Source organism: Lithobates pipiens, unplaced genomic scaffold, assembly GCF_037356315.1.
Source record: "Lithobates pipiens isolate NorthernLeopardFrog02 unplaced genomic scaffold, aLitPip1_a1.2 Scaffold_25, whole genome shotgun sequence".
Taxonomy (NCBI): domain Eukaryota; kingdom Metazoa; phylum Chordata; class Amphibia; order Anura; family Ranidae; genus Lithobates; species Lithobates pipiens.
In genome coordinates, this window is record NW_027507787.1 from 104,465,986 (window position 1) to 104,538,074 (window position 72,089).

A 72,089-nucleotide genomic window follows, 5' to 3' on the forward strand; every position below is an offset into this window, starting at 1 on the left:
AGAGTGGGTATCTGTGCAGTAAAGCTGAACGATTCTGGCTAAAATGAGAATCATGATTTTTTTTCGCTTAAAATAAAGATCACGATTCTCGCTGCGTAACATCATCTTTTACAATATATAAAAAAATCGGGCTAACGTCACTGTTTTTTTATTTATTTTTTATTTGTTGAAGTGTATTTTTTCCCAAAAAACTGTGCTTGAAAGACCCCTGCGCAAATACAATGTGACATAAAATATTGCAACAACCGACATTTTATTGTCTAGGCTCTGTTAAAAAAAATATATGTAATGTTTGGAAGTTCTAAGTAATTTGCTAGCAAAAAATACTGATTTTAACTTGTAAGCAACAAGTGTCAGAAAAAGGTTTAATCTTTAAGTGGTTAAACTCACCTCATTTACACAAAGTTCATCCCTTTCATCTCTAAAAGTACTAAATGTTACAATGTTTATAGTTATCTCCCAGCGCTGACAATTTTGTGAAAAATGTGGCAAGCTACCTGTTTTTTTGACAGCTGAGTGAGCAGAGAACTTTCTGCACTTGTTACGGGAATGGATCAGGGAAATAGAGATCGGGAGGGGGGGTTGAATCAAGATCACAATTTTTGAACGAATAATTGTGCAGCTCTACTGTGCAGCAAGGTGCAGCAATCTTCAAGGCTAAGCGAGTCTGAACAGCCGCTGGTCTGAGGGACTGGTATGCATAGCAGCAGGACTATGGAAGCATAGCCAGGTTGGCTAGCATTTTCTCCAGTTCATGTTTTGATGTTGAAGAACTCTTGTATGGGAACCTATATTCATGGACTTTTTTAACCACTTAACAACCGGCCCATAGCCGAATGACGGCTACAGGGCGGTTGTTTAACTCTGGGAGGCCGTCATATGATGTCCTCCCAGAATTCCGCTTTCACGCGCCCCCTGGAGCGCGCACTCGAGAGCATCCGTGACCGCATCACGGATCACGGTAAATGGCCGCTCATCATGGCTGTTTACCACGTGATCACTCCGTCAAATGATGGAGTTATCACTTGTAAACAAACATAACATGACGCCGGTTCCTCCCTCCCCCTCTCTGTACCGATCGGTACAGCGGAGGGGGAAGAGATCGGTGTCAGCAGCGCTGTGGTCTGCATCTGCAGTGCCCACATCGCTGCTCAACGAAATTTAACCCCTCAATTCCCTGCCATTACTCTGCAATACTCTGCAATACCCTGCAACACTCTGCAATGCTCTGCAACACCCGCCAATACCCTGCAACACTCTGCAGTGCTCTGCAACACCCGCCAATACCCTGCAACACTCTGCAACATCCGCCAATACCCTGCAACACTCTGCAACACCCGCCAATACCCTGCAATGCTCTGCAACACCCGCCAATACCCTGCAATGCTCTGCAACACCCGCCAATACCCTGCAATGCTCTGCAACACCCGCCAATACCCTGCAATGCTCTGCAACGCAATACTCTGCAACGCCATACTCTGAGATACCCAGCCATACTCGGAGATACCCAGCCATAGTCGGTGATGCCCTGCAATACCCAGCCATAGACATCCCCCCCTCCCGCCGCCCTCCGGTGCTTCTACCGACTCGCCAATATGATCAAAGCCAGAATCTTTTTTTTTTTCAGGCTTCCCAGCTTAGAGGTGAGATGCGGGGTCTTATTGACCCCATATCTCACTGTAAAGAGGACCTGTCATGCCATATTCCTATTATATCTCCTCTAATATTAAAAAACACAACTAGAAACATACAGTAGAGTATCCCCTCCCACAGAATTAGGTATATTAAATTATAATATCCAACGCTGTGCATGAAAGTTTACCCCGTATTGAAGCCCACCATATACTCTAAGGCCCCTTTCACACGGGACGGATCAGTAATGATCCGCCCCGTGATGATTCGCTCACTCAGCGGGGACCACTCCGTTGTCCCCGCCGAGCCGGCGGTGGACAAGGCGGTCTCCGCACACTGTGCAGGGACCGCCCTGTCAGCTCTCCGCTCTCCTCTATGGGGATCGGATGAGCACGGACCATCTGTCCGTGTTCATCCGATCCGCTCTGCAGACGGATAGAAAAATAGGATTTTCCTCCTTCTGCAGAATCGGACAGTAGCGGAGGCGGACGATATCGGGTGTCTGCGGATGTTCATCCGCAGACACCCGCTATCCCATAGGGGTGAATGTATGCCTGTATTTCATCCGCAAACGGATGGATGAAATACGAACATATCGTCCGCATGTGTGAAAGGGGCCTAAAAAGTCTGAGAGTGAATCCCCTCTTGTGTGCTCACACTGCTAGATCGTACTATATCAGGCCATTACAAAATCCACAAAGGTAAGCAAAGGACAAATAATAATAGAAATAATAATACATAAAATATAAGAAATTAACCACATCAATACCAGACACTTAAACACCTTCCCGCCCAGACCAATTTTGAGCTTTCTGCGCTGTTGCAATTTCAATGACAATTGCGTGGTCATGCTACACTGTACCCAAATGGATTTTTTTTTCATTTTTTCCCCACAAATAGAGCTTTGTTTTGGTGGTATTTGATCACCTCTGCGGTTTTTATTTTTTGCTAAACAAATAAAATAAGACAGAAAATTTTGAAATTTTTTTTTTGGTTTCAGTTTCAAAACTTTATAAACAAGTACGCTTTCTCCTTCACTGATGGGCACTGGTGGGGCGGCACTGATGGGCACTGATAAGGCAGCACTGATGAGGTGGCACCAATGAAGTGGCACTGATGAGGTGGCATTGATGGGCACTGATATGTGGCACTGATAGGTGGCACTGATGGGTGACACGGATGGACACTGATAGGTGGCACAAATTGGCATGGATTGGCATGGATGGGTGGCACGGATTGGCATGGATAGGTGGCACGGACGGGCATGGATAGGTGTCACGGTTTATGCTTTGCATGTGGGTGTTAGCGGTACTAGCACTAACCTATCGCTGCCTGAGGCGACGCAGACCCTGACCCTAAAACCTAATTGATATCACCCGCCGGGTGATCAGGGGGTTAAACCTTTATTGGGTAATAAATGGTGGGTGCCCTGATGCTATAAAAAGCAAACTAACCAGAGTCACCCGTAACACTTATACGGTGATCAGTGGTGAAAGGGTTAACTAGGGGCAATCAGGGGGTTCAAATTTTTATTGGGTAGTATATGGGGGTACCTAACGCTATAAAAACCTGGCGGTGAACCTAAAAAAATAACTAGCTACCTAACGACACTAGTGACACTAATGCAGCGATCAGAAAAACGATCGCTTAGTGACACTGGCAAAAGGGGGTGAAAGGGTTAACTAGGGGCAATCAGGGGGTTAAAACCATTATTGGGTAGTATATCGGGGTACCTAGCGCTATAAAAACCTGGCGGTGAACCTAAAAAAAAAACTAGCTACCTAACGACACTAGCGACACTGATGCAGCGATCAGAAAAATGATCGCTTAGTGACACTGGCAAAAGGGGGTGAAAGGGTTAACTAGGGGCAATCAGGGGGTTAAAACCATTATTGGGTAGTATATCGGGGTACCTAGCGCTATAAAAACCTGGCGGTGAACCTAAAAAAATAACTAGCTACCTAGCGACACCAATGCAGCGATCAGAAAATTATCGCTTAGTGACAGTGGCAAAAGGGGGTGAAAGGGTGATATAGAGCACTGACACCTGCACCGTGATAGAGTGATCTGACACCAGCACCGTGATAGTGAGCACTGACGTCAGCAGCGTGACATAAAGCACTGACACCAGCACCGTGATATACAGCACTGACACCTGCACCGTAAGCAGCCCCAGGAGGAAGTCAGCATAGCACATGGATGGTGGGAGCCTCTCATAATGAGCATAGCACAGGGATGGTGGGAGCCCTTCATAATATGCACAGCTAAATGAGGCCCAATAGTCAATAGTCTGGTGTAAAATGCATAAAAAAGCACACCTATGCTTTTTTTTTTTTTGTGCATTTTCAGTTTTGCATAAACACCCTACAGTCCATTTAACATGGTTTCCTATGGATGTAGCTCACATCTGTGCATTTTTTGGAAAGGGCCAGGGATTTTCTGTTTTTTGGTTACATTAGATGGTTTAAATGGTCTAAAGATGTGCATTGAAAAATGCTAAATACACCTGCAATATGCAAACTGCAAACTGCACAAGTGTGAATCAGACCTTGCACAGATTTAGAAGCTGCAGTGTGCATGGGCACTTAGGCTGGATTCACGCCTGTGCATTTTGGAGATTTGTACTACAGAATGTGTTCCATATGAAAACATGTTAAGTGGGCTGTAGTGAAAATCTGCAGAATGCAAAAATCACAAAAAATGCATGGGTGTGAATCAAGCCTTATGGCTTATGAAGAAAAAACTATCCAAGGAAAAACCCTTACCTTTTTTTATGTATAGGTTTTGCTTGCAAAAGCTTTCTTCTGTCTCCCAGGATGCCAGTTTTTCAGACAAGAGATTGGCAGCATTTTTTTAAAATTTGGAGCACTGGCCTTTGCTTGTGACCAGACAGTGAACCCTAAGGCCGCGTACACACGGGCGGACTGTCTGACGGACTTGGTCCGCTGAAACGTGTTTCAGCGGACAGTCCGCTCGTGTGTGGGCTTCAGCGGACTTTTTCAGCGGACAGTCTGGCGGACTAAGTCTTTCGGAATTTCCGTAATATTGTCCGTCCAAACTTGGTTTCAGCGGACAGTCCGCTCGTGAGTAGGCAAGTTGGACGGACTAAGTATGGCGCATGCTCAGAAAGGATTTACACGGCCGAAGGTTGCATTGCAGTGTATTGGACGTCGTATTTCTAGTCCCGTCGTACGTGCTGTACACGTCATCGCGCAAGCTTTCAGCGGACTGTCTGTTCATCGTGTGTGGTCAAGTCCGTTCATTCAAAAGTTGGACGGACTGTCTGTCGGATTGTCTGACGGACTTAGTTGGACGGATAGTCCGCCCGTGTGTACGCGGCCTAACTTGTTACAATGTTGTATCCTCCTATCAGGACATGTTTTGGACTTTTAAACTCAGGTGACTCTGTGCTGTTTCTTCCTTTGCATTTTGGATTTTATCTAGTGTGGATTGAATTTATCAGAGTCTGTGACCAGATCATCCAGTGCGTTGGAAGAAGTGAATATCAAGTCACATTTAGGTATGTACACCACTTTCATGTTGTGAAGTTTGTCAGTCACTAGAGAGGTGACATATGGGCTTATTTTTGAAGTGCAGTTTGCCGCTTTTGTAAACTTGCGTGATGCTGTCTATTGGTGAATGAGGGATTTATCTGGAAAGTTGGTTTGCAGGGTTTCTTCTTCCTTTTTTATTTTTCAATGTTATATACTTAGAATGCAAGGGTAGAGCATACTGCTGTATACTCTATATTGTGTAGTATGTGATATGTAATGCAAACATCTTGCATTCTGTAGTTTTTCTGTATTGTAAGCACATTTAAGCTTGCCATACACTGTACAATGTGATTTTACAACCTTCTTTAGAACTACCAGAAACTATACGGTGCAAGTGACTGTCCATTTGTGTTCTTTCGCATAGTTTTATTCAAGCCATACACATGGTGGTTTTTATTTTTTTTTTTTTTTTTTATTTACTTTAACATGCAGGTTGAAGGAGGGAAAAGCGGACCCCCCCCCCCCATTCACACATTTCTCTTTGGATGGGGTAATCTTTCCTACTGTGGCATTGCAGTATGACAGTGGGCTGTTTTCAAATTACTAGTGTTGTCAGCTATAGCCACACTGATCATTGGGGAAAATTGTCTGGTTGTACACAAGTCATCCAATAGATCAACTTCTGTACAACCAGCCAGCCTGTACATGGATCAAAATTCAGCCATTCCTGCTAAACAAGCACATGTACAGCCAGGCTAACTCTAAAGCACAACCTCTGTCCAATCAGATTGTCTCTTGTATGGCCAGCTGAAAATGCAAAAGATTTTAGTGTCTCTTGTCAATAACAGTCCAGGTGATAGAGAGGCTTATTTTGAGGTGCAGATACCCAAGTGTATCTTTCAGTTTACTGTAAGTTGGCGATTATGTTCTATTTGTGAATGAAGCATGAGGGAAATTGATTTGCTGTGTTCCTTATGTTTACTGTATTAAAGCGGTAGTAAACCCGCTATTTTTTTTTTAACACCTGCAAAACAAAAGGCATAATGAGCTAGTATGCACCGCATACTAGCTCATTATGAAATACTTACCTTAGAACGAGGCCCCGACATCTGGCCCGATCCACGCCGAGGGAGCTGACATGCTCCCTCTGTGTTTCTTCCGGGTATCGCGGCTCCGGCGCTGTGAGTGGCCGGAGTCGCAATGTCGTCACTCCCGCGCATGTGCGCGGGAGATTTCATTCCGGCCGGTCGGCCACTGCCGGATTTTCAGACCGAGAAGACCGAGAATCCCCTTGTGCGCATGCGCCGCTGCAGTCAGCGGCGCATACCGAGGGGAATATGTCCTAAACCGTACAGGTTTAGGAGATATTTTTTTTACCTACAGGTAAGCCTTATTATAGGCTTTCCTGTAGGTAAAAGTTAAAAAAATGAGTATACAACCACTTTAAGACACTACAGATTAGGGAATATGCCAGGGACTTGTATCCTATTTGAGATCTTGACTTCAACCATAACAAAAAACGCATTGCATAGACCTAGTTTTTCTGTCTTGTTATGCACATTTAGGGTGGTCATACACTATACAATCTCCTTAAGACCCCTTTCACACTGAGGCAGTTTTCAGACATTTTAGCACTAGAAATGGCCTCTAAAAAGTGCCTGGAAACTGCCTCCCATTCTGTGCATTGTGTGCTTTCACACTGGGGCAGTGCACTTGCGGGATGTTAGAAAAATTCCTCCAAGCAGTATTTTTTGTGCGGCTTGGAAGCACTGTATTTAGCGCTTTCAAAATGCCCCTGCCCATTGAGTTTTACTTTTTCTACCTTTCCATTTTTAAATGCAACGCATAAACAGAGTGATCATTGCTGAGCTAGCAGTCTGTCAAAATGGACATGTCATGTGTGAAATGCACCTAACATTAACCACTTGCTTACTGTGCACTTAAACACCCTTCCTGCCAAGACCAATTTTCAGCTTTCGGTGCTCTCACATTTTGAGTGACAATTACTCAGTCATGCAACACTGTACCCAAATGAATTTTTTGTCCTTTTTTTCCCACAAATAGAGCTTTCTTTTGGTGGTATTTGATCATCTCTGGGGTTTTTATTTTTTGCGCTATAAATGAAAAAAGACCGAAATTTTTGAAAAAAAACGCATATTTCTTTGTTTCTGTGACAGAATTATGCAAATTATACATTTTTCTTCATAAATTTTGGCCACAATTTATACTGCTACATATCTTTGGTAAAAAATAACCCAAATTAGTGGATATTATTTGGTCTTTGTGAAAGTTAGAGAGTCTACAAGCTGTGGTGCGAATCGCGCAAAATTGATCACATCTGATGTACTGTTGGCCTATCTCGCTTCTTGTGACCCGAACAAGCCAGGGAAGTACAAATACCCCCCAAATGACCCCTTTTTGGAAAGTAGACATCCCAAGGTATTTAGTAAGAGGCATAGTGAGCTTTTTGATGTTGTCATTTTTTTCCCACAATTCTTTGCAAAATTAAGATTTTTAATTTTTTTAATTTTTCTCCACAAAATTGTCATTGTAATAGGTTATTTCTCTCACATGGCATGTGTATACCACAAATGACACCCCCAAAAAAATTCTGCTACTCCTCCTGAGTATTACAATACCACATGTGTGGGACTTTTTCACAGCCTGGCCACATAGAGAGGCCCAACATGCAGGGAGCGCCATCAGGTGTTCTAGGAGCATAAATTACACATCTAACTTGTTGACTACTTATTACACTTTTGAAGGCCCTGGAGCACCAGGACAATGACACGTAACACTGATGATAGATGGCACTGATACGTGGCAATGATGACACTTATACGTGGCACTGATGACACGTGGCACTGATGACAGATGGCACTAATATATGGCACTGATGACAGATGGCACTAATATGTGGCACTGATGACAGATGGCACTAGTATGTGGCACTGATGACACGTGGCACTGAAGACACGTGGCACTAATACGTGGCACTGATGACAGATGGCACCAATACGTGGCACTAATACGTGCCACCGATGAGATGGCACTAATACGTGGCACCGATGACGCGTGACACTGATGACAGATGGCACTGATAAGTGGCATTGATGACACGTGACACTGACAACAGATGGCACGTGACACTGACAGGTGGCACTGATGACAAGTGGCACTGATACGTGGCACTGATGACAGGTGGCACTAATATGTGGCACTGATGACAGATGGCACTATGTGGCACTGATGACACGTGGCACTGATGACAGATGGCACTGATACGTGGCACTGGGGACAAATGGCACTGACAACAGGTGGCACTGGGGACAGATAGCACTGACAACAGATGGCACTGGGGGCAGGTAGCACTGGGGTGGATGGCACTGGAGTGGATGGCACTAGATTTTGTTTTTGTGGGGAATGCTGGTATTTATGTGTTTGTTGTCATTCTTGTTGTCTGTGTTTTGCTTTTTCTTGCAGGTTTCGGTGATGAGGGTCATCATAGCAGCTGTAGCGGTGGTGTCTTTTGGTCTTTGCTGGGGCAAAAGAAAACAGATGATGGAAATGTGGGGGGGAGCTCATAGCGATATGGGCCCCCTTTTGGTGTATCCCAGCGGAAGGGTAGGCTGGAATACGGGATTTGGTGGCACTGCGGGAAAGGTGGTTGTCTCCGGGCTGATAAACGGCCGGAGGCCTGGTATGGTAAATGTGGTCCCACAGTGTAATGGTGGAGAATGTTATGTTTAAAATTGGAACGTGATACCGTCAAAGACCAACTGACTGAGAGTTCTTTCAAATTGCCGTTACTAAACAGTGGTTATATATATATATATTTAATAAAGTTATTTAAGTTATTGGTTTGAAGAGTTGTTAATAAAGGCTGCTATGGCCATTTATACTCCAAAACTCCTGTGTGGCCTGATTATTGGGATAGAGGGGGAGTTATATAGAGTAAAAGGTAATGAGAAATATATGAAAGGTGAAGGGAAAGGTTAAAGCCAAGGGTAAAAGTTCCTGTACTACTTCAATCTAGGGTTGCCACCTTTTCTTCAAGCCAAACCTGAACATTTTCACGGCGCATGGCAATTTTTTTGTAGTACACGCTTTAGGATTGTAAAATACCTTGGGTTACCCAAAAAGAGTAGTAATGAAGTGTGCTACAGTGAACAGTTGCTATAGCCAAATTGCATTAAAAGTGGGGGGACTTAAAGGGGCATGATTAAATAAAACAAAAGCATTTAGTGTACCCATAAAATATGATTTGATTAATAAAAGAAATGTCAGTGAAAATAGCCTACCTTAAAAGTGGACACTGTCAGCCAGTAGAGCAGAGGACGGTGTCAGTAGGGCAGTGGACGGTGTCAATAGAGCAGTAAATGGTGTCAGTAGGGCAGTGGACAGTGTCAGTAGGGCAGGCAGTAGACAGTGTCAGTAGGGCAGGCAGTAGACAGTGTCAGTAAAGCAGTGGATGGTGTCAGTAGGGGCAGTAGACAGTGTCAGTAGAGCAGTGGACGGTGTCAGTAGAGCAGCGGACGGTGTCAGTAGAGCAGCGGACACTGTCAGTAGAGCAGCGGACACTGTCAGTAGAGCAGCGGACAGTGTCAGTAGAGCAGCGGACAGTGTCAGTAGGGCAGGCAGTAGACAGTGTCAGTAGGGCAGTAAATGGTGTCAGTAGAGCAGTGGACGGTGTCAATAGAGAAGTGGACGGTGCCAGTAGAGCAGTGGACGGTGTCAGTAGAGCAGCGGACGGTGTCAGTAGGGCAGGCAGTAGACAGTGTCAGTAGAGCAGTAAATGGTGTCAGTAGGGCAGTAAATGGTGTCAGTAGGGCAGCAGATGGTGTCAGTAGAGCAGCGGACGGTGTCAGTAGGGCAGGCAGTAGACAGTCAGTAGGGCAGGCAGTAGACAGTGTCAGTAGGGCAGTAAATGGTGTCAGTAGAGCAGTGGACGGTGTCAATAGAGCAGTGGACGGTGTCAATAGAGCAGTAAATGGTGTCAGTAGAGCAGTAAATGGTGTCAGTAGAGCAGAGGACGGTGTCAGTAGAGAAGTAAATGGTGTCAGTAGAGCAGTGGACGGTGTCAGTAGAGCATTGGACAATGTCAGTAGGGCAGTGGACAGTGTCAGTAGGGCAGGCAGTAGACAATGTCAGTAAGGCAGTAAATGGTGTCAGTAGAGCAGTGGACGGTGTCAGTAGGGCAGTAAATGGTGTCAGTAGAGCAGTGGACGGTGTCAGTAGAGCAGTGGAGCAGTAAATGGTGTCAGTGGAGCAGTAAATGGTGTCAGTAGAGCAGAGGACGGTGTCAGTAGAGCAGTGGACGGTGTCAGTAGAGCAGTGGACGGTGTCAATAGAGCAGTGGACGGTGTCAGTAGAGAAGTAAATGGTGTCAGTAGAGCAGTAAATGGTGTCAGTAGAGCAGAGGACGGTGTCAGTAGAGAAGTAAATGGTGTCAGTAGAGCAGTGGACGGTGTCAGTAGGGCAGTAAATGGTGTCAGTAGACCAGAGGACGGTGTCAGTAGAGCAGTAAATGGTGTCAGTAGAGAAGTGGACAGTGTCAGTAGAGCAGCGGACAGTGTCAGTAGAGCAGCGGACAGTGTCAGTAGAGCAGGCAGTAAATGGTGTCAATAGAGCAGTTGACGGTGTCAGTAGAGCAGTGGACGGTGTCAGTAGAGCAGTGGATGGTGTCAATAGAGCAGTGGATGGTGTCAATAGAGCAGTGGACAGTGTCAGTAGGGCAGTGGACAGTGTCAGTAGGGCAGGCAGTAGACAATGTCAGTAAGGCAGTAAATGGTGTCAGTAGAGCAGTGGACGGGGTCAGTAGAACAGTGGAGCAGTAAATGGTGTCAGTAGAGCAGTAAATGGTGTCAGTAGAGCAGTAAGTGGTGTCAGTAGAGCAGTGGACGGTGTCAGTAGAGCAGTGGACGGTGTCAGTAGAGAAGTAAATGGTGTCAGTAGAGCAGTAAATGGTGTCAGTAGAGCAGTACATGGTGTCAGTAGGGCAGTGGACGGTGTCAGTAGAGCAGTGGATGGTGTCAGTAGAGCAGTGGATGGTGTCAGTAGAGCAGTGGACGGTGTCAGTAGAGCAGTGGATGGTGTCAGTAGAGCAGTGGACGGTGTCATTAGAGCAGTAAACGGTGTCAGTAGGGCAGTAAGTGGTGTCAGTAGACCAGAGGACGGTGTCAGTAGAGCAGTGGACGGTGTCAGTAGAGCAGTGGACGGTGTCAGTAGAGCAGTAAACTGTGTCAGTAGACCAGAGGATGGTGTCAGTAGAGCAGTAAATGGTGTCAATAGGACAGTGGACGGTGTCAGTAGGGCAGAGGACGGTGTCACCCGGTGAGAACTGTATATATGGATGCTGTCTGGGGAGTGGAGAACAGTATATATGGGGGGACTGTATATATGGATAGTGTATGGAGGGGGGGGTGTTTGCATAGTGTATGGTGGGGGGAGGGGTGTGTGTAAATGGTGTCAGTAGAGCAGTAAACGGTGCCAGTAGGGCAGTAAATGGTGTCAGTAGGGCAGAGGACGGTGTCAGTAGGGCAGAGGACGGTGTCAGTAGGGCAGAGGACGGTGTCAGTAGAGCAGTAAACGGTGTCAGTAGGGCAGTAAAAGGTGTCAGTAGATCAGAGGACGGTGTCAGTAGAGCAGTAAATGGTGTCAGTAGGACAGTGGACGGTGTCAGTAGGGCAGAGGACGGTGTCAGTAGAGCAGAGGACGGTGTCAGCAGAGCAGGAGGACGGTGTCAGCAGAGCAGGAGGACGGTGTCAGCAGAGCAGGAGGACGGTGTCAGCAGGGCAGGAGGACGGTGTCAGCAGGGCAGGAGGACGGTGTCAGTAGGGCAGGAGGGCGGTGTCAGTAGGGCAGAGGGGTGTGTGTATAGTGTATGGTGGGGGGAGGGGGGTGTATGTATAATGTATGGTGGGGGGGTGTATGGTGGGGATGGGGTGTATGTATATTTTTAGATTGCGAGCTCTAGCGAGCAGGGCCCTCTGATTCCTCTTGTACCAAATTGTAATGTAAATGTGATGTCTGCCCTCATGTTTGCACTATATAAAACCTGTATAATAATAATAATAATGTATGGTGGAGGAAGGGGGTGTATGGTGGGGGAGGGGTGTATGTATAGTGTATGGTGGGGGGAGGGGGGTGTATGTATAATGTATGGTGGGGGGAGGGGGGTGTATGGTGGGGGGAGGGGGGTGTATGTATAATGTATGGTGGGGGGAGGGTGCATGTATAGTGTATGGTGGGGGAAGGGGTGTATGTATAGTGTATGGTGGGGGGAGGGGGGTATGTATAATGTATGGTGGGGGAGGGGGGTGTATGGTGGGGGAGGGGGGTGTATGTATAGTGTATGTTTGGGGGAGGGGGTGTGTGGTGTGGGAGGGGGGTGTATGTATAATGTATGGTGGGGGAGGGGGGTGTATGGTGGGGGGAGGGTGTATGTATAGTGTATGGTGGGGGGAGGGGGGTGTATGGTGGGGGGAGGGGTGTATGTATAGTGTATGGTGGGGGAGGGAGGTTTATGTATAATGTATGGTGGGGGGAGGGGGGTGTATGGTGGGGGAGGGGGTGTATGTATAGTGTATGGTGGGGGGAGGGGGTGTATGTATAATGTATGGTGGGGGAGGGGGGTGTATGGTGGGGGAGGGGGGTGTACGTATAATGTATGGTGGGGGAGGGGGGTGTATGGTGGGGGAGGGGGGTGTATGTATAATGTATGGTGGGGGGAGGGGGGTGTATGGTGGGGGGAGGGGTGTATGTATAGTGTATGGTGGGGAGAGGGGGAATGAGAGGTGAGAGTACTTTGAAAACCTGACAATGAAAAAACGTACCTTACAAGCTTGGCTGCAGTCCAGCGCGATCTCTGCACACATTCCAGAGCAGCAGGGAATGGGGAGGCTCCGCCCACCTCCTTGTCCCTTCTACAGCCAGCCAGAGGATTGGAGGAGAGCACCATGGAGGCTCCGCCCACCTCCTTGTCCCTTCTGCAGCCAGCCAGGGGATTGGAGGAGAGCACCATGGAGGCTCCGCCTCGGCCTCCCGCCTCGCGTTCTGTACTCAGAGTCTCAGACAGCTAAACAGGAGCAGAAATTAATAAGCGATACGCCGCTGCGGACCCCGAAATTGAGGAGACACGGCCGTGCAGGAAGGGAGCCACTGACGGGTCTGAAAGGAATAATGTGCCCGGGTCTCAGGTGGTCAGAGACCCGGACACATGTTTCAAAACCCATACTGTCTGGGTTAATCTTGGACAGGTGGCAACTACTTCAATCTGACTTCTAGGCAACTTGTACCCATTGATTTCTATAGAAGTTGCCTCCAAGTCTGATCCCCTGTCTTAACTGAAGTAACTTTCCAGGAAGTAAAAATAGGCAAACCCCTCCCTCCCACAGAGCTGATTATTATGTGATTGACCACTGGTAAAGTCCCCTGTCCTGGAAGCAACTTCAAGTTGCCTTATAAGTTGCCTCAAGTCGTGCTGTTATTCATACTCAAGTCGTGTCCAAGTTGCCTCCCAAAGTCTCGCTCGAAGTCATGTTGCCCCTGTGTGAATGGACTATAACTGGACCCCTGCTGCGAGCCACATCTGTCTACCAAGCCTTAAGCCTCGTACACATGATTGGATTTTTGGCCAACAAAACGTCAGACTTTTGTCCGAAAGGCGTGTGCCGTAAACTTGTCCTGCATACAAGATTATACACAATTGTCGGCCAACAAACACGAATGCAGTGATGTACTACGTGGAATTTCAGCTCTTGGGCGCCACCCTTTGGGCACCTTCTGCTAATGTCGTGTTTGGTGAGCATTTATTCCGCTCATGCGTGCTTGTACTTTGGACTTTTGTGCAACAAGCTTGTGTACATACGATGCAAAAATCTGACAACAGACCATTGTCTGCCAAAAATGTACTAGCATGTCATCTAACATTTGTTGTGATTGGACACAGCTGATCATGTGGTAAAGAACCTATGTGTGAACCGTGTGTATACAACAGTTTCGGACAAAATCCGTCGGACAAAATCTGACGGATTTCGTTGTCGGAATCTCCGACCGTGTGTACAAGGGCTTAGAGTTGCCCTCTCATCCCTTTAAAACCAAACACATGTGAATTTCACGGGTTCTGTGGCTGATTCAGGTGGTAATTAAACTCACTTGGTGCCTTATCTGCATTAAATTGGTTTCAGAACCTGTGCAATTCATATGTGTTTGGGTTTAAAGGGATGAGGTGGCAACTCTAGGTCCAGTGAGGCCAAATTTTTGGTGCCTTTTGGGGGGTCTGCTTCTGGTGCGGTCTTCTGGTGCCTTTGGGGGGTCTGCTTCTTGTGTGGTCTTCTGGTGCCTTTGGGGGGTCTGCTTCTGGTGCGGTCTTCTGGTGCCTTTGGGGGTCTGCTTCTGGTGCCTTTGGGGGGTCTGCTTCTGGTGTGGTCTTCTGGTGCCTTTGGGGCTCTGCTTCTGGTGCGGTCTTTGGGGGTCTGCTTCTGCTGCGGTCTTTGGGGGTCTGCTTCTGGTGCCTTTGGGGGTCTGCTTCTGGTGTGGTCTTCTGGTGCCTTTGGGGGTCTGCTTCTGTTTCGGTCTTCTGGTGCCTTCTTTGGGGTTCTGCTTCTGTTTCGGTCTTCTGGTGCTTTTGGGGGGTCTGCTTCTGGTGCCATTGGGGGTCTGCTTTTGGTGTGGTCTTCTGGTGCCTTTGGGGGGTCTGCTTCTGTTGTGGTCTTCTGGTGCCTTTGGGGGTCTGCTTCTGGTGTGGTCTTCTGGTGCCTTTGGGGGGTCTGCTTCTGTTTCGGTCTTCTGGTGCTTTTGGGGGGTCTGCTTCTGGTGCCTTTGGGGGTCTGCTTTTGGTGTGGTCTTCTGGTGCCTTTGGGGGGTCTGCTTCTGTTGTGGTCTTCTGGTGCCTTTGGGGGGTCTGCTTCTGGTGTGGTCTTCTGGTGCCTTTGGGGGTCTGCTTCTGTTGCAGTCTTAGGGGGTCTGCTTCTGGTGCGGTCTTCTGGTGCCTTTGGGGGTCTGCTTCTGGTGCGGTCTTCTGGTGCCTTTGGGGGGTCTGCTTCTGGTGCAGTCTTCTGGTGCCATTGGGGGTCTGCTTCTGGTGCAGTCTTCTGGTGCCATTGGGGGTCTGCTTCTGGTGCGGTCTTCTGGTGCCTTTTGGGAGGTCTGCTTCTGGTGCGGTCTTCTGGTGCCATTTGGGGGGTCTGCTTCTGGTGCGGTCTTCTGGTGCCTTTTGGGGGGGTCTGCTTCTTGTGCGGTCTTCTGGTGCCTTTGGGGGGTCTGCTTCTTGTGCGGTCTTCTGGTGCCTTTGGGGGGTCTGCTTCTGTTGCAGTGTTTGGGGGTCTGCTTCTGGTGCGGTCTTCTGGTGCCTTTGGGGGTCTGCTTCTGGTGCCTTTGGGGGGTCTTCTTCTGGTGCCTTTGGGGGGTCTGCGTCTGGTGCCTTTGGGGGGTCAGCGTCTGGTGTGGTCGTTTGGTGCCTTTGGGGGTCTGCTTCTGGTGCGGTCTTTGGGGGTCTTCTTCTGGTACGGTCTTCTGGTGCCTTTGGGGGTCTGCTTCTGGTGCGGTCTTCTAGTGCCTTTGGGGGTCTTCTTCTGGTGCGGTCTTTGGGGGTCTGCTTCTGGTGCCTTTGGGGAGTCTGCTTCTGGTGCGGTCTTCTGGTGCCTTTGGGGGGTCTGCTTCTGTTGTGGTCTTCTGGTGCCTTTGGGGGGTCTGCTTCTGGTGCGGTCTTCTGGTGCCTTTTGGGGGGTCTGCTTCTGGTGCAGTCTTCTGGTGCCTTTTGGGGGGTCTGCTTCTGGTGCGGTCTTCTGGTGCCTTTGGGGGGTCTGCTTCTTGTGCGGTCTTCTGGTGCCTTTGGGGGGTCTGCTTCTGTTGCGGTCTTTGGGGGTCTGCTTCTGGTGCGGTCTTCTGGTGCCTTTGGGGGTCTGCTTCTGGTGCTTTTGGGGGGTCTTCTGGTGCCTTTGGGGGGTCTGCGTCTGGTGCCTTTGGGGATCTGCTTCTGGTACGGTCTTCTGGTGCCTTTGGGGGTCTGCTTCTGCTGCGGTCTTCTAGTGCCTTTGGGGGTCTTCTTCTGGTGCGGTCTTTGGGGTCTGCTTCTGGTGCCTTTGGGGGTCTGCTTCTGGTGGGGTCTTTTGGTACCTTTGGGGGGTCTGCTTCTGGTGCGGTCTTCTAGTGCCTTTGGGGGGTCTGCTTCTGGTGTGGTCTTCTGGTGCCTTTGGGGGTCTGCTTCTGGTGCGGCCTTCTGGTGCCTTTGGGGGTCTGCTTCTGGTGCGATCTTCTGGTGCCTTTGGGGGTCTTCTTCTGGTGCAGTCTTTGGGGGTCTGCTTCTGGTGCGGTCTTCTGGTGCCTTTGGGGGGGGTCTGCTTCTGGTGCGGTCTTCTGGTACCTTTGGGGGGGTCTGCTTCTGGTGTGGTCGTCTGGTGCCTTTGGGGGTCTGCTTCTGTTTCAGTCTTCTGGTGCCTTCTTTGGGGGTCTGCTTCTGTTTCGGTCTTCTGGTGCTTTTGGGGGGTCTGCTTCTGGTGCCTTTGGTGGTCTGCTTCTGGTGTGGTCTTCTGGTGCCTTTGGGGGGTCTACTTCTTGTGCGATCTTCTGGTGCCTTTGGGGGTCTGCTTCTGGTGCGGTCTTCTAGTGCCTTTGGGGGTCTTCCTCTGGTGCGGTCTTGGGGGGTCTGCTTCTGGTGCCTTTGGGGGTCTGCTTCTGGTGCGGTCTTTTGGTACCTTTGGGGGGGTCTGCTTCTGGTGTGGTCGTGGTCATCTGGTGCCTTTGGGGGGTCTGCTTCTGGCGTGGTCTTCTGGTGCCTTTGGGGGTCTGCTTCTGAAGCGGTCTTCTGGTGCCTTTGGGGGTCTGCTTCTGGATTGGTCTTCTGGAGCCTTTGGGGGTCTGCTTCTCGTGTGGTCGTCTGGTGCCTTTGGGGGTCTGCTTCTGTTTCGGTCTTCTGGTACCTTCTTTGGGGGCCTGCTTCTGTTTCGGTCTTCTGGTGCTTTTGGGGGGTCTGCTTCTGGTGCCTTTGGGGGTCTGCTTTTGGTGTGGTCTTCTGGTGCCTTTGGGGGGTCTGCTTCTTGTGCGGTCTTCTGGTGCCTTTGGGGGTCTGCTTCTTGTGCGGTCTTCTGGTGCCTTTGGGGGGTCTGCTTCTGTTTCGGTCTTTGGGGGTCTGCTTCTGGTGCGGTCTTCTGGTGCCTTTGGTGGTCTGCTTCTGGTGCCTTTGGGGGGTCTGCTTCTGGTGCATTTGGGGGGTCTGCTTCTGGTGTGGTCTTCTGGTGCCTTTGGGGGTCTGCTTCTGGTGCAGTCTTTGGGGGGTCTGCTCCTGGTACGGTCTTCTGGTGCCTTTGGGGGTCTGCTTTTGGTGCGGTCTTCTAGTGCCTTTTGGGGTCTTCTTCTGGTGCGGTCTTTGGGGGTCTGCTTCTGGTGCCTTTGGGGGTCTGCTTCTGGTGCGGTCTTTTGGTACCTTTGGGGGGTCTGCTTCTGGTGCGGTCTTCTAGTGCCTTTGGGGGTCTGCTTCTGGTGCGGTCTTCTAGTGCCTTTGGGGGGTCTGCTTCTGGTGTGGTCTTCTGGTGCCTTTGGGGGGTCTGCTTCTGGTGTGGTTTTCTGGTGCCTTTGGGGGTCTGCTTCTGGTGCGGTCTTGTGGTGTTTCAAAAGTCCTTGCACCAGCCCTGCCACCACCAAATCTGCGGTGGAAGCGTCAGTTACTTCAAGAGTCCTTTTTACAATGAGAAAGACCTCCTCAGAGCAGTCTTTTGGGTGGGTGAATAACCCTTTGCTCTTGCTGTTCTTTAGGTTCTGGGGTTACAGGCACACTGGTTTCTTCTTCCTGCATATCAGCTTCAGTTTCCTCAATGAAGGATGGAAAGTCTTAGGGGTCTGTTGTCAGCAGGTAAGATTGAGCGTCTTCCAACTCTTCAAAAGGTGGACTTTAAGGTCCAAACTCAGGATCCTCTGGCCTGAGAGTCACCTCAATCACCTTGGGAGGAGAAGAAAAGGGGAGGTGGCAGGCCCTGACATTTGAGATGGCCACAGACAATCTTTCTCTTTATCCTCTGTTTTCATCTTCAGAAACGAGTAGAGAGTGAGATACAGTCACTGGCTGAGATCTTTGTGAGTCCATGGGTGTGAACTGTAAATCTGGCTCTGGTGGCACGTTGTGGAAAATGTTAGATGTATTTTTATATGTATTGTCATAAGAGTCCCCCTGCGTTCATTCTCCCCTAGCCCGCGCTAAAGAGCTGACTGGGGCAGACTGACACTGGTTGAGATCCGTTAGGTAACGTTAACACCACTTGATCTTACCGGATTTAACGAATATCTATTAGCCTGAATGATTTTTGGCCAGAAAATTTGATAAGGGGGGCTAACCCTTCCTTATGTACCACCTAATATCTCTTGATGTGGAATATCTCTGAAATGATGTGAGATCAAACGTTAAAACCAATTGCTCTTCCCGGATCTAATGAATATCTATTTTTCAGGGCTGGTTTAGCCCTTACTTCTCTGGGTTGGCTGCTCAGCTGTCGGCTAATTGCCAGCTCTCATCTCTCTCCACAGTTACCAGCTGTTCCTTATCATGCTCGTCTGACCTGCCTACTTAAAGCTGTCCAGCTGACTTCATCTCTGCCTTCGCCTTGGTCACATCACAAGAAACCATCTCCTGCAGTTCTGTTTAAAGACTGGCTTGCTGACATCCCTTCTGGCTCCTTTTTCCGCTTGCTGCTGTTTCACTTGGATCCCTGACTTCTGGCCTGGCTGATTACCCAATCTGGTTATTGAACTCTGGCCTGGCTGACTACTCGATCGGGTTGCTGGAGTCTGGCTATGCTTTGACTACACTTTCTCTACTTACCTTTTTATTTTTATTTAATAAACAAGTGTGATTTAATTGTACTTCTGTCTCGGTCTGATTCATGGTTTCTGACACTATTAGCCTGAATGATTTTTGGGCAGAAAATTGCATGTGGGGGGGCTAACCCGTCCATATTTACTACGTAATATCTGTATTTTGATGTGTAATATCTCTGAAATGATGGGAGATCTAACATTAAAACTACTTGATCTTACCGGATCTAAGGAATATCTATTAGCCTGAATGGTTTTTGGGCAGAAAATTAAATAAGTGGGGCAACCCCCCTCATTATTCACTTAATAAGTCTCTAATTATGTGAGATCGAACGTCAAAACCACTTGATCTTACGGGATCTAATGAATATTTTTTTCTGGCCAAAATTGCATGTGGGGGGATAACCCGTCCATATGTACCACCTAATATCTCTATTTTGATGGGAAAGGAGATAAGGGGAGGGGGCAGCCCCCCTCATTAATCTCTTAATAAGTTTCTAATTATGTGAGATCTAACATTAAAACCACTTGATCTTACCGGATCTAACAAATATTTATCAGCCTGAATGATTTTTGGCCAGAAAATTTGATAAGGCGGGCTGATGACGGGTTAGCCCCCCCTGCAAATAACTGTTAATATTGCTCCTTCTGTATGAGATCTAACGCAAACAACAGTTGATCTAACCTGATCTAACAAACTGAATACGATTTTTTTAAAATACTGTACATTGTAATAAATCACAGCAGAGGGAGGCTAGAGGTTACAGAAAGGTCACTGTGCAATACAAACAACCAAACATTGAATACCAAAAATGGTCCTCAGTTACCAAAAAAAGCCCGGACCTTCTAGGCTAAATATTATCCTTGGAGGCCAAAAATGGGCCCCAGTGAAAAAAAACAGCACACCCAGCTATTTTTGGTCACCGACAGGGGCGGACTGACCAGTCGGTCACTCGGGTGCCGCCCGAGGTCATTAGGTGCCCGGCCCGGTCTCGGCCAGATGAGAGGCCACTTGAAGCGGATGTGCCGTATCACATGCCGCGATCATGCCGATTACAATACTGCAAATGGTACTTCTAACGGCACGCTGCTCCCCGCCGCCCCCTCCTTCCCTCCCGTCCATCCCAGGTGATGTCGCAACGCATACCGTACAAGCACCTGGGACGGACGGGAGGGGAGGAGGGGCCGGTGGGGAGCAGCGCACCGTTAGCAGTATTGTAATTGGCATGATCGCGGCATGTGATACGGGCACAGCAGATAAGTGGAGGGGCCGGCAGGGAGCTGCGCCGTTATTATCGGCATCCGGTAAGTGAAGCCTGGGCCTGCCACAAGTGATGGGAGGCGGCAGTACAGAATGCATGTGGCCCCGGATCCCCCCAACCCACAGTGTCCCCCTCTGTGAGTGCCCCCCCGTTTGTGAGTGTCCCCCTGTGTGTTTGTCCCCCTGTGCCCCCGTGTGAGTGTGTCCCCCTGTGTTTGTGTCCCCATGTGTGTGTCCCCCTGTGTGAGTGTCCCCCTGTGTGTGTGAGTGTCCTCATGTGTGTGTGAGTGTCCCCCTGTGTGTGTGTGTGTCCCTGTGTATGTCCCCCTATGTGTGCGTCCCTGTGTGTGTGTCCCCGTGTGTGTGAGTGTCCCCGTGTGTGTGCATCTCCCCGTGTGTGTGTCCCTGTATGTGTGTGTGTGAGAGTGTCCCCCTGTGTGGTGAGTGTGTGTCCATCTGTGTGTGTGTGTCCCCCTGTGTGTGTGTGTGTCCCCCTGTGTGTGTGTGTCCCCCTGTGTGTGTGTGTCCCCCTGTGTGAGTGAGTGTGCGTGTCCCCCTGTGTGTGAGTGTGTATCCCCCTGTGTGTGTGGTGTGAGTGTGTGTGTGTCCCCCTGTGTGTGGTGTGTGTGAGTGTCCCCGTGTGTGTGTGTCCCTGTTTGAGAGAGTGTCCCCTGTGTGTGTGTGTGTGTCCCCCTGTGTGTGTGTCTCCCCTTGTGTGTGTGTGAGAGAGTGTCCCCCTGTGTGTGTGTCCGTATGAGTGTGTGTGTGTCCCCATGTGATTGCGTGTGCCCCCCGTGTGAGTGTGCGTGTCCCCATGTGTGGTGTGAATGTGTGTGTGTATGTTTCTTCCCCTGTGTGTGTGTGTCTCCCCCTGTGTGTGTATTTCTTCCCCTGTGTGTCTCTCCCCCTGTGTGTGTGTCTCTCTCCCCCTGTGTGTGTGTCCCCCTGTGTGTGTGTCCCCCTGTGTGTGTGTCCCACTGTGTGTGTCTTCCCCTGTGTGTGTGTGTGTGTCCCTGTGAGTGTGTGTCCCCCTGTGTGCGTGTTTTCCCCTTGTGTGAGTGTCCCCCTGTGTTTGTGTGTGTGTGTGTGTGTGTGTGTCCCTGTGCTTGTGTGTGTGTGTGAGAGTGTCCCCCTGTGTGAATGTCCCCCTGTGTGTGTCTCCCCGTGTGTGTCTCCCCGTGTGTGAGTGTCCCTGTATGTGTGTGTGTGAGAGAGAGTGTCCCCCTGTGTGGTGTGAGTGTGTGTCCACCTGTGTGTGTGTCCCCCTGTGTGTGTGCCCCCTGTGTGAGTGAGTGTGCGTGTGTATCCCCCTGTGTGTGTGTGAGAGTGTATCCCCCTGTGTGTGTGTGTGGTGTGAGTGTGTGTGTGTGTCCCCCTGTGTGCGGCGTGTGTGAGTGTCCCCGTGTGTTTGTGTCCCCCTGTGTGTGTGTGTGAGTGTCCCCCTGTGTGTGTGCCTCCCCTTGTGTGTGTCTTCCCTCTTTGTGTGTGTGTCTCCCCCTGTGTGTGTGTGAGAGAGAGTGTCCCCCTGTGTGAGTGTGTGTCTCTGTGTGAGTGTGTCCCCCTGTGTGGTGTGTCCCCCCTGTGTGTGTGTGTCCCCCTGTGTGTGTGTGTGTCCGTGTGAGTGTATGTCCCCCCATGTGATTGTGTGTCCCCCCTGTGTGAGTGTGTGTGTCCCCCCTGTGTGTGTGTCTCCCCCTGTGTGTGTGTGTGTCTCCCCCTGTGTGTGTGTGTCTCCCCCTGTGTGTGTATGTCTCCCCCTGTGTGTGTGTGAGTGTGTGTTTCTTCCCCTGTGTGTCTCTCCCCCTGTGTGTGTGTGTGTCTCTCCCCCTGTGTGTGAGTGTGACCCCCTGTGTGTGTCTCCCCCTGTGTGTGTGTCCCCCTGTGTGCGTCAGTGTGTCCCTGTGTGTGAGTGGTTCCCCCTGTGTGTGTAAGTGTGTCCCCCTGTGTGTGTGTGTGAGTGTGTCCCCCTGTGTGTGTGTGTCCCTGTGTGTGTGTGTCCCTGTGTGTGTGTGTCCCTGTGTGTGCGTGTGCGTTCTTCCTCCAGTTTCCCCCTGTGTGCTCCCCCCGTGTCTCCCTGTGCAGGTGTGGTGCCCAAGGGGGCCCCATGAGCTTCTATTGCCTGGGGGCCCCATTAGTTGTCAGTCCGCCCCTGGTCACCGAGGACCTTTTTGGCATTCAAAGGTCAGGAGTGTGCCTTTTTTAGTCACCAAGGACCATTTTGGGCATTTAATCACTTCAGCGCAGGACCATTTGGCTGGCCAAAGACCAGAGCACTTTTTGCGATTCGGCACTGCATCGCTTTAACCACTTGCCGACCATTGCAGTCTGATGTACGTCCCTACTTTGGGAACAAACAGAGGCATCTTTAGGGGGTGGCCGTAGTCTGGGACCAGTAGCCCAGAGTCTCGGTCCAGAATGCAGGGAACAGGGGCAGACTGAGCCTTGGTTGGCTCCAGCTCCAGCTTTAGCTCTGCCCCGCTTCCACCCGACTTTACTCTTGGTCACTGATTGCTATAGCCGCCTGGCGGCTAGCAACCATTAACGTCACTGCCCACTGTGCCCACACTGCCCAACATTCAAAGCAGAGGAGGATTGCACTTCCTCCTCCTCCGCGCTAGTGCTCGTGGGGCCTGGCCTACGACTTCTGGTCTGGATTGTCCCGCAGCTGTTATGGTAGCGTGGAGTGTAGAGCCCAGGAGGGAGAGAAAGGGATGACGCTGCCACCCTGAGCAGCATTCGCAGCGGCTCCCTTAGCCTACACTCCTGCAATCTTAGTCCTCTCCCAGCTTGCTGTGCTGGAGCAGGAAGAAGGCAGAAATGACAATGCGGCGGCCGCACCACATCAATACCCACTTGGACGGGCGGCTCTCCTCTTCTCCTTTGGCTGCCTTGCACACCAGCACCACGGATGAGCTGCTGCTGTAGTACCTGAACACATGAAGTCTATCTCCTCCTGGTCAGGTAGGTCAATCAGAGTTTGTATGTCATGTCCCCCTATGTGTGTGTCCCTGTGTGTGTCCCCCCGTGTGTGTGTGTCCCCCGTGTGTGTGAGTGTCCCCGTGTGTGTGTGTCTCCCCGTGTGTGTGTCCCTGTATGTGTGTGTGTGTGAGAGTGTCCCCCTGTGTGGTGAGTGTGTGTCCCCCTGTGTGTGTGTGTCCCCCTGTGTGTGTGTGTGAGTGTGTATCCCCCTGTGTGTGTGGTGGGAGTGTGTGTGTCCCCGTGTGTGTGTGTGTCCCCCTGTTTGAGAGAGTGTGTCCCCTGTGTGTGTGCCTCCCCTTGTGTGTGTCTCCCCTTGTGTGTGTGTGTGTGTGTCCCCCTGTGTGTGTGTCCCCCTGTGTGTGTCTCCCACTGTGTGTGTGTCTTCCCCTGTGTGTGTGTGTCCCCCTGTGTGTGTGTGTCCCCCTGTGTGTGTGTGTGTCCCTGTGTGTGTGTGTCCCTGTGTGTGTGTGTCCCTGTGTGTGCGTTCTTCCTCCAGTTTCCCCCTGTGTGCTCCCCCCGTGTCTCCCTGTGCAGGTGTGGGACACACACACACAGGGACACACACACACACAGGGGGACACACACACACACACACGGGGACACACACACACACAGGGACACACACACACAGGGGAAGACACACACACAGTGGGAGACACACACAGGGAGACACACACACAGGGGGACACACACACACACACAAGGGGAGACACACACAAGGGGAGGCACACACACAGGGGACACACTCTCTCAAACAGGGGGACACACAAAAGATGGAAAATACCAGCAGTTGACACTGCAATTTACAATGTGAATAAAGACCTAACTTGTCCAGTAGACAATGCACCGATTCTTAAGGATCCAACAGATAAGGAGTTGAAATCCCTGTTAAGATCTACTTTTTCCATGGCAGGTGAAACTACTTAGTCTGCAGTCGCTGCAATAAGCGTCTGTCAATCCCTAAAGGACCAATTTAAACAGGCCCTTAGAGAGCTTCCTGCACAACAAGCCAGAGATTTGGCTGAACTACCAAAAGCATTATGCTTTGCCATATATGCTATTAAAGATTCTATTCACCAGGCGTCATGTCTTATGCTTGTGCATATGCGTAGAATCCCGTGGTTAAAAAATTTGGTCAGCTGAAGCATCATGTAAAGACCTTGTAACTGGGCTCCTTTTCATGGGGAGTGACTATTTGGAGAAAACTTGGATAAATATATCCAAACAATTTCTAATGGGAAAAGTACTCTTTTGCCAGTCAAAAGAAAGTATAAACGCCCTTCATTTAAAAGGGCTCTTTCCCCCTATGCCAGGGGCTTCCGCCTCTAGGCAGAGGTGGCGGCCTCCACCGTCACACTCTAGAGGAAAATCCCAAAGTCAGACCCAGGCTTTAAAAGAAGTCCTGGGGTCGGAAACCTGCAAAGCAGAATCATAAAGCCTCATCGTGAAGAGGCAACACCCCTCACCAAAGTGGGGGGGAAGACTTCTACAGTTTCCAGAATTCTGGAAAGCAAGAAATTCTGGACAGATGGGTCATCTCCACTGTAACGATGAGGTACAAGCTGGAATTTTGGCACTTTCTACCGTCTTGCTTCCTGAGGTCAAGCACTAGACCAATTAATATCTCAAAGGGTGATCATACAGATCCCCCAAAAAGGAGCAAGGCTTGGGGTTTTATTCAAACCTTTTTACAGTACCGAAACCAAAGGGACATGTCAGACCCATTCTAGATTTAAAAAATCTAAAGCCGTTCCTAAAGATACATGCCTTTCGCATGGAGACTATCAGGTCAGTAGTTTATATCCTAGGAGGAGAGCTTCTGGTATCAATCGACATCAGGGATACATATCTGCATGTCCCTATATTTCCCACTCATCAAGAGTTCTGCGGTTTGAGTTGGAACAGCAGCATTTCCAGTTCGTAGCCCTACCCTTTGGGCTAGCCACAGCACCCCAGGTGTTCACTAAAGTGCTGGGTCCACCTCTAGCCAGATTAAGGGCACATGGCATAAGTCGTAGCATACCTAGACAATCTGTTACTAATCAGTTGGCTCATTTGGAGCAAAGCATACGCACTACAACCATCTGAAGAGTTCGGATTCTAAACCTAGAGAAATCTTCCTTAATACTGCTAAAAAAGCTGGAGTACTTGGGTCTGATCGTAGACAGAGCCCACGAAAAAGGTGCTCTTGCCTCGGGCAAAGATCAACTCCATAAGAGTTGATGCGGATGGTCAGGTCAAATGGCCTAATCTCGGAGGCTAAGCAGGGTCAGGCCTGGTTAGTACCTGGATGGGAGACTGCCTGGGAATACCATGTGGCATAGGCTTCTTTTTTTTTTGCCGTTGACTTGTTATTTTCCCTTGTTTACCAAGGTGACAATCTTGGTGTTTGTCAAGAGAGTTGAGGGTGCCCAAAGCAATTGCCTATGGGCACATCACCCTGAAAGCACCCTATCTTGTCCGATCTCGGAGGTTATGCAGGGTCGGGCCTGGTTAGTACCTGGATGGGAGACCACCTGGGAGTACCAGGTGCCGTAGGTTTATTTTTTTAAATTTTTTTGGTGTTGACTTGTTTTTTTCCCTTGTTTCCCAAGGTGACAATCTTGGCATTTGTCAAGAGGGTTGAGGGTGCCCAAAGAGATTGTCTACGGCACATCACCCTACTACTCTGAGAAGTAAGGGCGGGCTGGGTTAGTACGCAGATGGGAGACCGCCTGGGAATACTAGGTGCTGTAGGTTTCTTTTCTTTTTTTCTCTTTTTACCCATGGATACCATCTTGGCATTTGTCAAGAGGGTTGAAGTTGCATAAAGAGCTTGCCTACGGCCACATCACCCTGAAAGCGAACCATCTCATCTGATCTCGGAGACTAAGCAGTGGCGGGCCTGGTTAGTACTTGGATGGGAGACCGCCTGGGAATATCAGGTGCTATAGGCTTCTTTTTTTTTCTTTTTGGCATTGACTTGTTTTTTTCCCTTGTTTCTCAAGGTGACCATCTTGGCGTTTGTCAAAAAGGGTTGAGGATACCCAAAGGGATTGCCTACAGCCATATCACCGTGAAAGCGCCCAATCTCATCTGATCTCGGAGACTAAGCATGGTCGGGCCTAGTGGCCATCTTTGCATTTGTCAAGAGGGATGAGGGTGCCCATAGAGATTGCCCATGGGTAGGGTCGGGCCTGGTAAGTACCTGGATGGGAGACCACCTAGGAATAGGCTTCCTTTTTTTTTTCATTTGGGGCGTTGACTTGTTTTTTCCCTTGTTTCCCAAAGTGTATTTTGGCATTTGTCAAGGGGGTTGACGGTGCCCAAAAAGATTGGCTACGGCCACATCACCTTGAAAGCGCCCCATCTTGTCTCACCTCGGAGGCTAAGCAGGGGCTGAGCCTGGTTAATACCTGGATGGCCAGGTGCCGTAGGCTTATTTATTTTTTTGCGTTTACTTGTTTTTTTCCCTTGTTTCCCAAGGTGACTATATTGGCGTTTGTCAAGATGGTTGAGGGTGTCCGAAGAAATTGCCTATGGCCACATTGCCCTGAAAGTGACTAATCTCGGAGGCTAAGCATGATCAGGCCTGGTTAGTACCTGGATGAGAGACTGCCTGGGAATACAAGGTGCCATAGGCTTCTCTTTTTTTCTTTTTTGGGCTTTTTTTTCAAGAGGGTTCAGGGTGCCCAAAGCGATTGCCTACAGCCACATCTCCCTGAAAGCAACTGATCTCATCTGATCTCGGATGCTTAGCAGGGTTGGGCCTGGTTAGAACCTGGATGGAAGACCCCCTAGGAATACCAAGTGCTGTAGGTTTCTTTTTTTTTGTTGACTTGTTTTTTTTCCCTTGTTTCCCAAGGTGACCATCTTGGCGTTTGTCAAGAGGGTTGAGGGTGCCGCAAGAGATTGCCTATGGCTACATCACCCTGAAAGCTCCTGATCTTGTCTGATCCCGGAGGTTGAGCAGCATTTGGCCTGGTTAGTAACAAATGGGAGACCTCCTGGGAATACCCAGTGCCACGGGCTTCTTTTTTTCTTTTTTTTTTGGCGTTGACTTGTTTTCTCCCTTGTTTCCCAAGGTGATTATCTTGGCGTTTGTCAAGACGGTTGAGGGCGCCCAAAGAAATTTCCTATGGCCAAAACAGTTTGAAAGCGACCAATCTCGTCTAATCTCAGAGGATAAGCAGGGTCAGGCCTGGTTAGTACCTGGATGGGAGACTGCCTGGGAATACCAGGTGGCATAGACTTTTTTTTTTTTTGGGTGTTGACTTGTTATTTTCCCTTGTTTACTAAGGTGACCATCTTTGCGTTTTTTATGAGGGTTGAGAGTGCCCAAAGCAATTGAATACGGCCATATCTCCCTGAAAGCAACAAATCTCATCTGATCTCGGAGGCTTAGCAGGGTCGGGCCTGGTTAGAACCTGGATGGGAGACCCCCTGGGAATACCAGGTGCCGTAGGCTTTTTTTTTTATATGTTGTTGGCGTTGAAGACCTGTTTTAATTTTTTTGCTTGTTTGCAGAGGTGACCATCTTGCCGTTTGTCAAGAGGGTTTAGAGTGGCCAGCACGATGGTCTACGGCTACATCACCCTGAATGCGCCTGATCTCATCTGATCTCGGATGTTAAGCAGGGTCGGGCCTGGTTAGTACCTGGATGGGAGACTGCCTGGGAATACCAGGTGGCATAGACTTTTTTTTTTTTTTTTTTTTTTTGGGAGTTGACTTGTTAATTTCCCTTGTTTACCAAGGTGACCATCTTGGGATTTTTCAAGAGGGTTGAGAGTCCCCAAAGCGATTGCCTACGGCCACATCTCCCTGAAAGCAACCAATCTCATCTGATCTTGGAGGCTTAGCAGAGTTGGGGCTGGTTAAAACCTGGATGGGAGACCCCCTGGGAATACCAAGTGCCGTAGGTTTCTTTTTTTTTTTTTTTTATGTTGACTTGTTTTTTTTCCCCTTGTTTCCTAAGGTGACCATCTTGGCGTTTGTCAAAAGGGTTGAGGGTGCCGAAAGAGATTGCCTATGGCCATATCACCGTGAAAGCGCCCAATCTCGTCTGATCTCGGAGGCTAAGCAGGGTCGGGCTTAGTGACCATCTTTGCATTTGTCAAGAGGGATGAGGGTGCCCAAAGAGATTGCCTATGGGCAGGGTAGGGCCTGGTTAGTACCTGAATGGGAAACCGCCTGGTAATACAAGGTGATGTAGGCTTCTTTTTTTGGGGGGGGGGGGGGGGGGGGGGGCGTTGACTTATTTTTTTCCCTTGTTTCCCAAGGTTATTATCTTGGCGTTTGTCAAGACGATTGAGGGCACCCAAAGAGATTTCCTATGGCCACATCACCTTGAAAGCGACCAATCTTGTCTAATCTCGGAGGCTAAGCAGGCTTAGGCCTGGTTAGTACCTGGATGGGAGACTGCCTGGGAATACCAGGTAGCATAGGCTTCTTTTATTTTTTTTTGGCGTTGACTTATTTTTCCTTGTTTTCCATGGTGACTATCTTGGCATTTGTGAAGGAGGTTTAGGGTGCCCAAAGAGATTGTCTTTGGCCTCATCACCCTGAAAGCTCAAAATCTCGTCTTATCTTGGAGGCTAAGCAGGTTCGGGCCTGATTAGCATCTGGAGGGGAGACCGCCTGGGAATACCAGGAGCTGCAGTCTTCTTTTTTTTTTTTTTGCGTCGACTTGTTTTTTTCCCTTGTTTCCCAAGGTGACCATCTTGAGGTTTGTCAAGAGGGTTGACGGTGCCCAAAGAGATTGCCTATGGCCACATCACCCTCAAAGCCCTAATCTCGTCTGATCTCGGAGGCTAAACAGGGTCAGGCCTGGTCAGTACCTGGATGGGAGACCGCCTGAGAATAGCATGTGCCATAGGCATCTTTTTTTTTTTTTTTGCCGTTAACTTGTTTTGTTTTCCCTTGTTTGATGACCATCTTGGCGTTTGTCAAGAGGGTGGAGTGTGCCCAAAGAGATTGCCTACAGCCACATCACCCTGAAAGCACCTGATCTTGGAGGCTAAGCAGAGTCGGGCCTGGTTAGTACCTGCATTAGTTGACCTGTTTTGTATATCTGGTTTCCCAAGATGACCTTCTTGGCATTTCTCAAGAGGGTTTTGGGTGCCAGAAGAGATTGCCTATGGCCACTCCACTCTGAAAGCACCCGATCTCATCTGGTCTTGAAGACTAAGCAGAGATGGGCCTGCTTAGTACCTGGATGGGAGACTGCCTTTTTTTGTGGTTCCCCAAGGTGACCATCTTGGCATTTCTCAAGAGGGTATTCCCAGGCGGTCTCCCATCTAGGTACTAACCAGGCCCGTCCCTGCTTAGTATCAGATGCTTTCAGGGTGATGTTGCCATAGGCACTCACTTTTGGCACCCTCAACCCTCTTGACAAACACCAAGATGGTCACCTTGGGAAACAAGGGAAAAAAAGAAGTCAACCATGCCATATTAGCACCTCAAGAAATGAGATAGGCAGTCATAAACTAAAAGATGCGTAAATTCCAGAAAATGTACCATCGTTTTCAGACGCTATAACATTTGCGCAAACCAATAAATATACACTTATTAACATTACCAAAGACATGTGGCTGAATACATTTTGACCTAAAAGTATGAATAAAATTGAGTTTATTGGATTTTTCTTATAACAAAAAGCAGAAAATATAATTTTCTTTCAATATTTTTTAGATTTTTCCGTTTATATCGCAAAAAAAAAAAAAAAAAAAAAAATTGCAGAGGCAATCAAATACCTTAAAAAAAAAAAACCTCTCTATTTGTGGGGAAAAAAGGATGAACTACGTGACCCACACTGACCTACCTGACACACGCTGACCTACCTGACATACATACACTGACCTACCTGACACACACTGACCTGGTCCCTGACATACAAACTCTGATTGACCTACCTGACCAGGAGGAGATAGACTTCATGTGTTCAGGTACTACAGCAGCAGCTCATCCGTGGTGCTGGTGTGCAAGGAAGCCAGAGGAGAAGAGGAGAGCCGCCCGTCCAAGTGGGTATTGATGTGGTGCGGCCGCCACATTGTCATTTCTGCCTTCTTCCTGCTCCAGCACAGCAAGCTGGGAGAGGACTAAGATTGCAGGAGTGTAGGCTAAGGGAGCTGCTGCGAATGCTGCTCAGGGTGGCGGCGTCATCCCTTTCTCTCCCTCCTGGGCTCTACACTCCACGCTACCATAACAGCTGCGGGACAATCCAGACCAGAAGTCGTAGGCCAGGCCCCACGAGCACTAGCGCGGAGGAGGAGGAAGTGCAATCCTCCTCTGCTTTGAATGTTGGGCAGTGTGGGCACAGTGGGCAGTGACGTTAATGGTTGCTAGCCGCCAGGCGGCTATAGCAATCAGTGACCAAGAGTAAAGTCGGGTGGAAGCGGGGTAGAGCTAAAGCTGGAGCTGGAGCCAACCATGGCTCAGTCTGCCCCTGTTCCCTGCATTCTGGACCGAGACTCTGGGCTACTGGTCCCAGACTACGGCCACCCCCTAAAGATGCCTCTGTTTGTTCCCAAAGTAGGGACGTACATCAGAGTGCAATGGTCGGCAAGTGGTTAAAGCGACGCAGTGCCGAATCGCAAAAAGTGCTCTGGTCTTTGGCCAGCCAAATGGTCCTGCGCTGAAGTGATTAAATGCCCACTCTCACACAGGGGGACACTCTCACACACATACAGGGACACTCACACACGGGGAGACACACACGGGGAGACACTCACACAGGGGGACACTCTCACACACACACACACAGGGGGACACACACACACACAAACACAGGGGGACACACACACAGGGGGACACTCACACAGGGGGACACACACACACACACACAGGGGGACACACACACACACACAGGGGGACACACACACACACAGGGACACACACACACAGGGGAAGACACACACACAGTGGGAGACACACACAGGGGGACACACACACAGGGGGACACACACACACACACAAGGGGAGACACACACAAGGGGAGGCACACACACAGGGGACACACTCTCTCAAACAGGGGGACACACACACACACGGGGACACACACACTCCCACCACACACACAGGGGGATACACACTCACACACACACACACAGGGGGACACACACACACAGGGGGACACACACTCACCACACAGGGGGACACTCTCACACACACACACATACAGGGACACACACACGGGGAGACACACACACACGGGGACACTCACACACACGGGGGACACACACACACATAGGGGGACACACACAGGGACACACACATAGGGGGACATGACATACAAACTCTGATTGACCTACCTGACCAGGAGGAGATAGACTTCATGTGTTCAGGTACTACAGCAGCAGCTCATCCGTGGTGCTGGTGTGCAAGGCAGCCAGAGGAGAAGAGGAGAGCCGCCCGTCCAAGTGGGTATTGATGTGGTGCGGCCGCCGCATTGTCATTTCTGCCTTCTTCCTGCTCCAGCACAGCAAGCTGGGTGAGGACTAAGATTGCAGGAGTGTAGGCTAAGGGAGCCGCTGCGAATGCTGCTCAGGGTGGCGGCGTCATCCCTTTCTCTCCCTCCTGGGCTCTACAATCCACGCTACCATAACAGCTGCGGGACAATCCAGACCAGAAGTCGTAGGCCAGGCCCCACGAGCACTAGCGCGGAGGAGGAGGAAGTGCAATCCTCCTCTGCTTTGAATGTTGGGCAGTGTGGGCACAGTGGGCAGTGACGTTAATGGTTGCTAGCCGCCAGGCGGCTATAGCAATCAGCGACCAAGAGTAAAGTTGGGTGGAAGCGGGGCAGAGCTAAAGCTGGAGCTGGAGCCAACCAAGGCTCAGTCTGCCCCTGTTCCCTGCATTCTGTTTCCTGGATACAACCTGCCAGGTGTCGCTAACATCCATTGAAGCTGGTGGAGACGTGTGAGATTCTGATTGAGCTGGAAGGATGTCCCATGCTCTAAGCAGCTTCAGTCCTTCCTCCAGAGAATTGACCACAGACACCTGCTCATCTTTAGTGATATGTAACTTAGCCGGATATCCCCAGCGGTATAAGATGGCGTGGTTACGCAGAGCTTTAGTAATGGATAACAGGGCTTTACGTTTCTGCATGGTGTACTGGGACAAGTCCGCAAAAAGCTGAATATGTGCATAGCATTCAGGTGGTTGTTTGTTTTTGCGATGAGCAGACATGAAATTTTCTTTAATGTGGTAAAAATGTACCCGCATAAGGACATCCCTAGGGATGTTGTCTGGTAGATGGGACGGTTTGGGGAGTCGATGGATCCTGTCAATCACTAAATCAGAGTCAGTGGTGTCCGGCAGAAAGGATCTCATCATAGTTTGAGCATATTGCAATAGTTGGCCCGGGGTGATCACTTCGGGGATCCCCCTAATTTTGAGGTTGTTGCGGCGGGATCTATCTTCAAGGTCAGCGACCTTTGACCTAAGCCAGGACACCTCGTCAGCTTGCTCATTATGGGCATCAACTAATGAGTTATAAGAGGTGGCATAATCGCCCATTTTTTCCTCCACATGAGATACTCTGTCTCCCAGCTCCCCCATGTCTGCCTTAAAACTCCGCATGCAGTCCATTAGGTCCGCGTGGAGGGAGCTGCGAAGGGACACCAGCATGTCTTTCAACGTGGTGTCAGACACCGGCTGGTTGGTGGTGGGGAACGAATGGAGCGTTTCAGCTAGTTCCCTAGTATCATCCAAGCCCTCGTGGTCCCCGCTCACCTTGTCGGCGGTCACGTCCACCGTCAGACGGGGTTTAGATTTCGCCGGGCTCCGGGACAGCGGGGATGAGACATCCGGAGGGTCTCTGGACACGCTGGGGCTGTGTTTCGGGCTCGGAGAGGATGTCGCAGACTCGCTGGAGGTAGGCGGCGAGGCGTCTCCGGCGCCATCTTGGAGTAGGCCGCGGTCTTTCTGCGGGAAGAAGTGTTGAAGTTTATGGAGCTGTGAGACTCCTTTCCTCTTTTTGGCCATGCCGAGGGAATGAGGGATAGTTCCCACGCAGGTAGTGGTTAGTTAGAGTTAAAGTCCTCTCCGTTAAGCGTCGTTCCCCGGTCTCCAGCACGGAGCTATCTGCTCACACGTCCATGCAGTAGCTCGGTAGCCACGCCCCCCGTTCCCTGCATTCTGGACCGAGACTCTGGGCTACTGGTCCCAGACTACGGCCACCCCCTAAAGATGCCTCTGTTTGTTCCCAAAGTAGGGACGTACATCAGAGTGCAATGGTCGGCAAGTGGTTAAAGCGATGCAGTGCCGAATCGCAAAAAGTGCTCTGGTCTTTGGCCAGCCAAATGGTCCTGCGCTGAAGTGATTAAATGCCCAAAATGGTCCTTGGTGACTAAAAAAGGCACACTCCTGACCTTTGAATGCCAAAAAGGTCCTCGGTGACCAGGGGCGGACTGACAGCTAATGGGGCCCCCAGGCAATAGAAGCTCATGGGGCCCCCTTGGGCACCACACCTGCACAGGGAGACACGGGGGGAGCACACAGGGGGAAACTGGAGGAAGAACGCACACGCACACACAGGGACACACACACACAGGGACACACACACACACAGGGGGACACACTCACACACACACACACAGGGGGACACACTTACACACACAGGGGGAACCACTCACACACAGGGACACACTGACGCACACAGGGGGACACACACACAGGGGGAGACACACACAGGGGGTCACACTCACACACAGGGGGAGAGACACACACACACACACAGGGGGAGAGACACACAGGGGAAGAAACAGACACTCACACACACACAGGGGGAGACATACACACACAGGGGGAGACACACACACAGGGGGACACACACACTCACACCACACACAGGGGGACACGCACACTCACACAGGGGAGCACACACACTCACACGGGGGGGACACACAATCACATGGGGGGACATACACTCACACGGACACACACACACACACACAGGGGGGACACACCACACAGGGGGACACACTCACACAGAGACACACACTCACACAGGGGGACACTCTCTCTCACACACACACAGGGGGAGACACACACACAAAGAGGGAAGACACACACAAGGGGAGGCACACACACAGGGGGACACTCACACACACCGCACACAGGGGGACACACACACACTCACACCACACACACACACACAGGGGGATACACTCTCACACACACACACACAGGGGGATACACACGCACACTCACTCACACAGGGGGCACACACACAGGTGGACACACACTCACACCACACAGGGGGACACTCTCTCACACACACACACATACAGGGACACTCACACACGGGGAGACACACACAGGGGGACACTCTCACACACACACACAAGGACAGGGACACACACACACACACAAACACAGGGGGACACTCACACAAGGGGAAAACACGCACACAGGGGGACACACACTCACAGGGACACACACACACACACACACAGGGGAAGACACACACAGTGGGACACACACACAGGGGGACACACACCCAGGGGGACACACACACAGGGGGAGAGAGACACACACACAGGGGGAGAGACACACAGGGGAAGAAATACACACACAGGGGAAGAAACATACACACACACACACACACACACACACACACAGGGGGACACACACATTCACACCACACATGGGGACACGCACACTCACACGGGGGGCACACGCAATCACATGGGGACACACACACACTCATACGGACACACACACAGGGGGACACTCTCTCACACACACACACAAGGGGAGACACACACACACAGGGGGACACACACACACACACAGGGGACACTCTCTCAAACAGGGACACACACACACGGGGACACTCACACACACCACACACAGGGGGGCACACACACACTCACACCACACACACAGGGGGATACACACTCACACACAGGGGGACACGCACACTCACTCACACAGGGGGACACACACACACACAGGGGGACACACACACACAGATGGACACACACTCACCACACATGGGGACACTCTCACACACACACATACAGGGACACACACACGGGGAGACGCACACACACGGGGACACTCACACACACGGGGGGGGGGACACACACGGGGAGACACACACAGGGACGCACACATAGGGGGACATACACAGGGACACACACACACACACAGGGGGACACTCACACACACATGGGGACACTCACACACACAGGGGGACACTCACACAGGGGGACACACACATGGGGACACAAACACAGGGGGACACACTCACACGGGGGCACAGGGGGACAAACACACAGGGGGACACACACATGGGGACACAAACACAGGGGGACACACTCACACACACATGGGGACACTCACACACACAGGGGGACACTCACACAGGGGGACACACACATGGGGACACAAACACAGGGGGACACACTCACACGGGGGCACAGGGGGACAAACACACAGGGGGACACACACATGGGGACACAAACACAGGGGGACACACTCACACGGGGGCACAGGGGGACAAACACACAGGGGGACACTCACAAACGGGGGGGCACTCACAGAGGGGGACACTGTGGGTTGGGGGGATCCGGGGCCACATGCATTCTGTACTGCCGCCTCCCATCACTTGTGGCAGGCCCAGGCTTCACTTACCGGATGCCGATAATAACGGCGCAGCTCCCTGCCGGCCCCTCCACTTATCTGCTGTGCCCGTATCACATGCCGCGATCATGCCAATTACAATACTGCTAACGGTGCGCTGCTCCCCACCGGCCCCTCCTCCCCTCCCGTCCGTCCCAGGTGCTTGTACCGTATGCGTTGTGACATCACCTGGGACGGACGGGAGGGAAGGAGGGGGCGGCGGGGAGCAGCGTGCCATTAGAAGTACCGTTTGCAGTATTGTAATCGGCATGATCGCGGCATGTGATACGGCACATCCGCTTCAAGTGGCCTCTCATCTGGCCGAGACCGGGCCGGGCACCTAATGACCTCGGGCGGCGCCCGAGTGACCGACTGGTCAGTCCGCCCCTGTCGGTGACCAAAAATAGCTGGGTGTGCTGTTTTTTTTCACTGGGGCCCATTTTTGGCCTCCAAGGATAATATTTAGCCTAGAAGGTCCGGGCTTTTTTTGGTAATTGAGGACCATTTTTGGTATTCAATGTTTGGTTGTTTGTATTGCACAGTGACCTTTCTGTAACCTCTAGCCTCCCTCTGCTGTGATTTACTACAATGTACAGTATTTAAAAAAATCGTATTCAGTTTGTTAGATCTTTTTTGATCAGGTTAGATCAACCGTTGTTTGCGTTAGATCTCATACAGAAGAAGCAATATTAACAGTTATTTGCAGGGGGGGCTAACCCGTCATCAGCCCGCCTTATCAAATTTTCTGGCCAAAAATCATTCAGGCTGATAAATATTTGTTAGATCCGGTAAGATCAAGTGGTTTTAATGTTAGATCTCACATAATTAGAAACTTATTAAGAGATTAATGAGGGGGGCTGCCCCCTCCCCTTATCTCCTTTCCCATCAAAATAGAGATATTAGGTGGTACATATGGACGGGTTATCCCCCCACATGCAATTTTGGCCAGAAAAAAATATTCATTAGATCCCGTAAGATCAAGTGGTTTTGACGTTCGATCTCACATAATTAGAGACTTATTAAGTGAATAATGAGGGGGGTTGCCCCCCTTATTTAATTTTCTGCCCAAAAACCATTCAGGCTAATAGATATTCCTTAGATCCGGTAAGATCAAGTAGTTTTAATGTTAGATCTCCCATCATTTCAGAGATATTACACATCAAAATACAGATATTACGTGGTACATATGGACGGGTTAGCCCCCCCACATGCAATTTTCTGCCCAAAAATCATTCAGGCTAATAGTGTCAGAAACCATGAATCAGACCGAGACAGAAGTACAATTAAATCACACTTGTTTATTAAATAAAAATAAAAAGGTAAGTAGAGAAAGTGTAGTCAAAGCATAGCCAGACTCCAGCAACCCGATCGAGTAGTCAGCCAGGCCAGAGTTCAATAACCAGATCGGGTAATCAGCCAGGCCAGAAGTCAGGGATCCAAGTGAAACAGCAGCAAGCGGAAAAAGGAGCCAGAAGGGATGTCAGCAAGCCAGTCTTTAAACAGAACTGCAGGAGATGGTTTCTTGTGATGTGACCAAGGCGAAGGCAGAGATGAAGTCAGCTGGACAGCTTTAAGTAGGCAGGTCAGACGAGCATGATAAGGAACAGCTGGTAACTGTGGAGAGAGATGAGAGCTGGCAATTAGCCGACAGCTGAGCAGCCAACCCAGAGAAGTAAGGGCTAAACCAGCCCTGAAAAATAGATATTCATTAGATCCGGGAAGAGCAATTGGTTTTAACGTTTGATCTCACATCATTTCAGAGATATTCCACATCAAAATATAGGTATTAGGTGGTACATAAGGAAGGGTTAGCCCCCCTTATCAAATTTTCTGGCCAAAAATCATTCAGGCTAATAGATATTCGTTAAATCCGGTAAGATCAAGTGGTGTTAACGTTACCTAACGGATCTCAACCAGCGTCAGTCTGCCCCAGTCAGCTCTTTAGCGCGGGCTAGGGGAGAATGAACGCAGGGGGACTCTTATGACACCCCCCATCTAACATTTTCCACAACGTGCCACCAGAGCCAGATTTACAGTTCACACCCATGGACTCACAAAGATCTCAGCCAGTGACTGTATCTCACTCTCTACCCGTTTCTGAAGATGAAAACAGAGGATAAAGAGAAAGATTGTCTGTGGCCATCTCAAATGTCAGGGCCTGCCACCTCCCCTTTTCTTCTCCTCCCAAGGTGATTGAGGTGACTCTCAGGCCAGAGGATCCTGAGTTTGGACCTTAAAGTCCACCTTTTGAAGAGTTGGAAGACGCTCAATCTTACCTGCTGACAACAGACCCCTAAGACTTTCCATCCTTCATTGAGGAAACTGAAGCTGATATGCAGGAAGAAGAAACCAGTGTGCCTGTAACCCCAGAACCTAAAGAACAGCAAGAGCAAAGGGTTATTCACCCACCCAAAAGACTGCTCTGAGGAGGTCTTTCTCATTGTAAAAAGGACTCTTGAAGTAACTGACGCTTCCACCGCAGATTTGGTGGTGGCAGGGCTGGTGCAAGGACTTTTAAAACACCACAAGACCGCACCAGAAGCAGACCCCCAAAGGCACCAGAAAACCACACCAGAAGCAGACCCCCCAAAGGCACCAGAAGACCACACCAGAAGCAGACCCCCCAAAGGCACTAGAAGACCGCACCAGAAGCAGACCCCCAAAGGCACTAGAAGACCGCACCAGAAGCAGACCCCCCAAAGGTACCAAAAGACCGCACCAGAAGCAGACCCCCAAAGGCACCAGAAGCAGACCCCCAAAGACCGCACCAGAAGAAGACCCCAAAAGGCACTAGAAGACCGCACCAAAAGCAGACCCCCAAAGGCACCAGAAGACCGTACCAGGAGCAGACCCCCCAAAGACTGCACCAGAAGCAGACCCCCAAAGGCACCAGAAGACCACACCAGAAGCAGACCCCCCAAATGCACCAGAAGCAGACCCCCCAAAGGCACCAGAAGCAGACCACCAAAGGCACCAGAAGACCGCACCAGAAGCAGACCCCCAAAGACCGAAACAGAAGCAGACCCCCCAAAGGCACCAGAAGACCGCACAAGAAGCAGACCCCCAAAGGCACCAGAAGACCGCACAAGAAGCAGACCCCCCAAAGGCACCAGAAGACCACACCAAAAGCAGACCCCCAAAGGCACCAGAAGCAGACCCCCCAAAAGCACCAGAAGACCGAAACAGAAGCAGGCCCCCAAAGAAGGCACCAGAAGACCGAAACAGAAGCAGACCCCCAAAGGCACCAGACGACCACACGAGAAGCAGACCCCCAAAGGCTCCAGAAGACCAATCCAGAAGCAGACCCCCAAAGGCACCAGAAGACCGCTTCAGAAGCAGACCCCCAAAGGCACCAGAAGACCACGCCAGAAGCAGACCCCCCAAAGGCACCAGATGACCACGACCACACCAGAAGCAGACCCCCCCAAAGGTACCAAAAGACCGCACCAGAAGCAGACCCCCAAAGGCACCAGAAGCAGACCCCCCAAGACCGCACCAGAGGAAGACCCCCAAAGGCACTAGAAGACCGCACCAGAAGCAGACCCCCAAAGGCACCAGAAGATCGCACAAGAAGTAGACCCCCCAAAGGCACCAGAAGACCACACCAGAAGCAGACCACCAAAGGCACCAGAAGCAGACCCCCCAAAAGCACCAGAAGACCGAAACAGAAGCAGACCCCCAAAGAAGGCACCAGAAGACTGAAACAGAAGCAGACCCCCAAAGGCACCAGAAGACCACACCAGAAGCAGACCCCGCCAAAGGTACCAGAAGACCGCACCAGAAGCAGACCCCCCCAAAGGCACCAGAAGACCGCACCAGAAGCAGACCCCCAAAGACTGCACCAGAAGAAGACCCCCAAAGGCACCAGAAGACCGCACCAGAAGCAGACCCCCAAAGGCACCAGAAGACCGCACCAGAAGCAGACCCCCAAAGGCACCAGAAGACCACACCAGAAGCAGACCCCCCAAAGGCACTAGAAGACCGCACCAGAAGCAGACCCCCCAAAGGTACCAAAAGACCCCACCAGAAGCAGACCCCCAAAGGCACCAGAAGCAGACCCCAAAGACCGCACCAGAAGAAGACCCCCAAAGGCACTAGAAGACCGCAGCAGAAGCAGACCCCCAAAGGCACCAGAAGACCGTACCAGAAGCAGATCCCCAAAGGCACCAGACGCAGACCCCCCAAAGGCACCAGAAGACCCCCCAAAAGCACCAGAAGCAGACCCCCAAAGGCACCAGAAGACCGCACCAGAAGCAGACCCCCAAAGACCGCAACAGAAGCAGACCCCCCAAAGGCACCAGAAGACCGCACAAGAAGCAGACCCCCCAAAGGCACCAGAAGACCGCACCAGAAGCAGACCCCCCAAAAGGCACCAGAAGACTGCACCAGAAGCAGACCCCCCAAAAGGCACCAGAAGACCGCACCAGAAGCAGACCCCCAATGGCACCAGAAGACCGCACCAGAAGCAGACCCCCCAAAGGCACCAGAAGACCACAACAGAAGCAGACCCCCCAAAGGCACCAGAAGACCGCACCAGAAGCAGACCCCCCAAAGGCACCAGAAGCAGACCCCCAAAGACCGCACCAGAAGAAGACCCCCAAAGGCACTAGAAGACCGCACCAGAAGCAGACCCCCAAAGGCACCAGAAGACCGTACCAGAAGAAGACCCCCAAAGACCGCACCAGAAGCAGACCCCCAAAGGCACCAAACGACCACACCAGACGCTGACCCCCCAAAGGCACCAGACGCAGACCCCCCAAAGGCACCAGAAGAAGACCCCCCAAAGGCACCAGAAGCAGACCCCCAAAGGCACCAGAAGACCGCACCAGAAGCAGACCCCCAAACACTGCAACAGAAGCAGACCCCCCAAAGGCACCAGAAGACCGCACAAAAACCTTTTGAAGAGTTGGAAGACTTTCCATCCTTCATTGAGGAAACTGAAGCTGATATGCAGGAAGAAGAAACCAGTGTGCCTGTAACCCCAGAACCTAAAGAACAGCAAGAGCAAAGGGTTATTCACCCACCCAAAAGACTGCTCTGAGGAGGTCTTTCTCATTGTAAAAAGGACTCTTGAAGTAACTGACGCTTCCACCGCAGATTTGGTGGTGGCAGGGCTGGTGCAAGGACTTTTGAGGCACCAGAAGACCGCACCAGAAGCAGACCCCCAAAGGCACCAGAAAACCATACCAGAAGCAGACCCCCCAAAGGCACCAGAAGACCACACCAGAAGCAGACCCCCCAAAGGCACTAGAAGACCGCACCAGAAGCAGACCCCCCAAAGGTACCAAAAGACCGCACCAGAAGCAGACCCCCAAAGGCACCAGAAGCAGACCCCCAAAGACCGCACCAGAAGAAGACCCCAAAAGGCACTAGAAGACCGCACCAAAAGTAGACCCCCAAAGGCACCAGAAGACCGTACCAGGAGCAGACCCCCCAAAGACTGCACCAGAAGCAGATCCCCAAAGGCACCAGAAGACCACACCAGAAGCAGACCCCCCAAAGGCACCAGAAGCAGACCCCCCAAAGGCACCAGAAGCAGACCACCAAAGGCACCAGAAGACCGCACCAGAAGCAGACCCCCAAAGACCGAAACAGAAGCAGACCCCCCAAAGGCACCAGAAGACCGCACAAGAAGCAGACCCCCAAAGGCACCAGAAGACCGCACAAGAAGCAGACCCCCCAAAGGCACCAGAAGACCGCACAAGAAGCAGACCCCCCAAAGGCACCAGAAGACCGCACCAGAAGCAGACCCCCCAAAGGCACCAGAAGACCACAACAGAAGCAGACCCCCCAAAGGCACCAGAAGACCGCACCAGAAGCAGACCCCCAAAGGCACCAGAAGACCGCACCAGAAGCAGACCCCCAAAGACAGCAACAGAAGCAGACCCCCAAAGGCACCAGAAGACCGCACAAGAAGCAGACCCCCCAAAGGCACCAGAAGACCACACCAAAAGCAGACCCCCAAAGGCACCAGAAGCAGACCCCCCAAAAGCACCAGAAGACCGAAACAGAAGCAGGCCCCCAAAGAAGGCACCAGAAGACTGAAACAGAAGCAGACCCCCAAAGGCACCAGACGACCACACCAGAAGCAGACCCCCAAAGGCTCCAGAAGACCAATCCAGAAGCAGACCCCCAAAGGCACCAGAAGACCGCTCCAGAAGCAGACCCCCAAAGGCACCAGAAGACCACGCCAGAAGCAGACCTACCAAAGGCACCAGATGACCACGACCACACCAGAAGCAGACCCCCCCAAAGGTACCAAAAGACCGCACCAGAAGCAGACCCCCAAAGGCACCAGAAGCAGACCCCCCAAGACCGCACCAGAAGAAGACCCCCAAAGGCACTAGAAGACCGCACCAGAAGCAGACCCCCAAAGGCACCAGAAGACCACACCAGAAGCAGACCCCCAAAGGCACCAGAAGCAGACCCCCCAAAAGCACCAGAAGACCGAAACAGAAGCAGACCCCCAAAGAAGGCACCAGAAGACTGAAACAGAAGCAGACCCCCAAAGGCACCAGAAGACCACACCAGAAGCAGACCCCCCCAAAGGTACCAGAAGACCGCACCAGAAGCAGACCCCCCCCCAAAGGCACCAGAAGACCGCACCAGAAGCAGACCCCCAAAGACCGCACCAGAAGAAGACCCCCCAAAGGCACCAGAAGACCGCACCAGAAGCAGACCCCCAAAGGCACCAGAAGACCGCACCAGAAGCAGACCCCCAAAGGCACCAGAAGACCACACCAGAAGCAGACCCCCCAAAGGCACTAGAAGACCGCACCAGAAGCAGACCCCCCAAAGGTACCAAAAGACCCCACCAGAAGCAGACCCCCAAAGGCACCAGAAGCAGACCCCAAAGACCGTACCAGAAGAAGACCCCCAAAGGCACTAGAAGACCGCAGCAGAAGCAGACCCCCAAAGGCACCAGAAGACCGTACCAGAAGCAGACCCCTAAAGACCGCACCAGAAGCAGACCCCCAAAGGCACCAGAAGAACACACCAGAAGCAGACCCCCAAAGGCACCAGACGCAGACCCCCCAAAGGCACCAGAAGACCCCCCAAAAGCACCAGAAGCAGACCCCCAAAGGCACCAGAAGACCGCACCAGAAGCAGACCCCCAAAGGCACCAGAAGACCGCACAAGAAGCAGACCCCCCCAAAGGCACCAGAAGACCGCACAAGAAGCAGACCCCCCAAAGGCACCAGAAGACCGCACCAGAAGCAGACCCCCCAAAAGGCACCAGAAGACCGCACCAGAAGCAGACCCCCCAAAAGGCACCAGAAGACCGCACCAGAAGCAGACCCCCCAAAAGGCACCAGAAGACCGCACCAGAAGCAGACCCCCCAAAAGGCACCAGAAGACCGCACCAGAAGCAGACCCCCAATGGCACCAGAAGACCGCACCAGAAGCAGACCCCCCAAAGGCACCAGAAGACCCCACCAGAAGCAGACCCCCAAAGGCACCAGAATACCGCACCAGAAGCAGACCCCCAAAGACTGCAACAGAAGCAGACCCCCCAAAGGCACCAGAAGACCACACCAGAAGCAGACCCCCCAAAGGCACCAGAAGACCACAACAGAAGCAGACCCCCCAAAGGCACCAGAAGACCGCACCAGAAGCAGACCCCCCAAAGGCACCAGAAGCAGACCCCCAAAGACCGCACCAGAAGAAGACCCCCAAAGGCACTAGAAGACCGCACCAGAAGCAGACCCCCAAAGGCACCAGAAGACCGTACCAGAAGAAGACCCCCAAAGACCGCACCAGAAGCAGACCCCCAAAGGCACCAAAAGACCACACCAGACGCTGACCCCCCAAAGGCACCAGACGCAGACCCCCCAAAGGCACCAGAAGAAGACCCCCCAAAGGCACCAGAAGCAGACCCCCAAAGGCACCAGAAGACCGCACCAGAAGCAGACCCCCAAACACTGCAACAGAAGCAGACCCCCCAAAGGCACCAGAAGACCGCACAAGAAGCAGACCCCCCAAAGGCACCAGAAGACCGCACAAGAAGCAGACCCCCCAAAAGGCACCAGAAGACCGCATCAGAAGCAGACCCCTCAAAAGGCACCAGAAGACCGCACCAGAAGCAGACCCCCCAAATGGCACCAGAAGCAGACCTCCCAAAAGGCACCAGAAGACCACAACAGAAGCAGACCCCCCAAAGGCACCAGAAGACCACACCAAAAGCAGACACCCAAAGGCACCAGAAGCAGACCCCCCAAAAGCACCAGAAGACCGAAACAGAAGCAGAACCCCAAAGAAGGCACCAGAAGACCGAAACAGAAGCAGACCCCCAAAGGCACCAGAAGACCACACCAGAAGCAGACCCCCAAAGGCACCAGAAGCAGACCCCCAAAGACCGCACCAGAAGCAGACCCCCAAAGACCGCACCAGAAGCAGAGCCCCAAAGGCACCAGAAGACCACACCAGAAGCAGACCCCCCAAAGGCACCAGAAGCACACCCCCAAAGGCACCAGAAGACCGCACCAGAAGCAGACCCCCCAAAGGCACCAGAAGACCGCACAAGAAGCAGACCCCCCAAAGGCACCAGAAGACCGCACCAGAAGCAGACCCCCCAAAAGGCACCAAAAATTTGGCCTCACTGGACCTAGAGTTGCCAACTCATCCCTTTAAACCCAAACACATATGAATTGCACAGGTTCTGAAACCAATTTAATGCAGATAAGGCACCAAGTGAGTTTAATTACCACCTGAATCAGCCACAGAACCCGTGAAATTCACATGTGTTTGGTTTTAAAGGGGTGAGAGGGCAACTCTAAGCCCTTGTACACACGGTCGGAGATTCCGACAACGAAATCCGTCAGATTTTGTCCGACGGATTTTGTCCGAAACTGTTGTATACACACGGTTCACACATAGGTTCTTTACCACATGATCAGCTGTGTCCAATCACAACAAATGTTAGATGACATGCTAGTACATTTTTGGCAGACAACGGTCTGTTGTCAGATTTTTGCATCGTATGTACACAAGCTTGTTGCACAAAAGTCCAAAGTACAAGCACGCATGAGCGGAATAAATGCTCACCAAACACGACATTAGCAGAAGGTGCCCAAAGGGTGGCGCCCAAGAGCTGAAATTCCACGTAGTACATCACTGCATTCGTGTTTGTTGGCCGACAATTGTGTATAATCTTGTATGCAGGACAAGTTTACGGCACACGCCTTTTCGGACAAAAGTCTGACGTTTTGTTGGCCAAAAATCCAATCATGTGTACGAGGCTTAAGGCTTGGTAGACAGATGTGGCTCGCAGCAGGGGTCCAGTTATAGTCCATTCACACAGGGGCAACATGACTTCGAGCGAGACTTTGGGAGGCAACTTGGACACGACTTGAGTATGAATCACAGCACGACTTGAGGCAACTTATAAGGCAACTTGAAGTTGCTTCCAGGACAGGGGACTTTACCAGTGGTCAATCACATAATAATCAGCTCTGTGGGAGGGAGGGGTTTGCCTATTTTTACTTCCTGGAAAGTTACTTCAGTTAAGACAGGGGATCAGACTTGGAGGCAACTATTGAAATCAATGGGTACAAGTTGCCTAGAAGTCAGATTGAAGTAGTTGCCACCTGTCCAAGATTAACCCAGACAGTATGGGTTTTGAAACATGTGCCCGGGTCTCTGACCACCTGAGACCCGGGCACATTATTCCTTTCAGACCCGTCAGTGGCTCCCTTCCTGCGCGGCCGTGTCTTCTCAATTTCGGGGTCCGCAGCGGCGTAGCGCTTATTAATTTCTGCTCCTGTTTAGCTGTCTGAGATTCTGAGTACAGAACGCGAGGCGGGAGGCAGAGGCGGAGCCTCCATGGTGCTCTCCTCCAATCCCCTGGCTGGCTGCAGAAGGGACAAGGAGGTGGGCAGAGCCTCCATGGTGCTCTCCTCCAATCCTCTGGCTGGCTGTAGAAGGGACAAGGAGGTGGGCGGAGCCTCCCCATTCCCTGCTGCTCTGGAATGTGTGCAGAGATCGCGCTGGACTGCAGCCAAGCTTGTAAGGTACGTTTTTTCATTGTCAGGTTTTCAAAGTACTCTCACCTCTCATTCCCCCTCTCCCCACCATACACTATACATACACCCCTCCCCCCACCATACACCCCCCTCCCCCCACCATACATTATACATACACCCCCCTCCCCCACCATACACCCCCCTCCCCCACCATACATTATACATACACCCCCCTCCCCCACCATACACCCCCCTCCCCCACCATACATTATACATACACCCCCTCCCCCCACCATACACTATACATACACCCCCTCCCCCACCATACACCCCCCTCCCACCACCATACATTATACATACAACCCCCTTCCACACCACACACCCCCTCCCCCCAACATACACTATACATACACCCCCTTCCCCCACCATACATTATACATACCCCCCTCCCCCCACCATACACTATACATACACCCCTTCCCCCACCATACACTATACATGCACCCTCCCCCCACCATACATTATACATACACCCCCCTCCCCCCACCATACACCCCCTCCCCCCACCATACATTATACATACACACCCCTCCCCCCACCATACACTATACATACACCCCTCCCCCACCATACACCCCCTTCCTCCACCATACATTATTATTATTATTATACAGGTTTTATATAGTGCAAACATGAGGGCAGACATCACATTTACATTACAATTTGGTACAAGAGGAATCAGAGGGCCCTGCTCGCTAGAGCTCGCAATCTAAAAATATACATACACCCCCTCCCCCACCATACACCCCCCCACCATACATTATACATACACCCCCCTCCCCCCACCATACACTATACACACACCCCTCTGCCCTACTGACACCGCCCTCCTGCCCTACTGACACCGTCCTCCTGCTCTGCTGACACCGTCCTCCTGCTCTGCTGACACCGTCCTCCTGCTCTGCTGACACCGTCCTCCTGCTCTGCTGACACCGTCCTCCTGCTCTGCTGACACCGTCCTCCTGCTCTGCTGACACCGTCCTCTGCTCTACTGACACCGTCCTCTGCCCTACTGACACCGTCCACTGTCCTACTGACACCATTTACTGCTCTACTGACACCGTCCTCTGGTCTACTGACACCTTTTACTGCCCTACTGACACCGTTTACTGCTCTACTGACACCGTCCTCTGCCCTACTGACACCATCCTCTGCCCTACTGACACCGTCCACTGCCCTACTGACACCATTTACTGCCCTACTGGCACCGTTTACTGTTCTACTGACACCATTTACACACACCCCTCCCCCCACCATACACTATGCAAACACCCCCCCCCTCCATACACTATCCATATATACAGTCCCCCCATATATACTGTTCTCCACTCCCCAGACAGCATCCATATATACAGTTCTCACCGGGTGACACCGTCCTCTGCCCTACTGACACCGTCCACTGTCCTATTGACACCATTTACTGCTCTACTGACACCATCCTCTGGTCTACTGACACAGTTTACTGCTCTACTGACACAGTTTACTGCTCTACTGACACAGTTTACTGCTCTACTGACACTTTCCACTGCTCTACTGACACCGTCCACTGCTCTACTGACACCGTCCTCTGGTCTACTGACACCACTTACTGCCCTACTGACACCGTTTACTGCTCTACTGACACCGTCCACTGCTCTACTGACACCATCCACTGCTCTACTGACACCGTCCACTGCTCTACTGACACCGTCCACTGCTCTACTGACACCATCCACTGCTCTACTGACACCGTCCACTGCCCTACTGACACCATGTACTGCTCTACTGACACCATTTACTGCTCTACTGACACCATTTACTTCTCTACTGACACCGTCCACTGCTCTACTGACACCTCCACTGCTCTACTGACACCGTCCACTGCTCTACTGACACCATTTACTGCTCTACTGACACCATTTACTGCTATACTGACACCATTTATTGCTCCACTGACCCCGTCCACTGCTCTACTGACACCATTTACTGCCTTACTGACATTGTCTACTGCCTGCCCTACTGACACTGTCCACTGCCCTACTGACACTGTCCACTGCTCTATTGACACCATCCACTGCTCTATTGACACCATCCACTGCTCTATTGACACCGTCCACTGCTCTACTGACACCGTCAACTGCTCATTTGACACCATTTACTGCCTGCTCTACTGACACTGTCCGCTGCTCTACTGACACTGTCCACTTCTCTACTGACACCATTTACTGCTCTACTGACACCGTCCTCTGGTCTACTGACACCATTTACTGCCCTACTGACACCATTAACTGCTCTACTGACACCGTCCACTGCTCTACTGACACCATTTACTTCTCTACTGACACCATCCTCTGCTCTACTGACACCATTTACTGCTCTACTGACACCATTTACTTCTCTACTGACACCGTCCACTGCTCTATTGACACCGTCCACTGCTCTACTGACACAGTCCTCTGCTCTACTGACACCATTTACTGCTCCACTGCTCTACTGACACCGTCCACTGCTCTACTGACACCATTTACTGCCCTACTGACACCGTCCACTGCTCTACTGACACCATTTACTGCTCTATTGACACCGTCCACTGCTCTATTGACACCGTCCACTGCTCTACTGACACCATTTACTGCCCTACTGACACTGTCTACTGCCTGCCCTACTGACTGTCTACTGCCTGCCCTACTGACACCGTCCGCTGCTCTACTGACACCATCTGCTGCCCTACTGACACCATTTACTGCCCTACTGACACCATTTACTGCTCTACTGACACTGTCTACTGCCTGCCCTACTGACACCGTCCGCTGCTCTACTGACACCGTCCACTGCTCTACTGGCACCGTCCACTTCTCTATTGACACCGTCCACTGCTCTACTGACACCATTTACTGCCCTACTGACACTGTCTACTGCCTGCCCTACTGACACTGTCCGCTGCTCTACTGACACTGTCCGCTGCTCTACTGACACTGTCCGCTGCTCTACTGACACCGTCCGCTGCTGACACCCTTTATTGCCCTACTGACACTGTCTACTGCCTGCCCTACTGACACTCTCCGCTGCTCTACTGACACCGTCCACTGCTCTACTGACACCGTCCACTGCTCTACTGACACTGTCTACTGCCCCTACTGACACCATCCACTGCTTTACTGACACTGTCTACTGCCTGCCCTACTGACACTGTCCACTGCCCTACTGACACCATTTACTGCTCTATTGACACCGTCCACTGCCCTACTGACACCGTCCTCTGCTCTACTGGCTGACAGTGTCCACTTTTAAGGTAGGCTATTTTCACTGACATTTCTTTCATTAATCGAATCATATTTTATGGGTACACTAAATGCTTTTGTTTTATTTAATCATGCCCCTTTAAGTCCCCCCACTTTTAATGCAATTTGGCTATAGCAACTGTTCACTGTAGCACACTTCATTACTACTCTTTTTGGGTAACCCAAGGTATTTTACAATCCTATAGCGTGTACTACAAAAAAATTGCCATGCGCCGTGAAAATGTTCAGGTTTGGCTTGAAGAAAAGGTGGCAACCCTAGATTGAAGTAGTACAGGAACTTTTACCCTTGGCTTTAACCTTTCCCTTCACCTTTCATATATTTCTTATTACCTTTTACTCTATATAACTCCCCCTCTATCCCAATAATCAGGCCACACAGGAGTTTTGGAGTATAAATGGCCATAGCAGCCTTTATTAACAACTCTTCAAACCAATAACTTAAATAACTTTATTAAATATATATATATAACCACTGTTTAGTAACGGCAATTTGAAAGAACTCCCAGTCAGTTGGTCTTTGACGGTACCACGTTCCACCTTTTAAACATAACATTCTCCACCATTACACTGTGGGACCACATTTACCATACCAGGCCTCTGGCCGTTTATCAGCCCGGAGACAACCACCTTTCCCGCAGTGCCACCAAATCCCGTATTCCAGCCTACCCTTCCGCTGGGATGCACCAAAAGGGGGCCCATATCGCTATGAGCTCCCCCCCACATTTCCATCATCTGTTTTCTTTTGCCCCAGCAAAGACCAAAAGACACCACCGCTACAGCTGCTATGATGACCCTCATCACCGAAACCTGCAAGAAAAAGCAAAACACAGACAACAAGAATGACAACAAACACATAAATACCAGCATTCCCCACAAAAACAAAATCTAGTGCCATCCACTCCAGTGCTACCTGCCCCCAGTGCCATCTGTTGTCAGTGCTATCTGTCCCCAGTGCCACCTGTTGTCAGTGCCATTTGTCCCCAGTGCCACGTATCAGTGCCATCTGTCATCAGTGCCACGTGTCATCAGTGCCACATAGTGCCATCTGTCATCAGTGCCACATATTAGTGCCATCTGTCATCAGTGCCACGTATCAGTGCCATTTGTCATCAGTGCCACCTGTCAGTGTCACGTGCCATCTGTTGTCAGTGTCACGTGTCATCAATGCCACTTATCAGTGCCATCTGTCATCAGTGTCACGCGTCATCAGTGCCACGTATTAGTGCCATCTGTCATCGGTGGCACGTATTAGTGCCACGTATTGGTGCCATCTGTCAGTGCCACGTATTAGTGCCACGTGTCTTCAGTGCCACGTGTCATCAGTGCCACATATTAGTGCCATCTGTCATCAGTGCCACATATTAGTGCCATCTGTCATCAGTGCCATATATCAGTGCCATCTGTCATCAGTGCCACGTGTCATCAGTGCCACGTATAAGTGTCATCATTGCCACGTATCAGTGCCATCTGTCATCAGTGTTACGTGTCATTGTCCTGGTGCTCTAGGGCCTTCAAAAGTGTAATAAGTAGTCAACAAGTTAGATGTGTAATTTATGCTCCTAGAACACTTGATGGCACTCCCTGCATGTTGGGCCTCTCTATGTGGCCAGGCTGTGAAAAAGTCCCACACATGTGGTATTGTAATACTCAGGAGGAGTAGCAGAATTTTTTTGGGGGTGTCATTTGTGGTATACACATGCCATGTGAGAGAAATAACCTATTACAATGACAATTTTGTGGAGAAAAATTAAAAAAATTCAAAATCTTAATTTTGCAAAGAATTGTGGGAAAAAAATGACAACATCAAAAAGCTCACTATGCCTCTTACTAAATACCTTGGGATGTCTACTTTCCAAAAAGGAGTCATTTGGGGGGTATTTGTACTTCCCTGGCTTGTTCGGGTCACAAGAAGCGAGATAGGCCACCAGTACATCAGATGTGATCAATTTTGCACGATTCGCACCACAGCTTGTAGACTCTCTAACTTTCACAAAGACCAAATAATATTCACTAATTTGGGTTATTTTTTACCGAAGATATGTAGCAGTATAAATTGTGGGCAAAATTTATGAAGAAAAATTAATAATTTGCATAATTCTGTCACAGAAACAAAGAAATATGCGTTTTTTTTCAACATTTTCGGTCTTTTTTCTCTGACCACCTGAGACCCGGGCACATTATTCCTTTCAGACCCGTCAGTGGCTCCCTTCCTGCGCGGCCGTGTCTCCTCAATTTCGGGGTCCGCAGCGGCGTAGCGCTTATTAATTTCTGCTCCTGTTTAGCTGTCTGAGACTCTGAGTACAGAACGCGAGGCGGGAGGCAGAGCCTCCATGGTGCTCTCCTCCAATCCCCTGGCTGGCTGCAGAAGGGACAAGGAGGTGGGCGGAGCCTCCATGGTGCTCTCCTCCAATCCTCTGGCTGGCTGTAGAAGGGACAAGGAAGTGGGCGGAGCCTCCCCATTCCCTGCTGCTCTGGAATGTGTGCAGAGATCGCGCTGGACTGCAGCCAAGCATGTAAGGTACGTTTTTTCATTGTCAGGTTTTCAAAGTACTCTCACCTCTCATTCCCCCTCTCCCCACCATACACTATACATACACCCCCCTCCCCCACCATACACCTCCCTCCCCCCACCATACACTATACATACACCCCTCCCCCCACCATACACCCCCCTCCCCCCACCATACACTATACATACACCCCTCCCCCCACCATACACCCCCCTCCCCCCACCATACACTATACATACACCCCTCCCCCCACCATACACCCCCCTCCCCCCACCATACACTATACATACACCCCTCCCCCCACCATATACCCCCCTCCCCCCACCATACACTATACATACACCCCTCCCCCCACCATACACTATACATACACCCCTCCCCCCACCATACACCCCCCTCCCCCCACCATACATTATACATACACCCCCTCCCCCCACCATACATTATACATACACCCCCTCCCCCCACCATACATTATGCATACACCCCCCTCCCACACCACACACCCCCTCCCCCAACATACACTATACATACACCCCCCTCCCCCACCATACATTATACATACACCCCCCTCCCCCCACCATACATTATACATACACCCCCCTCCCCCCACCATACATTATACATACACCCCCCTCCCCCCACCATACACTATACATACACCCCCCTCCCCCCACCATACACTATACATACACCCCTCCCCCACCATACACCCCCTTCCCCCACCATACATTATTATTATTATTATACAGGTTTTATATAGCGCCAACATGAGGGCAGACATCACATTTACATTACAATTTGGTACAAGAGGAATCAGAGGGCCCTGCTCGCTAGAGCTCACAATCTAAAAATATACATACACCCCCCTCCCCCCACCATACACTATACACACACCCCTCTGCCCTGCTGACGCCGCCCTCCTGCCCTGCTGACGCCGTCCTCCTGCCCTGCTGACGCCGTCCTCCTGCCCTGCTGACGCCGTCCTCCTGCCCTGCTGACGCCGTCCTCCTGCCCTGCTGACGCCGTCCTCCTGCCCTGCTGACGCCGTCCTCCTGCCCTGCTGACGCCGTCCTCCTGCCCTGCTGACGCCGTCCTCCTGCCCTGCTGACGCCGTCCTCCTGCCCTGCTGACGCCGTCCTCCTGCTCTGCTGACGCCGTCCTCCTGCCCTGCTGACGCCGTTCTCCTGCTCTACTGACGCCATCCTCTGCTCTACTGACGCCGTCCTCTGCCCTACTGACACCGTCCACTGTCCTACTGACACCATTTACTGCTCTACTGACACCGTCCTCTGGTCTACTGACACCTTTTACTGCCCTACTGACACTGTTTACTGCTCTACTGACACCGTCCTCTGCCCTACTGACATCGTCCTCTGCCCTACTGACACCGTCCTCTGCCCTACTGACACCGTCCTCTGCCCTACTGACACCGTCCACTGCCCTACTGACACCGTCCACTGCCCTACTGGCACCGTTTACTGCTCTACTGACACCATTTACACACCCCTCCCCCCACCATACACTATGCAAACACCCCCCCTCCATACACTATCCATATATACAGTCCCCCCATATATACTGTTCTCCACTCCCCAGACAGCATCCATATATACAGTTCTCACCGGGTGACACCGTCCTCTGCCCTACTGACACCGTCCACTGTCCTATTGACACCACTTACTGCTCTACTGACACCGTCCACTGCTCTACTGACACCGTCCACTGCCCTACTGACACCATTTACTGCTCTACTGACACCGTCCACTGCTCTACTGACACCGTCCACTGCTCTACTGACACCATTTACTGCTCCACTGCTCTACTGACCCCATCCACTGCTCTACTGATACCATTTACTGCCTTACTGACATTGTCTACTGCCTGCCCTACTGACACTGTCCACTGCCCTACTGACACCATCCACTGCTCTATTGACACCGTCCACTGCTCTACTGACACCGTCCACTGCTCTACTGACACCGTCCACTGCTCTACTGACACCGTCCACTGCTCTACTGACACCGTCCACTGCTCTACTGACACTGTCCGCTGCTCTACTGACACTGTCCGCTGCTCTACTGACACTGTCCACTTCTCTACTGACACCATTTACTGCTCTACTGACACCGTCCTCTGGTCTACTGACACCATTTACTGCCCTACTGACACCATTTACTTCTCTACTGACACCGTCCACTGCTCTACTGACACCGTCCACTGCTCTACTGACACCGTCCACTGCTCTACTGACACCATTTACTGCTCCACTGCTCTACTGACACCGTCCACTGCTCTACTGACACCATTTACTGCCCTACTGACACCGTCCACTGCTCTGACACCATTTACTGCCTTACTGACATTGTCTACTGCCTGCCCTACTGACATTGTCCAATGCTCTACTGACACCGTCCACTGCTCTACTGACACCATTAACTTCTCTACTGACACCGTCCTCTGCTCTACTGACACCATTTACTGCTCTACTGACACCGCCCACTGCTCTATTGACACCGTCCACTGCTCTACTGACACCGTCCACTGCCCTACTGACACTGTCTACTGCCTGTCCTACTGACACCGTCCGCTGCTCTACTGACACCATTTACTGCCCTACTGACACCATTTACTGCCCTACTTACACTGTCTACTGCCTGCCCTACTGACACCGTCCGCTGCTCTACTGGCACCGTCCACTTCTCTATTGACACCGTCCACTGCTCTACTGACACCATTTACTGCCCTACTGACACTGTCTACTGCCTCCCCTACTGACACCATTTACTGCTCTACTGACACCGCCCACTGCTCTATTGACACCGTCCACTGCTCTACTGACACCATTTACTGTTCTACTGACACCGCCCACTGCTCTATTGACACCGTCCACTGCTCTACTGACACCGTCCACTGCCCTACTGACACTGTCTACTGCCTGTCCTACTGACACCGTCCGCTGCTCTACTGACACCATTTACTGCCCTACTGACACCATTTACTGCCCTACTGACACTGTCTACTGCCTGCCCTACTGACACCGTCCGCTGCTCTACTGGCACCGTCCACTTATCTATTGACACCGTCCACTGCTCTACTGACACCATTTACTGCCCTACTGACACTGTCTACTGCCTCCCCTACTGACACCGTCCGCTGCTCTACTGACACCATCCGCTGCTCTACTGACACCCTTTATTGCCCTACTGACACTGTCTACTGCCTGCCCTACTGACACTCTCCGCTGCTCTACTGACACCGTCCACTGCTCTACTGACACCGTCCACTGCTCTACTGGCTGACAGTGTCTACTTTTAAGGTAGGCTATTTTCACTGACATTTCTTTCATTAATCGAATCATATTTTATGGGTACACTAAATGCTTTTTGGCAATTTGGCTATAGCAACTGTTCACTGTAGCACACTTCATTACTACTCTTTTTGGGTAACCCAAGGTATTTTACAATCCTATAGCGTGTACTACAAAAAAATTGCCATGCGCCGTGAAAATGTTTAGGTTTGGCTTGAAGAAAAGGTGGCAACCCTAGATTGAAGTAGTACAGGAACTTTTACCCTTGGCTTTAACCTTTCCCTTCACCTTTCATATATTTCTTATTACCTTTTACTCTATATAACTCCCCCTCTATCCCAATAATCAGGCCACACAGGAGTTTTGGCGTATAAATGGCCATAGCAGCCTTTATTAACAACTCTTCAAACCAATAACTTAAATAACTTTATTAAATATATATATATAACCACTGTTTAGTAACGGCAATTTGAAAGAACTCCCAGTCAGTTGGTCTTTGACGGTACCACTTTCCACCTTTTAAACATAACATTCTCCACCATTACACTGTGGGACCACATTTACCATACCAGGCCTCCGGCTGTTTATCAGCCCGGAGACAACCACCTCTCCCGCAGTGCCACCAAATCCCGTATTCCAGCCTACCCTTCCGCTGGGATACACCAAAAGGGGGCCCATATCGCTATGAGCTCCCCCCACATTTCCATCATCTGTTTTCTTTTGCCCCAGCAAAGACCAAAAGACACCACCGCTACAGCTGCTATGATGACCCTCATCACCGAAACCTGCAAGAAAAAGCAAAACACAGACAACAAGAATGACAACAAACACATAAATACCAGCATTCCCCACAAAAACAAAATCTAGTGCCATCCACTCCAGTGCCATCCACCCCAGTGCTACCTGCCCCCAGTGCCATCTGTTGTCAGTGCTATCTGTCCCCAGTGCCACCTGTTGTCAGTGCCATTTGTCCCCAGTGCCACGTATCAGTGCCATCTGTCATCAGTGCCACGTGTCATCAGTGCCACATAGTGCCATCTGTCATCAGTGCCACATATTAGTGCCATCTGTCATCAGTGCCACGTATCAGTGCCATTTGTCATCAGTGCCACCTGTCAGTGTCACGTTCCATCTGTTGTCAGTGTCACTTGTCATCAATGCCACTTATCAGTGCCATCTGTCATCAGTGTCACGCGTCATCGGTGCCACGTATTAGTGCCATCTGTCATCGGTGGCACGTATTAGTGCCACGTATTGGTGCCATCTGTCATCAGTGCCACGTATTAGTGCCACGTGTCTTCAGTGCCACATGTCATCAGTGCCACATATTAGTGCCATCTGTCATCAGTGCCACATATTAGTGCCATCTGTCATTAGTGCCATATATTAGTGCCATCTGTCATCAGTGCAATGTGTCATCAGTGCCACGTATAAGTGTCATCATTGCCACGTATCAGTGCCATCTGTCATCAGTGTTACGTGTCATTGTCCTGGTGCTCCAGGGCCTTCAAAAGTGTAATAAGTAGTCAACAAGTTAGATGTGTAATTTATGCTCCTAGAACACCTGATGGCGCTCCCTGCATGTTGGGCCTCTCTATGTGGCCAGGCTGTGAAAAAGTCCCACACATGTGGTATTGTAATACTCAGGAGGAGTAGCAGAATTTTTTTGGGAGTGTCATTTGTGGTATACACATGCCATGTGAGAGAAATAACCTATTACAATGACAATTTTGTGGAGAAAAATTAAAAAAATTAAAAATCTTAATTATGCAAAGAATTGTGGGAAAAAAATGACAACATCAAAAAGCTCACTATGCCTCTTACTAAATACCTTGGGATGTCTACTTTCCAAAAAGGGGTCATTTGGGGGGTATTTGTACTTCCCTGGCTTGTTCGGGTCACAAGAAGCAAGATAGGCCACCAGTACTTTCACAAAGACCAAATAATATCCACTAATTTGGGGTATTTTTTTACCAAAGATATGTAGCAGTATAAATTGTGGCCAAAATTGATGAAGAAAAATTAATAATTTGCATAATTCTGTCACAGAAACAAAGAAATATGCGTTTTTTTCCCAAAATTTTCGGTCTTTTTTCATTTATAGCGCAAAAAATAAAAACCCCAGAGATGATCAAATACCACCAAAAGAAAGCTCTATTTCTGGGGAAAAAAAAGGACAAAAAATTCATTTGGGTACAGTGTTGCATGACTGAGTAATTGTCATTCAAAGTGTGAGAGCACCGAAAGCTGAAAATTGGTCTTGGCAGGAAGGGTGTTTAAGTGCACAGTAAGCAAGTGGTTAATGTTAGGTGCATTTCACACATGACATGTCCATTTTGACAGACTGCTAGCTCAGCAATGATCACTCTGTTTATGCGTTGCATTTAAAAATGGAAAGGTAGAAAAAGTAAAACTCAATGGGCAGGGGCATTTTGAAAGTGCTAAATACAGTGCTTCCAAGCCGCTCAAAAAATGCTGCTTGGCGGAATTTTTCTAACATCCCGCAAGTGCACTGCCCCAGTGTGAAAGCACACAATGCACAGAATGGGAGGCAGTTTCCAGGCACTTTTTAGAGGCCATTTCTAGTGCTAAAATGTCTGAAAACTGCCTCAGTGTGAAAGGGGTCTTAAGGAGATTGTATAGTGTATGACCACCCTAAATGTGCATAACAAGACAGAAAAACTAGGTCTATGCAATGCGTTTTTTGTTATGGTTGAAGTCAAGATCTCAAATAGGATACAAGTCCCTGGCATATTCCCTAATCTGTAGTGTCTTAAAGTGGTTGTATATTCATTTTTTTAACTTTTACCTACAGGAAAGCCTATAATAAGGCTTACCTGTAGGTAAAAAAAATATCTCCTAAACCTGTACGGTTTAGGACATATTCCCCTCGGTATGCGCCGCTGACTGCAGCGGCGCATGCGCACAAGGGGTTTCTCGGTTTGAAAATCCAGCAGTGGCCGACCGGCCGGAATGAAATCTCCCGCGCATCGACATCGCGGCTCCGGCCACTCACAGCGCCGGAGCCGCGATACCCAGAAGATACACAGAGGGAGCATGTCAGCTCCCTCGGCGTGGATCGGGCCAGATGTCGGGGCCTCGTTCTAAGGTAAGTATTTCATAATGAGCTAGTATGTGGTGCATACTAGCTCATTATGCCTTTTGATTTGCAGGTGTTAAAAAAAAAAAAATAGCGGGTTTACTACCGCTTTAATACAGTAAACATAAGGAACACAGCAAATCAATTTCCCTCATGCTTCATTCACAAATAGAACATAATCGCCAACTTACAGTAAACTGAAAGATACACTTGGGTATCTGCACTTCAAAATAAGCCCCTCTATCACCTGGACTGTTATTGACAAGAGACACTAAAATCTTTTGCATTTTCAGCTGGCCATACAAGAGACAATCTGATTGTACAGAGGTTGTGCTTTAGAGTTAGCCTGGCTGTACATGGAGTCAAAAAATGTTGCTTGTTTAGCAGGAATGGCTGAATTTTGATCCATGTACAGGCTGGCTGGTTGTACAGAAGTTGATCTATTGGATGACTTGTGTACAACCAGACAATTTTCCCCAATGATCAGTGTGGCTATAGCTGACAACACTAGTAATTTGAAAACAGCCCACTGTCATACTGCAATGCCACAGTAGGAAAGATTACCCCATCCAAAGAGAAATGTGTTAACATTCAACCTGCATGTTAAAGTAAAAAAAAACAAAAAAAACCCTAAAAACCACCATGTGTATGGCTTGAATAAAACTATGCGAAAGAACACAAATGGACAGTCACTTGCACCGTATAGTTTCTGGTAGTTCTAAAGAAGGTTGTAAAATCACATTGTACAGTGTATGGCAAGCTTAAATGTGCTTACAATACAGAAAAACTACAGAATGCAAGATGTTTGCATTACATATCACATACTACACAATATAGAGTATACGGCAGTATGCTCTACCCTTGCATTCTAAGTATATAACATTGAAAAATAAAAAAGGAAGAAGAAACCCTGCAAACCAACTTTCCAGATAAATCCCTCATTCACCAATAGACAGCATCACGCAAGTTTACAAAAGCGGCAAACTGCACTTCAAAAATAAGCCCACATGTCATCTCTCTAGTGACTGACAAACTTCACAACATGAAAGTGGTGTACATACCTGAATGTGACTTGATATTCACTTCTTCCAAGGCACTGGATGATCTGGTCACAGACTCTGATAAATTCAATCCACTCTAGATAAAATCCAAAATGCAAAGGAAGAAACAGCATAGAGTCACCTGGGTTTAAAAGTCCAAAACATGTCCTGATAGGAGGATACAACATTGTAACAAGTTAGGGTTCACTGTCTGGTCACAAGCAATGGCCAGTGCTCCAAATTTAAAAAAAATGCTGCCAATCTCTTGTCTGAAAAACTGGCATCCTGGGAGACAGAAGAAAGCTTTTGCAAGCAAAACCTATACATAAAAAAAAGGTAAGTGTTTTTCCTTGGATAGTTTTTTCTTCATAATCTATAAGGCTTAATTCACACCCATGCATTTTTTGTGATTTTTGCATTCTGCAGATTTTCACTACAGCCCACTTAACATGTTTTCATATGGAACACATTCTGTAGTACAAATCTCCAAAATGCACAGGCGTGAATCCAGCCTAAGTGCCCATGCACACTGCAGCTTCTAAATCTGTCCAAGGTCTGATTCACACTTGTGCAGTTTGCAGTTTGCATATTGCAGGTGTATTTAGCATTTTTCAATGCACATCTTTAGACCATTTAAACCATCTAATGTAACCAAAAAACAGAAAATCCCTGGCCCTTTCCAAAAAATGCACAGATGTGAACTACATCCATAGGAAACCATGTTAAATGGACTGTAGGGTGTTTATGCAAAACTGAAAATGCACAAAAAAAAAAAAAAAAAAAAAAGCATAGGTGTGCTTTTTTATGCATTTTACACCAGACTATTGACACTCATTTACACTGGCCTTGACTGGATTTTAAGGCTGGATTCACACTAACGCGTTTTTTGATGCATTTTGCAGAGATGCAGGGACATTTTTTTTAACATGGGTTCCTATGGAACATGTTCACATCAATGCATTTTTGTGCCTCTGCATTTTTGGAAAGGGCAGGGCATTTTTTTCATGCAAAAATGCAGCGTTTTTTCATTAATAGAAGTCAATGGAGCTGCATCAAAAAATGCAAGCACTGCATTTTTACTGCGATTTGCAGTTTTTTTTTTTTTTTTTTTTTTTTTTCACTGTATATAGCTGGTTGGCAAGCAACCACAGTGAAGAAAAAAAAAAATAAACGCGGCAAAAACGCATGTCCAAAAACGCTACAAGCACTGCAAAAACGCTCAAAAGCAACATGCATAGATGTGAATCGAGCCTAAGGACCCCTTCACACTGGGGTGGTTTTCAGGCGCTACAGCGCTAAAAATAGCACTTATGTAGCGCCTGAAAAAAACAGCCGCTTTCACACTGGAGTGGTGCGCTAGCAGGGCAGTGAAAAAAGTCCTGCTAGCCACATCTTTGGAGCGGTTTATTCACCCATTGAAATCAATGGGGCAGTGCGGCTATACTGCCGGCAAAGCGCCGTTGCAGCGGTGCTTTGTGGGCGGTTTTAACCCTTTTTTGGCCGCTAGCGGGGTTTAAAACTGCAGCACTAGTGGCCGCATACCGTCGCTAAAACGACGGTAAAGCCCCGCTAAAAATAGCAGCACTTTACCGCCGACGCCAGCACCGCCCTAGTGTTAAAAAAGTCCATGAATATAGGTTCCCATACAAGAGTTCTTCAACATCAAAACATGAACTGGAGAAAATGCTAGCCAACCTGGCTATGCTTTCATAGTCCTGCTGCTATGCATACCAGTCCCTCAGACAAGCGGCTGTTCAGACTCGCTTAGCCTTGAAGATTGCTGCACCTTGCTGCACAGTAGAGCTGCACAATTATTTGTTCAAAAATTGTGATCTTGATTCAACCCCCCCTCCCGATCTCTATGCGCATTTCCCTGATTCATTCCCGTAACAAGTGCAGAAAGTTCTCTGCTCACTCAGCTGTCAAAAAAACAGGTAGCTTGCCACATTTTTCACAAAATTGTCAGCGCTGGGAGATAACTATAAACATTGTAACATTTAGTACTTTTAGAGATGAAAGGGATGAACTTTGTGTAAATGAGGTCAGTTTAACCACTTAAAGATTAAACCTTTTTCTGACACTTGTTGCTTACAAGTTAAAATCAGTATTTTTTGCTAGAAAATTACTTAGAACTTCCAAACATTACATATATTTTTTTTAACAGAGCCTAGACAATAAAATGGCGGTTGTTGCAATATTTTATGTCACATTGTATTTGTGCAGGGGTCTTTCAAGCACAGTTTTTTGGGAAAAAATACACTTCAACAAATAAAAAATAAATAGAAAAACAGTGACGCTAGCCCGATTTTTTTATATATTGTAAAAGATGATGTTACGCAGCGAGAATCGTGATCTTTATTTTAAGCAAAAAAAAACATGATTCTCATTTTAGCCAGAATCGTTCAGCTTTACTGCACAGATACACACTCTGACCTCTTGATAGGAGCCCACCTGACTCCTGGGATGAGAACTCGAGGCTGCAAGTTTCCAGCAAAACCCAGACACAGGATTGAAGGTTAGCAGCCATCACCGAAAATCATGCTAGGTCTTATTTTCGGGGAAACAGGGTATGTGGGTTATATCGACATATCAGGTGCTGGACACTGGCACGCCCCTTAAGGCGTGAACTTCCCCCATGTAACCCCTCCCATTATTGGGAGTCCTCAGTTTTGTAGCCAAGCAAAGTGTATAAGAAGAAGAAGGGAGGGACCTCTGTGTCCCCTGATGTACATCAAAGAAAAGGATTTTACAGGTAAGCTGTTTTAAAAATCCTATTTTCTTTTCTTACATCAGGGGACACAGAGCCATAGTAATAACTATGTGGGATGTCCCATAGCAATGGCAACTGAAGGGGGGAGACAGAATCAAGGAAACAGCAGGCCAGAGGACTCATACTGCAGTCTGCAGTGTATACTGTGCCCAAAGGCAATATCCTCATGATCTTTAATATCGATTTGAAAAAAACAGATAAACGTCTGAACCAAAGACCAAGTTGCGGTCTTACAGATCTTAGCCATAGAGGCCTAATAATGCACCACCCAAGAGGCACTAATCGCCCTGGATGAATGTGCTCTTAATATGAGAAGGAAGAATTTTCTTCTTTAAGCTGAAGCTTGATCAATCACTTGACAAATCCATTTGGAAAATAGTGTCTCTTGATGCTGCCTGTCCATATCTTGGACCCTCTGGCTGTACAAACAAAACCCGTGTTTTGCGAATCTGAGCGGTCGCCTTTAAATAGATTCTGATCGCTCTTACTACATCAAGTGACTGTAGTGCTTTCTCTTCCCCAGATTAAGGCTTCTGGGGAGAAAAAGGGAAGAATAATATCTTGGTTTAAATGAAAACCTGTTACCACCTTTGGTAAGAATTCAGGATGAGGACATCAAACCACCTCATCCTTATGCATGATGAAATATGGCTCTTACAAGACAGAGTCGTTAGTTCCAATACTCTTCTAGTAGAAGAAATGGCAAGCAAAAAAAGATTATCTTACTTGTCAAAGAACCAAGAGAATTTCTCGTAAGGTTCAAACGGCTGATTTAACAAAGCCGACAAGACCAATTTTAAATCCTAAGTATTTAGAGGTGCCTTGATATGGGGGATAAACTGTGTTACCCCCTGAATAAGCTACGCACCAAGAGTAGGAAGCAACAGGCCGTAGGAAAAGACATTGACATGGCCTGGATCTGGCTCTTGATAAAAGTCAAGGCCAGCTTCATTTCAGATCACATAGGCAGGAATCCTGCCTATTGACATACTTCCTGGGGTGCCAACTCCTGGATCCATACCAAGAAACCTATGCCTTCCAGATTCTATAGTAAGTAATTGTGGAAGCCGGCTTCCTGGCATTAGTCAAAGTAGACACTACTGAAGGAGATCACCCACGATCTTTTATAGAGTCTTATCTTTATCTTTTTATAAACTCCTTGTCCATAAAGTTGGATGAAATACCGGACCTTGTGCAAGAAAGGTCTGGCTATAATGGCAGAGTCCAAAGGACTCCTACTGCCATCTTTATGATCTTGAAAAATTAAGATCTTCTGGGACCTGGCTGGGGTCACCAGAATCGCCTCTTCTTGTTCCTGCTTAATCCTGCGGACAAGGCGCGGAAGTATCAGAACTGGAGGAAAAGCATAGATCAGTGAAAACTGATCCCCTGGGAAGACTAATGCGTCTGTTCCTCCTGCTAGCGGACCCCTTGTTTGACATAAAGTTGTCGACCTTCTTTTTTTTTTTATCCAGAAAAAAAACTAGTATCCAGCCACGGCCCCCATAGTTTTTCAAATTTATCAGGGCAACCTCTATGCTGATAGACAATTTTGTCTATTCTCAGCGTATTACCAACTGTCAGGGAAATAGGCGCAATCTCACGAGGTACGTTCGTGTTAACGGGCGTCAGCGCCTACGGAAGCATAAGGTAGTTTCAAGACGAACGGCCAACGCTACGTCTAACCAGGCGGGCATACGCGGTGTTGATACGAACACGCAACGTACTCGACGTAGCCGTACGATCGCCTCGACTCGCTCACGACGTGACCTGGGCACCTCGCCTATTTAAACGTTCGCCTGACAGTGCTGCACCGCTGAATTATTGTCAGCTCCCCTGTGTACCTGTACCCGTGATTTCTGCTATCCGATCTCCTGTGTACCGACCCGGCTTGCTCGACCTGCTCCTGTTGTTCTCCTGGCTCTTACTCCTGGCTTGTACCCGACGTTCCTTGTCTGCTCCCTGCACCCGATCCCGGCTTGGCTTGACTACTCTTCTGGACTTCTGCTGCTCCGCTCTTGGACTTCCTAGCACGGTTGCCCCCAGAGACTTGTTTACCCAGGCTCTTGTCCTCTGCTGCTGCTACCTGGCAACCTGTGCTACTGTGGGCACTGCATCCCTGTGTCATCTTCAGGGTTGTGCTGCACTCGGCCGCAAGGGGAGCCCTCTCAGCATCTCGGCCTCACTCCTGATCGTGACAGTATAATCCAGCCATGCCAGAGGCCGACAGAGGTGACTCCCCAATGGAGGCCATTTTACAAGAAGTTAAGGCCCTTACTCCAGCTATTCAGGAGCTCCAAGAAAGATATCTCTGGCTGAAGGAACACCTGCAGCACTCTTGAACCGCCCACCTCCTCTGGTCAAGTTCCTGTTTTTACAACTTCAACCTCTCCAGAACCACGAGTCCCAGCCCCAGAGCACTTTTATGGGGACCGAAGGAAATTCAGATCCTTCAAGAACTCATGTTTTCTTTACTTCTCCCTGCAACCTTAGACCTTTTCTTCAGAAGCGACCAAGGTGGGGTTCACCATTTCACTGTTGAGGGACGATCCCCAGACGTGGGCCCATGGCCTGCTGGAACAATGCAGCCCTTCTGTGAATACCTTGGATCAGTTCTTCAAGGCTATGGCACGCCTGTATGATGACCCTTTTCGGACAGCAACAGCTGAAGCAACCTTGTACGCCCTTCGCCAGGGTGAGCGGCCTGCAGAGGACTATACAGTAGAATTTCGTACCTGGAGCTCTGATTCCGGCTGGAATGAAGCAGCACTAAGATATCAATATCGGGTGGGGTTGTCTGGTTCCCTCTACCCTTGAGGATCTTATCCTACTCACTATCCAGCTCGACAGGCGTCTACGGGAGCGCCAGTCTGAACGCGCTCGGATTTCTTGTTCTATCCAGGCTCCACCTTCAGCTCGCCCAGCAGTAACCTCCGTTCGGAAGGGCATGCCTCATCCCGCTTTAACCTCCGAAGAGAGACACTTTATCGCCGACAGGCACACCTTTGTTTCTATTGTGGGGAATCAGGACATTTCATTAACAACTGCCCCACAAGAGCAAGTAAACCAGTCAACTGCACTCCTTTTCACCTTCAGGTAGCAAAGTCGGCTTCCACCCATATCACCCTTCCGGTCACATTGATGGTGGCAGGTAAAGGAGTGCTTCTACAGGCAATAATTGACTCCGAAGCCTGTAGCTGCTTCCTGGACTTAACCCTGGCTAAGAGTCTGGCTCTCCCACTTAACCTCAAGAAACAGAGATTGACTGTCCATCTGGCCGGTGGCTCCTTACCTAGTTCTGGCCATGTCACCAGGGAAACAATACCCATCCTGGCGATCACCGATTCAGGTCATCGGGAATTCCTTAAATTCGATGTTCTGAGTTCTCCGATGTTCCCTGTTATCCTAGGGATTCCTTGGCTACAGGCTCACAACCCCCGGATCGATTGGCTCAAGAAGGTGGTATCCTTCACATCTGCCTATTGCCAACAGCATTGCCTGGATTCCGTATCCCATGACTTGCCCAGTTGTCTGACCGTTCAACCTGTACCCAGTCCAGTTCCTCACATACCAGCAGTTTACCAGGAATTTAGAGATGTGTTCGACAAGAAGAAAGCCGATACCCTACCTCCACACCGCCCCTATGATTGCCCCATCGAGTTATTACCCGAGGCTCCCATTCCCTTTGGCCGGATATTTCCCCTTTCTGAGACTTAACTTGAGGCCCTGAGACAATACATAGATGAGAACCTGGCCAAAGGATTCATTCGTCCCTCTTCATCCCCTGCCGGTGCAGGCATCTTTTTTGTGGAAAAAAAGGACAAGACTTTAAGACCATGTGTGGACTACAGGGAATTAAATAATATTACCGTTAAAAACCGTTACCCACTTCCGCTCATCCCCGAATTCTTCCAAAGATTCCACACCTCACGTATCTTCACCAAACTCGATCTACGTGGGGCTTACAACCTTGTCCGTATCCGGGAGGGGGACGAGTGGAAGACCGCTTTCAGAACAAGATTCGGGCATTTCGAGTATTTAGTCATGCCCTTTGGACTATGTAATGCCCCAGCAACCTTTCAGCATTTCATTAATGATATCTTCCGGGAGCATTTAGACCACTTTGTTGTCGCTTATCTTGACGACATTCTTATTTTTTCAACTTCTCTGGAACTTCACAGGGTACATGTTAAGAAGGTACTATGTATTCTTAGAACACATGGGTTATATGTCAAAGCCGAGAAGTGTGATTTCGAAAAGGAATCCATTCATTTCTTGGGACTCATCACCACAGGTGGAATTGCCATGGACCCGCAGAAAGTGAAGTCTATCCTGGATTGGCCCGCTCCTTCTGACAAAAAGAGTGTTCAGAGATTCATCGGGTTTGCAAACTTTTACCGAAGATTCATAAGGAGCTTCTCCACCATTGTAGCCCCCATCACCCAGACCACTCGCCAACACACCAAGTTCCACTGGTCCCCAGCAGCTCAGTCCGCCTTTGACCAGCTCAAGACCCTCTTTACCACTGCACCAATCCTGCAGCATCCAGATCCCGCCTTGCCCTACGTGCTGGAAGTTGACGCCTCGGAGGTGGCCACAGGGGCTATTTTATCTCAACGACAAGGTTCTAAGGCATTACTGCATCCCGTAGCCTTTTTCTCTCTGAAAATGAGTTCCCCAGAGAGGAACTACGATGTGAGGGATCGGGAACTTCTAGCGATTAAAACCGCTCTTGAAGAATGGAGGTATCTCCTGGAAGGTGCCGCTCACCCCATTCTAATTTTTACCGACCATAAGAACTTAGAGTACCTCCGCACAGCCAAACATCTGAGACCCCGACAGGCCCGATGGGCTTTGTTCTTTTCAAGGTTTAATTTCCACATAACCTATCGCCCAGGGTCTAAGAACAGTAAAGCGGATGCTTTATCCCGGATGTTTCCTGATACCCCGGAAGGAGTCCCACCCAGTACAATTTTGTCCCCCCAAAATTTCTTACTGATTTAACCGGATCTAAGGTCTTCAATCGAGCAGGCCACTAGTCAGTGTATGGAAACTGAAGTTTCTTCCCTGAGAAGCCAAGGAGGGCTTCTATGGCATCGGGACAAGATTTTTGTTCCTCGGCAAGCCAGGTTACTGGTATTAAAGACTTTCCATGACCACCAACTAGCAGGCCACTTTGGAGTCCGGAAGACGATTGACCTTGTACAGCGGTCCTTATGGTGGCCTACCTTAAGGGCAGACTGTAAAGAATACGTTGACTCCTGTACCATCTGCCAACGTAACAAGGGATATAACGCCAGACCCTGGGGTCTGTTAAGGCCACTGCCAGTCCCGGAGAAACCATGGAAAGAAATTTCCATGGATTTTATTGTAGAGTTACCTCCCTCTGAAGGGTTTACGACCATCTTGGTGGTAGTAGACCGCCTGTCCAAGATGGCGCATTTTTTGCCGTTAAAAGGGACTCCCTCTGCCCTGGATACGGATACAAACTTTTATAAAAGAAATTGTCCGATTACACAGGGTACCTGACAGCATCGTATCGGACAGAGGGGTACAATTCACCTCCAAGTTTTGGAAAGAACTTTGTAAATTACTCTCAATTGGAATATGTTTGTCCTCTGCCTATCACCCACAGAGCAAGGGTCAAACTGAAAGAACCAACCAGACGTTGGAACAGTACCTGCGATGCTTCTGTTCCTTTTCCCAGGATGATTGGGTTTCCTTGTTACCTTGTACAGAATTTGCCTATAACAACTCAGTGCACGCCTCTACCAACCAATCACCTTTCTGGGCAAACTACGGATTCCACCCCTCATTTCTGCCTAATGCCATTCCTGAATCCTCTGTCCCGGCAGTTCAAGACAGAGTAAACCTCATTCACACAAACTACCAAATACTTCAAGATACCATGAAGAAGGCTCAGGAGGAGTACAAAAGACAGTACGATAAAAGGAAGAGAGTTAACCCTACCTTCAAGACAGGGGATAAGGTGTGGCTTTCAGCAGCAAATCTTAAACTGCCATGTCCATCCCGGAAATTGGGACCTAAATTCCTGGGTCCTTTTGAGATTAAACGGGAGATTAATCCCGTAGCATTTGAACTTGTTTTGCCTGAATCTTTTAAAATCCATCCTGTATTTCATGTTTCCCTTCTTAAGCGTGTTACCTTTAGTCCCTTTTCAGGAAGAGAAGAAGTGCCCCCGCCTCCAGTTCAGGTTGGTGAAGAAACTGAATATGAAGTTGAGTCTATCCTTGACTGTCGTCGGAGAGGTAGGACTATCCAGTTTTTAATCAAATGGAAGGGGTATTCTGCTGAAGAGAACTCCTGGGAACCTGCAAGTTATGTACATGCTCCTAGGCTTATGCACAGGTTCCGCAGCCGTTATCCTGAAAAATTGGCTCGTTTGGGCATCCGGAGGCTGCCCCTTGGGGGAGGCACTGTCAGGGAAATAGGCGCAATCTCACGAGGTACGTTCGTGTTAACGTGTGTCAGCGCCTACGGAAGCGTAAGGTACTTTCAAGACAAACGGCCGACGCTACGTCTAACCAGGCGGGCATACGCGGTGTTGATACGAACACGCAACGTACACAGATCCCCTGTGTACCTGTACCCGTGATTTCTGCTATCCGATCTCCTGTGTACCGACCCGGCTTGCTCGACCTGCTCCTGTTGTTCTCCTGGCTTGCACCCGACGTTCCTTGTCTGCTCCCGATCCCGGCTTGGCTAGACTACTTTTCTGGACTTCTGTTGCTCTGCTCTTGGACTTCCTAGCACCGTTGCCCCCAGAGACTTGTTTACCCAGGCTCTTGTCCTCTGCTGCTGCTACCTGGCAACCTGTGCTACTGTGGGCACTGCATCCCTGTGTCATCTTCACGGTTGTGCTGCACTCGGCCGCAAGGGGAGCCCTCTCAGCATCTCGGCCTCACTCCTGATCGTGACACCAACAGTGGTGGTCCACAACCCGACCGATGGAGTCCGATTTCCAGTGGAGCATTATCAACTTGCGGGCAATAAAGAGCGCCCTGGTCAGAGCCTCTCTAGTATGCCATTCCCAGTCCAACTCATCCAGCAAGTTCAGAATGCAACACCGAGGATCCCAGGGGACTGACACCCGAAACACCGTGCTCAGGGTGCCCCTCACCCCCCTCCAATAGACATGAAGTTTGGGGCATCGCCACAGCATGTGTAGTAAGTCACCGTGATCCCTTTTTACATCTGGTACACACCGGTGTCGGTGTAAGGCCCATAGAGTGTAGCCTATGGGGAGTATAGTAAATTCTCAGTATGGTGTACAGTTGGGTAAGTCTATGCGTCACATTCAGTGAGCAGATTGCCACCGATTGCAACACCTCCTCCCACTGCTCATCTTCCAGGGGTCCCACATCTAATTCCCATTTCCTTTTAACCGCAGGGGGTGTTTCAACAAGAACCTGCTTAAAAGGGTAGCATAGCTCTGCGAGATAAATCCTTTTGAGTTGGCAGCTGATTTAAGCTGGGACACAAGAGGCAATCCCTCCAGCTGCCAGTCCGAAACCTTTGATTGGGCCAGAAAGGCGTGCCTAAGTTGCATATAATAAAAGTACATATGTGCCCGGAGTTGATATCTTGCTCTCAGAGTATCAAAGGATAACAGTTGACCATTACTGATTATCTGCGTTAGATAAAACACTCCCCTCCTCTGCCACCTTTCCTTATGCTGCAGCTTTGCTAATTCAGGATATGACTCATTAGCCCAGATAGGGCTGTATTCACTAATACTCGTAGCTCCCTGCAAATATTTGGTTTTGTTCCATACTTTCTGTATTAAGTTATATGTGGGGAAACTTTTTTGGGGGGGGTTTGCCGAAGGCCTGAGCCTCCAGGGAAGTTGGAACAGATCCCCCGCCCACCGTGTACAACATGATGGCCTCAGAAGCGCTAGGGACTCTGCCAGTGGGGTCACTCTCAGGGGCCATAGTGCCTATTAAATGTTGTAGTTGAGAGGCTAAATAGTACAGCCAGGGGTTCGGCAGCGCAAGCCCCCCGTCCCCCTTTGGGTGTTGGAGATGCTCTAATTTAATCCTAGGGGGTCGGCCTTTCCATATTAGCTCACGAAAGATGGAGTTCACTATCCTAAAAGTCTTCAGCGGGATCACCACAGGAGAGTTGTGCAACATGTATAACAGTTGGGGCATTAGGATCATTTTAATAAGGTTCACCTTGCCTGCAGCCAACATACACAGCAAATTCCAAGTCTTAGTCCTGGAGCGAAACCTGGTCAGCAGCGGTGCAATGTTTAGCGCAACATAGTCTCTGATTTGCGGCATCACCTGTATCCCCAGATATTTAAACTGGAGGGCGATAGGGATCTCTCCCACTTGTCCCCCCTGCTGTGGTTGTGGCTCATCTATAGGCATAAGTGCGGATTTGGACCAGTTTATCCTAAGACCAGAGAACTCCCCAAAGCGGGTCACTGTATCTAACGTGTTATCCAGAGACTGTGCTGAGTCCCCCAGCAAAATCATAGTATCATCTGCATAAAGCATCACCTTTTCCTGTCTATCCCCATAGCAGAAAACTGTGATGCCTCTGTGCTCCCTGATCCTAATGGCCAGTGGTTCTATTGCCAGGGCAAACAGCAGGGGAAGATAAAGGGCCTCGACCAAGACAGAATGACAAAGATAGCCTACCGGCCTCCCTAATGGCCGCGCTCGGGTGGTAATAAAGCAGCCGTACTAAGGATATATACCCAGCGCCAAAGCCAAAATGCCTCAGTATCTCCCAAAGATACGCCAGTTGTCGACTTTCTTAATGAATCTGGACACGAATAGCTCCATGTCGGGATACCCCATCTGACATATTGCTAGGAAGATATCGAGGTGAAGAGATCATTCTCCCAGAAATAATTGTTGGCGTCTCAAGTAGTACACCTGAAATATTAAAATTGCCGCTAGGCAAGGAGTGTTATGTTCTGCCAAAGCTAGAACATTATTCACCTCTTTTTTTTGGGTTGCACGACTCCCCTGGTGATTGATGTAAACCACCGCCGTGGCTCTGTCAGACTGAATCCTGTCAGGACAGTCCCGTAATCTGACCACCAAGATTCTATGGCCAGATGTACTGCCTGAAAACCTCCAACAAAGTTGATAGGCAAGGTCCTCTAACCTGGACCATCTCCCCTGGACAGAATCTTCTTCCAGGGCTGCTCCCCAGCCTAGAAGGCTGGCATCTGTTGTTAACACCTTGCAGGATGAAGATTTTCCCTCCTGCTGGATAACAACCACCAATTTAGGCTCTAACCTATGTCGGGAGCCAAGTCACTGCTGTGTCCTTTATTGACATAGGGATTAAAGGGCATAGCACTAAGCACTATATGGTTGACAGAAGACGACACTCCCAGAATGTCAGTTTCTGCATAGACATTAACTGAGGATTTCTCTTGATCAAAGCTGAGATCAATCGAGCAGGGAGTAGGAGAGTATTTACATTTCTCTTCACAGGTACAGTTTTAATTTATAAAAAAAAAAAAAAGAAGTTTAGTGACAGTTAGGCCTCATGCACACGGACGTTTTTACAGCCGCTTTTTTGAGCGTTTTTTGCAGCTTAAAAACGCCTGTCCATGTTAGTCTATGGCTTCATGCCCACCTAGGCGTTTTTGAGCTGCAAATGGCATAGGCGTTTTTAAGCTTTAAAAAGAACCCAGGACCAGTGCGTTCCGTGGCGCGGAGCTAGAGCTGTAAAAACGCGAATCGCGGGAAAACGCGCACAAACGCGCATAAACGCGCAACATAATTTCTTTGTTTTCTGAGTGCTATAGCCAAGAGATGTGTTTCTTTCAAAAACGCTACTTAACGCTAATGCTAAAAAACGCGCAAACACGCCAATGCAAAACGCGGTAAAAATCGCGTTTTTAACGCTGATTTTTCCAGGCGTCGGAGCTAGCTTTGCAGCCAGTTTTTTAAAACGTCCGTGTGCATGAGCACTTAAAGTATATGTATAGCCAAAACTTTTTTTTGGTTTTTAAAGTTTTGGATAGAGTGAGAACAGGTTAGTTTTTATTGTTGTCTGTATCCCCATAAGGAATGATAAGATGCAGCTCTCTATACTAGTGACCATTGTCAGGGGAGCAGAAAATTATGCCAAATCATAAAATTTTAAAGTACAACTGTAGGCATTTCAGATAGAGTAAGGAAGGGCTATAACACGTCCAATTTTTTCTTGTTATCTGTGCCCCATTGGAGAGATTTACCTTTATTTCCTGTCCCATAGCCTAAACAGGAAGTGAGAGGAAATCCCTGC

The 72,089-nt window shown here is 49.7% G+C and overlaps 6 pseudogenes; all 6 read left to right on the forward strand.

Annotated features, from left to right (window-relative positions):
- The first annotated feature begins 25,594 nt into the window (after positions 1–25,594).
- On the forward strand, positions 25,595–25,713 carry LOC143932321 (5S ribosomal RNA; annotated as a pseudogene).
- Positions 25,714–25,989: 276 nt separating this feature from the next.
- LOC143931749 (5S ribosomal RNA) lies at positions 25,990–26,108 on the forward strand (annotated as a pseudogene).
- Positions 26,109–26,854: 746 nt separating this feature from the next.
- LOC143931375 (5S ribosomal RNA) lies at positions 26,855–26,973 on the forward strand (annotated as a pseudogene).
- A 527-nt stretch (positions 26,974–27,500) lies between these two features.
- Positions 27,501–27,619, forward strand: LOC143931244 (5S ribosomal RNA; annotated as a pseudogene).
- Positions 27,620–27,729: 110 nt separating this feature from the next.
- On the forward strand, positions 27,730–27,848 carry LOC143932686 (5S ribosomal RNA; annotated as a pseudogene).
- A 106-nt stretch (positions 27,849–27,954) lies between these two features.
- On the forward strand, positions 27,955–28,073 carry LOC143932170 (5S ribosomal RNA; annotated as a pseudogene).
- Positions 28,074–72,089: the final 44,016 nt, after the last annotated feature.